This window comes from Alosa sapidissima, chromosome 19 (genome assembly GCF_018492685.1).
Source record: "Alosa sapidissima isolate fAloSap1 chromosome 19, fAloSap1.pri, whole genome shotgun sequence".
NCBI classification, from domain to species: Eukaryota; Metazoa; Chordata; class Actinopteri; order Clupeiformes; family Clupeidae; genus Alosa; species Alosa sapidissima.
In genome coordinates, this window is record NC_055975.1 from 8,058,127 (window position 1) to 8,122,436 (window position 64,310).

General features: G+C 42.8%; 3 protein-coding genes across 6 annotated transcripts; 2 read left to right on the forward strand and 1 right to left on the reverse strand.

The window, feature by feature from the left end:
• Positions 1-2,934: 2,934 nt before the first annotated feature.
• On the reverse strand, positions 2,935-6,765 carry cmpk2 (cytidine monophosphate (UMP-CMP) kinase 2, mitochondrial). The gene is made up of 5 exons (XM_042071661.1): positions 5,916-6,765; positions 5,403-5,517; positions 4,995-5,196; positions 4,447-4,680; positions 2,935-3,773 (listed from the first exon to the last, which is right to left on the reverse strand). Exons 1-5 carry the CDS (start codon positions 6,492-6,494, stop codon positions 3,653-3,655), a joined length of 1,251 nt encoding a protein of 416 aa, XP_041927595.1. The 5' UTR covers positions 6,495-6,765; the 3' UTR covers positions 2,935-3,652.
• Positions 6,766-7,588: 823 nt separating this feature from the next.
• On the forward strand, positions 7,589-11,217 carry rsad2 (radical S-adenosyl methionine domain containing 2). The gene is made up of 6 exons (XM_042071662.1): positions 7,589-8,033; positions 8,177-8,338; positions 8,537-8,766; positions 8,963-9,112; positions 9,355-9,387; positions 10,655-11,217. Exons 1-6 carry the CDS (start codon positions 7,703-7,705, stop codon positions 10,817-10,819), a joined length of 1,071 nt encoding a protein of 356 aa, XP_041927596.1. The 5' UTR covers positions 7,589-7,702; the 3' UTR covers positions 10,820-11,217.
• A 104-nt stretch (positions 11,218-11,321) lies between these two features.
• rnf144aa (ring finger protein 144aa) lies at positions 11,322-41,239 on the forward strand. Of its 4 annotated transcripts, XM_042071664.1 has the most exons (10): positions 11,322-11,447; positions 11,815-12,105; positions 19,670-19,846; positions 24,388-24,538; positions 27,682-27,786; positions 28,905-28,965; positions 31,643-31,853; positions 34,754-34,901; positions 35,345-35,434; positions 37,750-41,239. In XM_042071664.1, the coding sequence occupies exons 3-10, from the start codon at positions 19,719-19,721 to the stop codon at positions 37,879-37,881; spliced, it is 1,026 nt and encodes a 341-aa protein (XP_041927598.1). In that variant the 5' UTR covers positions 11,322-11,447; positions 11,815-12,105; positions 19,670-19,718; the 3' UTR covers positions 37,882-41,239. The 4 variants fall into 4 exon arrangements, with proteins under 4 accessions (XP_041927598.1, XP_041927599.1, XP_041927600.1 ...); XM_042071665.1 differs by lacking the exon at positions 19,670-19,846; XM_042071666.1 differs by lacking the exons at positions 11,322-11,447; positions 11,815-12,105; positions 19,670-19,846 and adding an exon at positions 23,736-23,988.
• The last annotated feature ends 23,071 nt before the right edge of the window (positions 41,240-64,310 follow it).

The following is a 64,310-nucleotide window of genomic DNA, read 5'->3' on the forward strand; positions in this document are numbered from 1 at the left end:
GCCGCCAGGGACAGCCAGTGTGGTTTTGGCCTTGGCGCTGTAGCATGCGTGTTACCAGGAGATGGAGTATCTGGTGCCCCTCTATTAAAGGAGGAAAAAATATACACTTAAAGGCACTAAAAGTCGGTGCTAAGCATTAATCCACCACAGCCATTTCAATTGTTGGATATAAACTCACACATCTGCTCAGAGCAAACGGAACAGTATGTGTGACCTCATGTTTCCAACAGGTGCAGTCTGCAAAGGATAGGAACAATTGGAACTAATGAAAAAATTACTTTCTTTTGTCTCTCTCTCTACAATTCTTGTTCTTTTCTCTAATGGCCTCTGAAACACACACACGCACACACATCTACTGATACAAGCATGCCCTTTTTTGGGGGGGGGAGAGACATTCCCCCACAAAGATGATAGGATCCCCAGCAGCTGCCATCTTCCCCACTGTGCGGAGGCTGTGCCACGGCCAGGCCTGCCCACCAGCTGCTGGAGACTACTAGGCGGAGCAGAGAGGGTACCACAGAGTCTAGTAAACACACACACACACACACACACACACACAGAGACAGAAGCACAGAGAGAGAGAGACACAGAGATACACACACACACTCACTAACTTCCCTCCCTCCTTCAAACCCTGCCTCTCAGACTAACCAGCACCATGACCACCATACACAGTTCCTGGTGCCTCCCTCAAAGAAATGCTTTAGGCTGGCAGCTCACACAAGCCCCGTGGAAGTGTGTGTGTGCCAGGGCTTTCAGCATGACCCCCACTACTGTGTACACAGACACACACACAGACACACAGGCGCGCGCCCATGTGTCTCCCCCCTCTTTCATCCCTCCATACTTTACTTATAATTCATGTTCCGAGGGACCGCTTTCATTTGATCTATTACTTAGGAGGGGACCTTAGCCTCGGCGTGCTAGCATCCCTCCTGGATCTTTAATTATTTCAAGATCATGTTCTTTGTTGTGTTAATGAAATATTGAAGTGGCCAGTGCGCGCCCCTGTGCACCAAGGCTACCACTGAGGAGAATACAGTAGCTTCTTCACCTGAACCTGCTGACCTGCATGCTTTTGCCCAACATGTGAGCCACCATCTTTCCTTTCCTGCTCTCTCATCCACTTTATATCAGAGTCCATGCTGTGAGGGAATGTATACACTTTCACTTTTTTACCCACTCCTAGACACATAGTAATTATTGATTCTTTAATGGAAGATGATACTTGAAAGTACTGCGTATTATAGTTTAGAGCTTGGTTATACTATAAGGATGGTTGTTAACCACTCTTGTGGTTGACCTATAGTAAGCAGATTTCATTGATCAGTTCTATCCGCCACTTCATACATAAACAGCAAAACACACAGACGCAGACACACACACACACACACACACAAACAACACAAACTCACATTCTCACACAACAGCTGAACATATGCGAATCTACTTCAATCAAGTACAATTAGTGAGTGATCAACAATCCATTTCATCAATGTCAAAATGTTTTTGTCTGAAGTGATGCCTGTGTTACTGGCTCAGCCGAAGCACTCCAACTCCTGCACAGATAATTAAGTTCAAAGAGGCCTCATTGCATCATCCCCACTGCATTACATGTGCTTATTCTCTTCAAAGCTTATATATAATGGGACATTTTAATAGGACACATTTAATGATGTAAGTACAATGTTTTAATATGCAATTACAAGCTTGTTACGGTGCAGAAACTCAAAATGAGCTCGAATGGAATGGCAGGGTTATATATGGTTTGGCAATCCATAGTGGATTTGTGATTTATACTATGGAAGCTCAGCTGTTTGGTACCTGGGGGCATGCTGCATTGCATCAATTCACATTATACTGTATTTTCATAGCTGTTTCAAGCCAAAACATACAGGACTATACAATTTAGGACTAAATGTGTGTTTGACATCATAGTCCTTACAACTCAGAGACCTGCCTTGGGCTTGCATTACATCGCCTTGAACTGTATAAAAGCAGATATTGGCATGTTTCCTTGTTTCTCAGGCACATAAACCCTTGCACAGGAGAAAGCGCTACTGTGTAAGTCACAGTGGACTTTAAAATAATGCCTGTGAGAAACAAGTGGTAAAGTTCTGTACAATACAGTCACTAGTGAGTGGAGTCCTCAAAAGCAAGAAAGTTTTTTTTTATATATCTTACAGTAATCAGATGGAATTTGATCTGCATGCATGCCTGACCTCAGAGGATTTAGAGCATATTGATCGGGACATCAGAACATTCTGGAATTTGGCCTGGGCCCGTGCAACTCAATCCGGCCGTGCAGACGCATGTGGAGTATATTCCCCCCCCCCCCCCCCGTCTCTTTTTTCCTGAACTGCAGCACGATATATAATCTCTGCATATGAACACGTAAAAGACATTTTTAACACACCGTGGCATGGAGTTGAGAAATAAAAGAATTGTGCTAATTGCCTGAGGAGTCCATCTGAGAGTGCAGTGATGGGGAAAGTGGGATGACAGTGATCTACAGTTCTCCATTAATTGCCATATGAATAAGGTCCTCTCTCTGCTCTCCCCTCTGCTGATGCATCAGTGTAAGGAGATGGGTCACTCCGTCTTCTCCAGCCCACATCCTTGCCAAGCTCATAATTAGTAAAACGTCTAATTAATCTTGCCGTCACCAGCAATACCACAGTAGCCACCATATAAATGAGTTATGCGTTACACAATCATGAGGTCTGCTGTGAGACTGTGCATGCGTGTGTGTGTGTGTAAGTGTTTGTGTGTGTTGGGCTGGAACGGATGAGGGTGAATATGTGAATTAGCTGGAGTCCAGTAGGGTGTATTTTTGAAAGTGCACAAGTGTGTTATTATTATTATTGCACCATTATACAGTGATGATCGTGTTTGTGAACTCTAAAAATAAGAAGTGGAGAAATGATAAAAAGGTCTTACCATTGGCATGTTTATTTTTGTAAGCAATGGTTTAAAAAATCATTCACATCATCTACTATTTAACAAGTGCTGGAACTTATGGAAGGAAAACAGTAATGTGTTTCAAACATAACTCTATAAAATGTATCAATCATCAAAACACTGGCCAGACAGACTGCTATGGCCTAAATAATTACGTGCCCAGCGCTGGCTCGAAATCGCCAAATGGCTACCATAGCTCTTAGGCTGAGTTCTTGTCCTCAGTGCCTGGAAGAAAGAGTACAGTGCTAACCTCTGCAGGCTCCTCTGCTTAAATGTAATATAAGTGATTGATGAACACAGAGCTTGAGCCCTTTAGTTTCCTGTGGTTTAGGAATAAGGCACCGTTGAACGCTGCATCCCTGTGAACAGTCAGAGGGTCACACTGTGGATCGCTGCTGACAGAAAATACCAGCGTCCATAATAACCCCCCCCCCCCCCCCCCCCCCTCCTTCCCTCGATCTCATCAGTGCTGCTGTGGAAGAGCCGAACATGTTGTGACACGTCCCGATACTTGGTCCTGATGGGCGCGCTCCGGCTCTGGCCCCCTCTCAGAGCTGGGGCGTCTGCTGGAATCCAAGGGCGTTTCCACAACACTACACTGGCACCTAGTGGAGCTGAGTGGAACAGGCTCCTCCTTGGATGAGGCAGTGAGAAGTGAGAGAGGTGGAGAAGAGGGAGCGAACGAGCTTGTTTACAAGTGGCATTTGTTCTTCATTAAAAGCAACACTTGCTGGAGCACTTTGTCTGGAGTGGGACTGGCATCCACGATGACGCAGGCTGGGTCCTCAATCCTCTTGTACGCTTCCTCCACTCTGCCGGCAAAAGAAAGAGTGGCATGTGTTACCAACAACTGTGCCATAATTACAAACGTGGCATATTTAGTTCATTTCCCTGCGCTGGGAACAGGGCTAGTAAAAGAGTTAGCTGTTGACAGTAAATCTTTCTCAAATCACTTCCAGATAGTGACAGAAAAACATGTACAAACAACCTGGATGTTTGCCTCGCATATTTCCCAGGCTATGATATTGGGTCATAATTTTGTTTTTTAAACATCTGCACTGGCCCAGGGCCAGGTGTTAAGCAGGCCAGTGTGTGCTTCCAGATCACTGCTAGATTCACCAGATAGTTCACCAGCATCCAATGGAAGAGACCTAAATTAAGCTCTAAAGTGACCTAGCACACAGGCAGCACTTAACTCTGACCAGTTTAATGGGGCCACACAGACAAGGCAACTAATCATGTGTTCTTTCACCCATTCCATGCCTCCTCCTGAGAATGTAATTGATAATTACTTGTGCTAAAGGGACTCCCTTATGAGTGGCTGGAATGGGGTTTGTGTTGTGCAGTGTTGTGCTGTATGCATGTGTGTCTATGTGTCTGTTATGAATGTGTGTGTGTGTGTGTGTGTGTGTGTGTGTGTGTGTGTATACAGACATGAGTAGCTGCCTCTGTGGTTGCTGTATGTTCTGTGCAGGTTCAACCTACTTCTTGCGGAACAGGTGGTTAACCTCCAGCTCGGACTCCTCACGGGTCTGGTCCAGGCCCCTGCCCCGCAGCCGCCGCTGCCTCTCCTCGGGGTTGACGGTCAGCAGCAGGACCAGGCTGGGCCGCAGCAGGTCCTCGGGCCAGCGGTACACCTCCGACCCGCTGGCTGGCAGGTTTCCCACGCCTCCGCCCACAGCTGTAGCGATGGCATACGCCGCCGTACTGTGCCAGTACCTGAGAGTAGACAATATGGCAAGCGACAGGAGGCCCCAGAGGTGAATCAATACTGGCTGCATCACTATGTGGCTGGCACATAGACACCACTGCTCAGGAGCTCTGTTATCTAATAATCACATAAGCTCTCCTCATTTAAAGAATAATTTGCGCACTGATAAAGGAACCAATGTTTGTTCACCTGTGACCTTGACAGCCTAGCTGGCAATGTCATTCGAATCTAATTGTTGATTCAATGCAACATACGCTATTCCTTGTTCCTGTCAGTCCTTATAACTGCATTATACTGCTCATAAATATACACATTTTCTTACCTGTCTACAATGACAGGAGTCTTTGATGACTCTCTGGCTATCTGCCCAGCAGTAATGTAGTTCCCCAGGGCATAGAAGGCTCTGCGGATAAGGGGGGGCTCGCAGTCAAAGCGCGGTCTCAGTGGAGCCAGGCTCTGGGGAGGGGACTTGAGCAGCGCAGCATTCACGGTCTTCTTCAAAGACTCTGTCAGCGTTGTTTTACCTGAACAAACCGAGAACAAAAAAATATCTGTGCTCCAAACACTGAAGAAACTCATTAAGTGTTAAAAAGAAAAACAAATTGTTTGATGACTCACTTCTAGCTAAAATTACTCCTTATATGAAGCGGACAATGCAATAATTTAAATTTTAAGCTAAAGAAACAGACTAGTTCTATTGAATGGAGAATTAGCAGTAGTGGCCATGTACCTGTGGCATCAAGTCCTTCAATGACAATTACTGGGAACTTCCCACTCTCACTGGGATGCATTCGCTGATCCACTAGATCCAGAACTGCCTTTGACTCAGGAATGATGTCCCTACACTGCACACAGAGCAAGTCAAATGATTCAGTACGACTCCAAAGGTCAAATGATTCAGTACGACTTATTTTAGTTGAATAGCCATTTAGCGTTCCAGGTAATGATATAAGTCATTCATGGGTTTCTTTTCAGAAAGCCTTAATCACCCCTCTGCCAGCCAATGAAAAAATGGAAAGGACCAGCCTAACTGTCTCTCGTGTTACTCCTGTTCCGTCCACTAGGGCGAGACATTTCTCTGTTTACATCACACTCTCTAAAATCCACAGAGGGGTAGCCCAAGTAGGCTATGTTTAGTGACAAACCTTGTTACGTTTAATTGGCAAACCTCTAAGAGCTACCTGGTTTTGTTTAGATAGCTGGTAAAATTAAGCCATAACACAATGGAAATCAATCATCTCACCTCCACCAAAACGTTATACGCGTCTTCGAAGCTGTAGAAAACGTCGTTGTTCATTATATTTAGAACTGAGGGATGAAGCACCGGTGCTCCTGTTGACATGACGCAGTACCTTGTAGACATTTCTGAGCCTTCAGTCTGAGACAATTGTTGCTGCCAGATCTCATCTCTTTCTTGAACATAAGAACAGATAAACAGTTTGTCCACTTGTAGAAGTTCTTCAACCACCTTTTCTGTGATGGGGTTATCATTGTTGAGTTTTAAAAGAAATCCTTTGATGACCGATTGCTGTACACTGGGCAAGAATGATGACATTTCCATAATAGTGCAATCGGTTGAGGGAATAAATGACAGTTTGTTTTGGAGATGCTCATACAATTTCGATCTCTGAACTCTGTCTTTGCAGTGGACGTGAAATGAGTAGACCTTCCTATCTCCGAATAGTTCTTTTAGTTCATTTCCTTTCGGGTCCATCTGCCTATCCATGCGCAAGGCGAAATAGACAGGAAGCGTCTTATCACACTCGACTCCAAAAATTCGGGAACACCACTGTCCAATGTGGGACATCGTGCGTTTAGCCATTGTGTTGGAAGTTGGCTCCTGCAGACCGTGTTTTATGATGCCAAACTGTAATCGAAACGTTCAGTAGGAATGATATTGGACTATACTCTAAAACGAAACCTAAGTAAAGGAAGAGCTAGGGGTAAAGCGAAAGTAGGCTATCTAGGCTACTTGGGCTCACTCGCACTTCTGGACAAATTGGGTTCATGTCCTTATTTAAATAGCCTACGGGCAGCATAATAGTAGCTAGGCTGCACCAACAATACATTTTGTAACATAATACTAGCTACACCAACAATAGTAATATTTTTGTAGCCTAATGATATTCATTTTGAATCTACTTTTTCAGTCCAATTCCACGCACTGTAAGAGGTGTCTTGGGACTAATTGTAGGCTATGCATCTATCGGGTACTTCAGTGAAAGACAAGCGGACGTCATGACTCAGCAGGCTATAGGGCCTACTGTAAATCAGCTTGTCGGTCTTTACCTTTAAAATTGTGTTTTGATTTTGGTGTTAATTTAGTTGGGTTTGGTGTTAACTAGCGCTAAGTGACATGAATAGACATTCCCATGTCTGCGTAGTTGTAATTCCTTCCTTCGGGTATGCTATCTGCTATGCAAGGCGAAATAGACAGGGCTGTCACCCAAGTCCAAAAACTCCATTGTCCAATTTGACATGCGTGGGAAGTATATTGGCTCCTGCAGAATGCATATCGTATTTTATGATGCCAAACTGTAATCGAAACTCGCAGTACCCTAGGCCAGACACTGCACGGGACTCGAAAACGAAACTTAAGCAAGGCTGCTAACTCAGCATGTATAGACTAATTGGGTTAATGTCCTTGTAAATATACAGGCAGCTATGTAGCCCCAAATGTGTCACAATAGAAAAGAAAAAAATATGTGCACGAGAATAAACACCCCTGGTAATACTGTTGGTCTATATATATAATAATACCCCATAATGTGTGCCATAACTCATAATCAAGCCGTGTTGTGCCCTAACAGGTTTAGAACCTCTGATACATCAGAGATAATGGACAATCAGATAAATGACTCAGCAGTAGGCTTACGTGTAAATCAGTTGACCTGTCACTCAGAAATGTGTTTCGATTTCATAGTTTGTAAACAGAAACCATGCTGCTATGTATAAAAGGATGTTCGAGCCTGCAGTTCAGCATCTTCCAGACTTGAATGCACATAGATTTTCAAGCTCTTCAAGTTCATCATGTTGCTAATAACTCATCTCGCGTTTGTAAAGATGCTTTTAAAACTTTGCATCAGCAGCGTCCATGGCATCTTTGGCAGTATTTTGAAGAAAGTGTGTTTCTGGGTGGACAAGCAAGTGCCGTCTAGAACAGGCGTAATTGAGAGTGTGAAAAATGAAAGAAATCATGCTGAAAGGACAGCGAAAGATGTCACCACGCCAACAAGTGTCAATTATCACTTCACAAGGAAATGCAATTACAAGTGCGGGTTTTGCTTTCATACAGCGAAAACATCTTTTGTCCTGCCAATTGAAGAGGCAAAGAGGGGATTGCATCTTCTAAAGGAAGCAGGTGAGATGTTTTGTCAGTCATATTTTCATTTAGAAAAATATTACCTAGATTTTTAGAGCAAATGTGTCTGAGGTGCTGAATAAAGTAGCGTAATGCGCAAATAGGCTGCTATCGCTTAATCAATACGTTATATTTTCCCTCAGGGATGGAGAAAATAAACTTTTCTGGCGGAGAGCCTTTCTTGCATGAGAGGGGCGATTTTTTGGGTGAGATGGTGCGGTACTGCAAAGAGGAGCTTCAACTTCCCAGTGTCAGCATTGTGAGCAATGGCAGCATGATCAAGGAAAGATGGTTCAATAAATATGGTAAGGTGCTTTCTGCACATACCTGCAGGGGGCAGCACATGACAAATCTATGCATAAAAGTGTCACTTGGTGTCTAATTCGCTTTAGGTTTATTCTTCTCAAATAGTTGTAACCTTTCATCAATTTCATGGTGGTTGCATACATGCAAGCCCCTCTGATTTGTCGCAGGAATGTGATCAAAATAATTGTCTGTTTAAGGAAAGTACCTGGACATTCTTGCCATCTCCTGTGACAGCTTTGATGAGGACACAAACCAAGTCATTGGCCGCGCCCAGGGCCAGAAAAGCCACATTGACAACCTGTTCAAAATACGGGAGTGGTGTCAAGACTATAAGGTGGCTTTCAAGCTCAACTCCGTCATCAACACTTTTAACATTGATGAGGATATGACTGAAAACATCACCCAGCTCAACCCTGTGCGTTGGAAGGTAAAGATGTTTTCATTTTCCCTTTTATACAAATATACATGAATATGCATCAAGTCCTCTCTTTAGACTGCAGTCTCATACGTCACCTGGAAAACATACCATTTGCATATTTATATGTACTTTCTAGAACCACTTTTAATGCCCAATAAACACCCATGTAGGCCTACCTAATAGGTAATTCTTGTTTTCTCTCTAGGTGTTTCAGTGCTTGTTGATTGACGGGGAAAATGCGGGAGAAAACAGCCTTCGAGAAGCAGAACGATTTGTTATCAGTGAACAACAATTTCAGGACTTCCTTAACCGTCACAGCAGCATCAAATGCCTGGTTCCAGAATCCAACGAAAAGGTATGTACATTGTGCTGGGGTGATATAGACCATATATTTTAAGTTAATTCTTTTGGATTGATTAAATGTATACAAGACACATAGTTACATACCATAGTTCAAGAAAGTGCAAGCTATACCATTCTACAAAATGAATATGCAGCAGTCAGTGAGGAAAAGAGAGCTTACGGTTGTACAAGCCTGCTCAAAATACTCTACAGTACATAGCTTTGCCCCCCTAAATCCATTTTTTCTTTTTTTAGATGCGAGATTCCTACCTGATTCTGGATGAATATGTAAGTCAATCCAACTGCTGAGTGTGCATATTGATAGGCTATGCATACAGCCATGTCAGGTTATATGATATATTGATCTGTTCAGTAAATATTTATTCTGATTGATATTTGGTGCCATTCAGGACCTGCATTTCAGGTTGACATTATCATTGAGTACTTCAGAGTGAAAAAGGTCTGAGGGAATAGCATTCATATGAATGTATGCCAAGCATTCTTCACTGGGTGTCCAAAGGGTCAGACATTTCTACACTGGTGCAATAAGCAGTAAATAAATTGTATAATTACAAATATATATAACGAAGAGTACATTTGGAAAATATACTTTATATATATAATAAATGTAGAATAAACATTTTATTATTTTAAAAATCTTACTGTAGAGCAGTGTAAATAGTCTATTTCTTGTTCTGAATGCAAAGAGATGTAGGCTACTACTTCTGTACTGTATGTTCTGTACTGTATGTATATTCCCATACCCACTGGACAACCTTGTTGTAGAGGGTCGAGACACCACTCTCTCAGGAGGGTACTGTCAGAACACCTGCTGCCCTCCAGGTTTCCATTTTCAAATGAGCCAGCTGTATACAGCCAGTGCCAGCTCTATTACTGAGGTTGTGGTTGGCAATAAGCCTGGAACTCAGAAGAGTGTGCTGTAAGAAACACATGCACAATATAATATTTGTATTTAAAGTACTCTTTCCCTTGACCAGCAATGGTCTTGCATAAAGACCTGAGGTGAGACACATCTGCAGGAATAAAATTATTTGGATCAGGTCATATTAATTTTAGTTAATTTCCAGCCACTTACAAGTAGAAAAGACCACATGAGAAGGGTACTGTGTTTGAAATACGGATCAGCAATGAAAAGGCAACATAGTCAAATAAAAAAAAAACATGAAAATAGGAACCAAAGAAGCTCAGAAGCACACCCAGAGTAGAACATAGAAAGATGACAAATTAGCCTACTACTAAATGGAAAAGTACAGAGTCAACTGGCTGTTAATATTTGTGATGGTCTTAGCAGTCTCATTTGCAGAGATGAGAGGATGACAGAGTGAAAGCCTATGTGCCAGTGGGTCATCCATGATAGGTGGCAAACTGTGATACACCAGTTTTCTCAGATAAGGTGCCAAATAATGAATGTCACTTGCTGGCCTGGAGACAAAGAAATAGAAACCCCGTTCCCTTTGGGCAGAACAATTTTGTCCTTGAACTGATATAAACATTGAGATGTTGACATTTCCATTACTTAATTTCCTTGTTACAGATGCGGTTCCTAGATTGCCGAGAAGGGCGGAAAGACCCTTCTAAGTCTATTCTGGATATAGGAGTTGAAGAGGCTATCCAGTTCAGTGGATTTGATGAGAAGATGTTCCTAAAGAGGGGAGGGAAATATATGTGGAGTAAAGCTGATATGAATCTCGAGTGGTGACTCTGTGTTACCAAGAAAACTAGACTTGCTTTGTGTTGCCTAGGTTTATGTTACTGTGGTTTTGTTAAGCTTGTCATATTCAAAATGATAATTCTATTTTTGTACACATTTTTATTTTTGTAAATACATCTCTATGTAATTTGTGTTTTATTCACTTTTAATTTATCAGATAGCCCAATTATATTGGTTTGGCGTTTCTATGCATACAGTGTTATTAAAGTGCATAGCCTAAATATTTTTGTAAATACATCTCTGTAATTTGTGTTTTATTTACTTTTAATTTATCAGATAGCCTAATTATATTGTTTTGGCATTGTTATGCATACAGTGTTATTAAAGTGCATAAATAATTCTGTGCATTATGCACACTGGAAAATAAATAAGTAAATATATTGATATATTGTTATGGTGTGTGTGAACATTTTGACAACCTAAATAAATAAATATATATATATAAAAAATACACCTCTTGGCCACCAAGTGGCGTAGTCGGTAATTTTATTAGCGATTTTCTAGCCTCTGAAAAATGCACTCAGTCTCCTGCAACAGCAATCTCACACAAATGGCGTCTTTCCAGTGCGTCGCACCTAACAGCTGATTCTCCCGTGTGCAGGATTTCAAGGGTTAGGTAAATGCATCAGATTCTCCGATTTCACATTTACACAAGTAACAGTTTGGCGAGCGACGCCTTTCTCACAGACTAAAACCTAGCGTTTGAAATGTCTTTCAAAACAGTGCATGTGTTTTTGTTAGCCTTCTGATTTGGAAGCTAGGCAGTCAGCAGGCTAGTGGTTAATAACAAACGCATCTCTAAAGTACAAGGTAGACGGAAAGGTGACGTTAGGTAGCCAACTAGCTCACGATAGCTGTTAAGTTAGCCTACTCACTGCTTCTGTTTTTTTTTTGCTGTTCACTTAACGTTAGCTGCTACTTAAGCCCAGGCTGCCTGAACTTGTTTAACGCCTCCAGCTCACACTGTTGTCTGTTCTCTTTAGGTGAGACTCAAATGTCCGATTTTGTCTCAGAACTGAATTCATCCATGGTGCAAGGAAGTAGCCACCGTTTGCACTGCAGCTCATGTAAAACCTGCCATAATGCCACTTAAATAGACAACGTTAGCTAGCTTACTGAGCTAGCTAGCGACTGCTGGCTGGCAAAGAAGCTGTTTACCTCAACCAGGTCTCCAATCCAGGAAGAAGACAGCTAGTCAGCGCACCAAGGAAGTTAAAATTTCAAGTTAGCAGCTAACTGTATTAACTGGGGCGTCCGAGATCACTCGAGGCAAGGTAAGTTGTTGCTTTATTTCACCCTTGCCAGTAACGTTAACGTAATTAACCACACCTGAGATTGGTCTAATGTACGCTAACGTTCTATCTTTGATCTTTTGTGAGGTGTTCTTTGTGCTGGGGAGCATAGCACATCTTTAACCTTACCTCTAACGTTAGCCGATTTAATGCTATCATTAAGACAAATTGCAGGTGGGTTGTCGGACCTAATAATGGCACGGATTTGGCCATGATCTGGCGTGCACCACGCCCACTCAACTCAAGCAATAGGCTAAGTTATGGAACATTTGTAGCCATCATTGCGAAGTGAATAATTTTGTTGACATGAACGTTGCTTTACTCCGGGGGAACAGGGGGTGCTCTGGTAGCTTTGTACACAGCCACAGCTATTGTCTGAATAGGCATAGGAGCAACTGGAATCCACAGTCTTCGAGTTAGGTTGAGATGCATACCTGCCTATTGGTCTCATCTAGGTTTTTAGTGATGGAAGGTGGTAGGCCTAGCTCTTCAAATGCAGAAAGGCTACGGGAAAGTTGTATATCTAGAAAAAGAGATGGCTATGAGTCGTTGTATTCATGGGTTTCATCAGGTCCCTTTCCACAGGTGTATACAATCATGCACCTTGATTATGAATGCAGACTGCATGGTGTTTGATTAATACACCTGTGTAAAGGGACCTGCTCATGAAACCCATGAACAGCAGTTTCAACATTTAGGCTAAAGAATTTCAAAGTAAGTTAATCAACTGGTCAAACTCAAACTATCTTGTCTAAACAAAACTGTGGGCCATGACCATTTAGGCTGTATTGAGTCTGTAAGCCGTCATAATTTTATAATTTGTTGTTGCATATAGTGAAAATGTCTTCAGAATAATTTAAATTAACATAAGCAGGACGAAAATGGACACTGTAGATGTCCTTACCTATTTAGGCAGCAGCTCAAATGTCTTATTTGCCACATTGTTGTTTGACAAGAACATCATGCAAGCTATTTGTCCAAGTCAGTTGTCAAACATGATGCAATTGTAAGTTGGCTGATATTTAATTGATCTGTCTTTTAAATGTGATTTGCAAATGACTTTAATCTAGGCTATGACTTTATCTAGCCTATGCTTTACTTTATCCTAACATTAGGCTATGGAGCATTCCTGTTGGATAGTATGAACCTGCACCTTGCATGTTATTCTGTCCAAGACGGGCAATATTAGCCCACCAGTTTTCATCAGTCCCCTCAGCCATTGCAATTTGACTTTAAGTTGCGATGAATTGTGTCGCAAGCTTCTATCCTATAGCCTGGAGCACCCTCTCATGAGGTCTTTATCAGGCTTGTAATCGTGAAGTAACTTGTGTCTGTGACATTTGCACAGTTAAAACCAATGTGAAGTTTGAAGAGTGCAAGTGTGGATAATACTTAACCTAAATGTTTAATGATTCCTGAAATGTTTATTGCTCAGTAGAGCACTTTGTTTAATGGACTGTATCGAGGTAAACAATTAGACAATATCTGCTTGAATTGATGAGAACACAGCCACACAATATTTAGACGTGTTTTCCACATTTTGTTCTCTATTGGCATAAGAAAAGTAGAGGGAAGTATTTTTTTAATTACTAAAATATATAGTTGTAATTTCTTTTCCATAAGAATTAGGCTGTGCTCAAGGCATGTATGATGGCCGTGTGTTTACCTGGTGGCAGCCTAATGACCTTCATTTAAACTGTTCATTCCATTGCACATAAAAGTATTATGATCAAGAGGAAGGCGCTTATCAGGGGATAACAACAAATGAGCAGAGATAAACACAGTGGGGATGTGTACTTATGCAATTTGGGCCGAGAAGGAGATGAAAACATTGTGGTTTAGATAAGCTCATTACTCTGGCTCATCCGAAATGCACTTGCAGCACTATGAAGGGTTCAGCATGGAGTCTCCACCTTCCTGTTTAATGCCGTTTCAATGCACTACGTGTCCCAGCCTTTGAATGAGAGTGCTCTTAGCAGAGCAGGCTTTAACAAACGGCTATTTAAGCATCAAACACAGGTGAAGGGGCAAAGCATTTTATGTTTTTATTTTTTTTATTTTTTTTGTTTTGTTTCTATTCCCCTCATGCATAACCCTCAGAGACTGACTCTTTTTTCAATTATTATTTAAGTCAGCTGAAATGGTGTGGAGTAGAACTACCATGTGCTTGCCTATGGATAACATTTTTAAAGAAAATAAAAAATGAGACTGCAAATGGAGTCTGTTTTGTGTCTGGCATTGAATGGCTTTATAGAAACGCTATTTAAATATTGAAACTTCTCCAAAGACTCCTTGGAAATACAAATTGTGCTGATTCAGTGATGGGTGATATCAAGTCCAGTGTCATTTATTTTGTCAGTTATTGTGCTTATGTCTCCATGGCATTTTATGACCTTTAATAATGAGCTGTAGCCAAGGCTGCAACTGAATGTCAGCTCTATTCTAAACCATACTGTTAGTCTCGGGCAAGATGTCATGACTAGTAGCACAGGGAGCCATATGCTCTCTCTACTTAAAATATGGTTGCAGTATTATTGTTCAAGTAACCACTTGCACTGGCTTTAGAAATAGCCAGGCAAGCAGAAATACAAAAACATTCTGCACTCTTCATCCCTCCAGTTCCTCTTCAGCCTCTTCAGCTCCAGTTCCTGTTCAGTCATAAGATTTTCTTGATCTGTGCTTAGGCTACACCATCCTCTGGTCAGATTGTACACCCGTGCTCATCTCTCTCTCTCTCTCTCCTGACTCACAAATGAGCAACCAGTGGATGGCTGTCAGGGTTCATTTAGATGGAGATGAGTCAGATACCGAAGAGGGCTCTTTAGGCCAGTTTGGTCCCCTAGCCAGTCGTTGGTGTTTAAATGAGAAATTTGCAGCAATTTAGACCCAACTGTAGCTCCCCTCTACAGGACTTTTAGCTGCTGCTTGGTCAGCAAGTTGATAAGCGTATTTGGTGAACATCAAAATCTCTCATTTTAACTCGAGCACAGGTCATATTATTGTTTGCTGGCTTTTAAATCAGTTCAAGCCTTCATGTCAGATATGAAGACGACAGTTAAAGGAAAACTCCACATAGGTCTCTGTTTCTTGAGGTCACCGGTACGGTACTGTACAGCACAGTATGGCTGGTACGGGGGGCAAAAACCCTGCACAAAATGGGTGCTATCTAGCTTGAGTTGCTGCAGCAAATAGCTAGAGCAGCCATGCAGATACAGTGCTACACTCTGGGGGCATGATTTTAAAGAATCGTACCGACAGTACTTGATGACCATAAGAAACTGAAGTCTTTGTGAAAAACTCAGGCAAATTTTTCTTTAAGATTGATTTAGGTGTCGATCAAAGAGTAGCAATGTTTGAGACTGGAAATGCCATTGAACATTTATCCTTGTAGTTTTAGTTGTCTAAACACTGCATAACCTTTTGTTTGGGTTATCGTTATTTTGGCAACAGCCTTCTGGTGCGTCTAAACAGTAACTCATGCAGTGATGTAACACCATCACAATCCTAATCAATGATCCACAAGAAGATGGCATGCAACAGATATCAAGCATTAGCCCCACAATAACTCTGCAGAATACCCATGAAGCAGGCATTGATACTGTGAATCTAATTCATTAAGGCATACAAATCCAATTTACTGCAGAGTCACTCAGTTGAAAAAAAAAAGAAACACTGAAAATACTGTGGAAAATCAGGCCTATCCACACTGTTTGTACTTGACTTTGAAGGAACAATTTTCTAATACGGTCATGATGACTAAAGCACCGGAGTCTAGAGAGAGATGGGGTGAGGGGCAGTGTTGAAGGAAAAATGGCTTGAGAGTGAAAGAGAGGTCAAACTTGATTGTATATTTAAGCAATAAGCCCCGAGAGGCTGCAGGTTACACTGATTTTAGAACGGCTAAGTTAAGGGTGTTGTTAGGCACGACGCGCAAGCGGAGAGGAGTATGAGACGAGGGTTGTGAAGTAGAGGAAGTCAAGGGTGGAGGGGGTCTAAAAAGTGACCGTCAAGAAGTCGTACCCTGTGTCAGAAAATTGAGAGCAACACTGGACGATGGGTAAAGAGATGGAGAGAGATGGGGAGCTAATGATGCACAGTCTCCCTGACAAGCCAGGGTGAGCTTGGTGTCTCTGAAAGCACAGGAGCATGCCACACTTGTGAACTGAACCCTTTGAATGGAGGAGATTATATAATCTGTACGGTCTGAAACAAGTCAAACCAGTGGACATTTGGAAGTCTGAACAGACAAACCATGGAGATTTTTTAAGGGTCATTTTTTGGGAGCTGCCATTATTATGGGCAGTTACCTCAGCAAAATGACCCACTATGCCACCCTTGGAGGAGGATGTGCTGATCTGGCACTCAGGCTGCTTGATCTGGGTTAAGAGGTAAGGCTGGGCTTCAGATTAGTTTCAGTTTCTCAGGCCAAATTAAAGAGGGAGTAGCAATCAAGGCTTGTTTCAACAGATCTGACATCAACAAAATTTATTTCACTGTTTTTTTATAGTTTTATGTAGGATATTCCAGGTCCTGCCCTTGAGTGTGCATTATATATGATTCTGTCAGCGAAATACCATTTAACTTGCTGGAGGAAGTAGAATGGTCCACAGAGTTTTAGTGTTCCATGTGGAATGTTCGGCCATGTTTGCCTGAAGCTGCTTTCAGAAACTTAGATAAGGGCCAATATCAGACTATCATTAGGAAAATTCTATGTAACTACATTGATCAACTACCTCATTCTGCAGCTTTATGTGAACCAGCCTATTTCTCAAATTTAAGAGGAAGACACAAAAACAGGAAGCTGAAATCTTTTGGATCTCATCTGTCCGTCATGTGCAGTGAGAAGGATTTTAGGCTACTTTGACTTCATGTCAAAGAATTCTCCGCAATTAGTATTGACACTATTACATAGGTTGAGTCATGTTCTGCTGTAGAATCATGAGCAACCACAGATAAGACACCGCACAACCATGAGATGCTGCTCATTGCACATGTCAATTGGAATAATCACTTGTAGACTGTCTGTCATGTCCTCTTAATTCTTTCAGATGCACGTGGTGAGCCACAAGGCTTTATGGGAGGGGAGCGTCTCTTTAAATGTCATGTTTTTTGTGATGAGATGCGTGCTTTTAATTTACTACCTGTAGTGTTAATCTTCTGTAGAGGAAATGAAGGTAAAGGAACCAAGCTTAATGTAAATGTCAATATATAGAGTGATCTGAAATGTGGGTGAAGACTGAAGACTTTCCTTGGGAATGGTTGAAGAACTTGTTGCTTGGCATTCTGTGCTATGTCCTTTTATAAGCAAATTGCTACAAGTGTTTCTCACAGTATTGTTTATGCAATGTGTTGACTGGTGTGGTTAAATGGCATCATGTGACAGCACTGTTGTGGTGGGGAAAATGCCCTGTGTGTTTTTCTTTGTGTTAGCTCGAGGTGCCAACACAAACTTAATTTTGATTCATATGATTCACAAAAGTCTCAGTTTTTCTACAGGCTAAACCAATGCTAATTTAGCTAATGATACATTTTAGTGAATCATCTTTGGTTAAGCAATACAAATACAGCCAGAGGCAGGAGTCTGCTTGCCCCTCCCCGACATTACCTCCTACACACACAAGATCCAGAGGAGTCAGCAAACATCTCTGTGGAGTGTGATGCAGACAGGGCTCAGGGCTGGTAGGTTTGGCAACATCCCAGATTATTTCCAAAAAGGCATGGAGGAAAGGGTAGATAATGTAGGGTTGGTTCTTTAGGTAGCCTCTTTCACCAGCACCTATAGCCATGGAGGTTAAACTGGCTAGAGACGATCCATACTCCACCCACGGATAGTACAGAGACAGACACGGTATTTCAGAGCGTTGTGCAAATCTGGATTGCGGGGAACTTTGTGACTCCTCATGCATTCCCAGGCAAAATGCCCATGGCGCTGGAGGACAAAAGGTGATTGTGGCAGGCTGACTGACGGCCGGCCAACAAGTCTGGGATCCTGAGAGCTGGGAGACAACTGCCAGAACCTAAGGACCTTGCACGCCCTTTGGGACGCCCTCCTGGATATGGGTCAGCTGGCTGGAGGGGGGAGGCGAAGAGTTTTTGTAAGCGCATTTGCCCCACAAATATTGACATTCGAAATTGCCTTCATATTCCACATTGGGGGGAAAAAAAGAAGTGCCATCCCATAAATTCATTAAGCAGACACCGTTATCCATAGTGTCAACTATATTAATTACATTGTCTCGGGAGCAACTTGGTGTTAAGTGCCTTGCTCAAGGCCACAAAAGTGGAAGCCGGGAATTGAACTTCAGGCTACTGCACACTAGCCCAACTCCTTAACCACTACACTACCACTACCCCACATCTTTGCTGCCTTAAGTACCCCACTGTGACTTTATTAAAGAATTATCCTCAGTGGCACTCCCTGTTATATCATCATGCCATGTTGTGGAAGGGTTGCTCAGCAACTGCATAACAGTTTAATGGAAGTGTATGCCATGCACAAACCCATCAAATTATGTGTCATCTGTGAAATCATCTTTATCAATAGAAGCAATTGTTTGTAGTTTCTGTGGCAGCCAGAACCGTTTACATAGCACCTGCGTTTTGTTGTGTTGACTGTGCAGTGAGGCTAATGGATGTTGATGGAGGTATTTACAGAACAATTAAAGGATCCATGTATGGTACCCTTACGTAGGTATGGAGTTGCTAGGTTACAGGTACGGAGGCGAGTCACGCTGCTCCTGCCATGCTAGCTACTTCGTGTATGACTGCTCAGGAACTCTAGGCTGGTAGCAAACTACCATGAGAGTTCTAGTTGCAATCAAAAGTCCAGCCAGCTGCTGATATGCAATCTCCTGCACTCAGATCTCACTCATGACTTCAGACTGATCTGTGTTTCCAGAGCTCTCTAGACGCCCAGCAAGGCTACCGCGTTGGTCTGTTAAATTACACCATGCTGTGTGTTGTTCACATCAAGAGATCATTGTGCATGGACATTTCAGCTGGTTAAATCTGACCAATGAACTAATGTCAACATACAAAAAACATTTCGAGATTTTATTTTAGAACATGAGTGGACTATTGCCCTTAATGGAAGCCTGCACTCTTTGAGTGCCATTCTTAAGAGTGCAACAAGCAGGGGTCTGCTCAGAATCTGGATGGCTCCATTAGGTCATTCTGCACTCCAAGTTTCTGTGGCACTAGTAAGTTGTGGCGAGTCTATAGCCTTCTGGCAGGAGACCAGGAGTGACCTTTGGAAAGAGCAAGCCGGATAAAGAACAGAACTGACACCTGGGAGAGGGAGGGCAGGCCATGCCATGGGGTGGGGGAGCAAAGGCGACATCTGTGTGAGGGTATACCACCATCAGAGCTTACAGCATGGTCAAACACATGTGACCGGGAAACCTCAAACTCTGGATTAGAATAGCCTAGGTCCCCAGCTACCTTATGTTTGCTGAGGGCACTCTCTCAACTGAAATGCTGAGCTGTATCAAATTTGAAAAGGTCACTTGTCAGCACACCCCATGAAATAACCGAGTCTGTTTTGCAGGTCACTGGGGGTCTTGTTCTTTTGTCACATCACAGGGATTTGCTTGGAGATGCAGTCTTTGGCAGCATCCATTGTCTTTGCTTCAGTGAGAGGTTGGAAGAATGTGGTCAGGATTCTATTTATGAATGTCCAGTTGGAAACAACATATGCAGGCATCCAGATGACTAAAATGTCCAGGTGACTAAAATGGTTGTTAGTATGCTTACATTTTTTACGACGATTTCCTTCCCCGTCAGTCACCGTGTCCTTCAGCAAATTGATACAACATCAGGTCACACTTGTCCCACACCAGGTTAAAATTAAGCGCTACATGACAACTAAAAAAACTCAGACGACATGCTTAAAACAGTAAGGTATAGTAACATTTCTTAGAAATCATTCAACCAGCAACTAGGCAACTGTACACCATGGACTAAACAGTCATCTGTGTCATGTACGCACATTGACTGTTTGACATGGCCGTTTGTGGTTGAACCTGAGAAATCCATGAAGTTAGTGTCCAAGAAGTGATTACTATAAAGATGACATAAGCTGTCAAGTTCATTTCTCTCTTTTCAGATCATTACATGTTTAAAAAGCACACAGCTCTGTAGGGCAGCACTTCTACATTTACACAGAGTAATTGTAATTATTGATTCAATAAAATGTGGTATTTTACCCCCAGAGCCCAACATCCCACAAGATGAATGATGGGTACCGTGGTAGTATTTGCCGAAATGATTTGGTATTCTAGAAATCAAAAGTTGTGCAAATGAATGAGCCATCCTCTGTAGACATTCAGTAACTCAAGTGTGAACTGTAATATTTATCGCAGATCTACTTTCTTTCGACTTCAGGCTTTGCCTGATAACAATGCATTGAGACTGTGTAGGCTAACATTATAGCTACTGATTTCTTGTCTTGTAAACTTGGGCTTGTTTGTGTTTGTTGACAGAAATGCAATAAAAGCCTACGGGGAAAACTAGGCACCTCTTTTATTAGATCTGAAGCTGTTTTTCATGAATTTTGAATCCTACTGATCATCAATGCTTCATTGCAACCTTATTTGCCATTCCACCCAGTACATTGGTTTAGAAATAAGGATGGTGGCTTGTTAGTTTTCTTATGAGCCAGAGCAGTCGTCTCTGAGTCCCATGCTGCACAGCACTTTATCTTCACAGCATGAATCCTCAGCCACTGACCTCCTCATGACACCTTTTCCTTGTAAATGCACAATGTTTCCCTCCTAAGGGGTAGGTTTTAAAAGGAGAAGATGATGGTTTCTGCATTCATTGGCATATTTACATGTGCTGTGCTGATTATGTTAAGCATATGAATGTTAGATGTTAAATATGTAAGGGGTAAACACATCCCCTAGAGTGCTTTGATAGCCTCGCTCTCAGTTGGAAAAATGTATAGAAAAATAACATGTCGGGGTAATCTGTGCCCTTGTTAGATAGATAGATAGATAGATAGATAGATAGATAGATAGATAGATAGATAGATAGATAGATACTTTATTGATCCCCAGGGGAAATTCAAGAAATTGTTGGTTGTAGGTGTGCATTCAAATTGAGCAGATAACAGCCTAGGTAGATTATAAAATGAAGGTTACGTAATCCCTTTGATAGGGCATTATGTAATTACACTGAAAGCTGTGTGACTAGGATAACATGAAAGCTGGTGGCTTCCTTGACCTGTCGCTTTATCCGTCACCAGCAATGAGGACTATTTGGTAGCCCAGGTTGGTACATTTTGATTCTTTGAGACTTGACCGTTAACTCATAATTTCATTTAAATGTTTTTCAGGTTAAGGGTTGTGAGTTGTTACACAAAATTACATTCCTGGTTGAAGAGAAGTTTATTGTTCAGATAAAGCAAAAAGAAAAACAGCATCAGCGCTCCATGATGTCAGTTGTTTATCACTATAGCTACAGCACTGTGTGAATGGCATGTTGCCATGGTGCCTCACTATACACTTTGTTTTCTAAGAGGAAAGAAGAGAAAATGTTACAGGAAGTCTAAGCTTGCCAAATTGTATGTATATAGGGCAATGCTCATTTATGTCATTCCACAATGTTTTTGTTTTTCCTGCAAAAAATGACTCAATGTAATGAGATGCTTTGGCTTGAAAATTCCTAGCCTGGCTAACGTCAGACCTCATCTCATTGAGATGGGGTCTGGGAACTAGACATTAATTTTCTCATATTTGAAACGTGGTTTACGAATACCCAGAGCCGTTTATTGGGCGCTACGAATGTCTATCAAATGCGTCTGTACGTAGCTCATAACGGCTTCGGTGTGTCGTCATCGTCTTGCTGCCCTCCCTCCGTTCTGTGATTGGTCCCCTAACTGAGGCGAAAATTCGCTCCATGGAATCCAGGCTGCTTAGCAGCGTGAATAAAATCGCACGCGTAAGGCAGCATGGGAAAACCCAGGCTAGACAATTCCAGGAATTCTGATTGAACAGTTAACATGGGTTCAGTGTTAATATCCCTCCTAAAGAATGACATTTTTGTTTTCTTTATGTACGAATGAATATAATAATTAAAGTAACATTATATCCTATAACATTATAATATTACATCCTGATGTGAATTAATACAATTCCACTTTTAAACTTATCATGGTTTATATTGTGCTGAAGTAGTATTTAAATATATTTTGTGGTTTGACTTGCTCAAAGAAAGTCCTCAAAGATACAAGTGACTAGTTGCTTAGTGGTAGGGTCGCATACCACAATATCTTCCAGTTGTGGTGATGGCTATACAGGGTTCCCACGGGTCAAGGAATTTCTGGAATATCATGGAATTTTTGGAAAGTCTATTCCAGACATGAAAAGTCAGGGAATTTGATCATTTTTGGAGTGCAGTCATGGAATATCAGGGAATTTTGTTGCAGCAGTTTAAAGCTTACTTGCCAAAATATATTAATACAAATATATTTCCACGCAAAATTGGTGTATATCTGTTTATTAGCTTTACTGTTTGCTTGAGTAGCCCACCTTTGTTTATTCAATGCCCATTTATTCATGTCCCTCCCGCTATTAAAAAGTAAAAGATTCTTGAATGCTACGCGGCTGATCTGAAATCATTGGTCGGTTGTACCATTCATTATATAGTAAGTCATGGAAATTAAGGTTTTTTGTTAGGGAAAGTCAGGGAAAAGTCATGGAATTTTACATTTGATTTGGAGTGGGAACCCTGGTTATAGCTCACAAAATGCTTCTTTTTTTATATTGAACTGTGTTGTAAAATAGGTAGTCGACGAGAGGTATGAACAAATATTAGGCTAGCACTATCAGAGAAGTATGCCTATTATATAGATTTTCACCTGTGGTCTGGAGTTACGTAAAGTAATTGAATTAAGAGATTAAAAGGTGCACTCCTGGAATGTAGTCTAGAGGTCATTCAAAGTTGTAATGATGCTAAGATGTGGTCAACAATTAATCTGTAAAAGATTAACAGGCACAGTGCCACTTTATTTTGGTCTGGTTATTATTTATTTATTTTTTATTTTTTTTAGATTGGTCTGGTACGTTGAGACATACAATTAATGACCTCTTAGAATGGAAAAAACTGGCAAAACACTTTTTTGAGTGGAAAGATTGTATGACTCCTCAATCAAATGTGACTAATGCAAACCAACCTGGTGAGTTGGAGTTCTGAGAAGACTGTTTTGACAAGATCTTGGGAATTTGCAGGCCCATAGTCCTCCTCAAGCTCGTTGCAACAGAGCCCACTTGAGTCAGCAGGTGTTACTGCTTGTGGCCAAGTCTCCACACTAGTCACACAGGAGCTGAATGGGGTGATGGAGCTGCAGACTGCATTGGCTGGGATCCCATAGGCAGCCTCATCAGAGCCTCTCCAGGACTTGGATAGAGAAGCTTCACAGTTCTTTTCAGACTGGTGACAGTGGGTCCAAATAGTTTTTTAGAGGGAGTCCTAGGGGAAATAATGTTACTGTTGGCTGTGTACTTTTCTTTGCTGCATTGCAACACTAGGTGGGAATTTTAGCTTTTATGACTGTAGGTGTGTGTGCTAGTGAGTGTGGTTGGCAGGAGCACAGGCTCTGACATGTCACAGGAGTGTGAGAGACAGGAGGTTGCGTACCATGTGAAAGTCCTCTCCACACCTCAGTCTGTGTTTTCATGTGCTTTCTCTCCACAAACACTGTTGGTTCAACCTCTCCTCCACCCCTCCTGTTGCCTAGCAGCTAGCTGAGAGTTAAGACACTGTTGACTTGCCTACACAGGAGCACTTCCTGTAAACACTTCAGACATAAGCTGCTCTGTGTCCTGCTGGGAGGCTGTGAGAGACTGAGGGGATTCTGGGGGGAAGGTGAATATCTGAATGTGTAGCCTTCATTGGGCCTTCATCAACCCAGCGACTTGACTTGAATCAAAAGTGGTCTTGGTGCTGTGTGTTTGTTTTTGTTGGTTTGTTTGTTTATTTTTGTTTTATCAATTCAGTCCAAACAGTAATGGAAGAAATTGAAGGCTTGAAGTGGGAATTTTTTTTTGTGGCTTGCAATTTTGTGCATAAGTATACCGGGTTGTTTTAGGATTGCCTTCATAACATTGTATGGACTCTTAACTTTAGTGAAGAAGAACTTTTTTTTGCTCCTTGTGTTTTGTGCCGTCTTAATCACATTCTCCAGCGTTGAATTTCAGTCAGTTGACACAGCCATGTGAAAGCTGTAAGCCCAGGGATTTACACTTGTATTTCTCTCATCTTTAGCTCCTCACCTGGGAAAATGACCACAGCCCGATACCGGCCCACCTGGGATCTGGCCCTGGACCCCTTGGTGTCCTGTAAGCTCTGCCTGGGAGAGTTCCCCCTGGAACAGATGACCACCATCACACAGTGCCAATGTGTGTTCTGTACACTGGTGAGTATCCCAGGCACCACAGTAAGATTATGAAGATCTTCTGACGAGCATCTTTATTATTTGATTGCCTAGCAGTGAGGGTCAGCTGCTCAGGATCACACTGTGTTGGCTAGCTCTGTATTGGAACATTTCTTTGTCTTTAATACTCAGGGTTATCGCACAATACTTCTCAAATAGTTGTCAATATTGACTGACTCGGTTGACACCTTCTCACCAGCCAGTACCAGAGTTTTTGTTTAAAATGTAACCACATACACTACTCACAAAAAGTCAGGGATATTTGGCTTTCGGGTGAAATTTCAGGATGAACCTAAAATCCACTATAACCTTTACAGGTGAACTTAATGTGACCTTCTCTAAATTTTTGAATGCGCATGTCCAACAGTTCAGTGTTTTAGTACTTTCTGTACTGAAGCATTAATTCACTATTAATTCACTCGAAAGCCAGATGTACCTAACTTTTTGTGAGTAGTGTATAAGTACATCGCACATACAGTAGCTGGGAGACTTGGCTGGGAGTAACAGGTGTACATCATCTACACATGATCATACACCTTTAAGACACATTTCTGGACCTAATAAAAAACAATGTACTACCTTCAAAATGGTGTAAAGTGCTGCCTGTCATTTTCCATTTCTTTTGGGTGACTTTAGACCCCAAATTTCTAAATTAGATTTCTGCTTACGCTATTTGAGATTCTGTACAAAAAAAAAACTGAGCTAATCTGATCTGAGTTTGTTGGAGAGCATGAGGAAAGCCTCGAGCGGGATCTAATTTAACCATAAAAGTCAGTTGGCTACAAGTGTGGTGAGGCATTTGGCATTTGCCTTTCCCCCTCCTCCCACACATGGCAGCAGTAGCACTGTGAGGGAGGGTGGGGGTCACTCATCACTGGAGGTCCTGAAAGGGAAAGCTTCTGCAAACATTACTCATTAATGCCTATATTTATTCTCTTATTTATTTGTGTGTTTATTTATTTCGTGATTTATTTGGGGGGAGGCTAGTTTGAACGATCAATTGATACTGTTAACAAACTCATACTTAATACCATTACATTGTATAGTCCTGCAACAGTATTGCAAGGTGAAGAAATGGCTTAGGCCAGCAGTGAGCTATTTCTGCTGTGTAGTGTTTTTTTGTTTGTTTGTTTTCTTTTATTCAGCAGCGGGGTGCTTGCAAACAGGGTACATACTCAGCCAAACAGTTTGGATTTGATGCAACCTGCCCGCAAAGCAGCAAAATGTTGGCAACAGTTATATGGTCATTGCATTTATCTGCAGTGAAATTTGTCAGTATTAAGTCAGTACGTCCAAAAAGAATCTAATACGTATCTTTCTATGTTTTCTGGACATTCTTTAGCAGGTATATCTGAAGTGTAACACATTTTATATAGTCATGTGCAGCATACCAAAGCCAGCAGACACTTCTAGACACTACTATGGGATTTCTGATCATACTAGCTACTGATTTATTGATCTGATTAATATTATCTCTAAGTTAGGGTCGGTCAGTTTGAGGAGCAGAAAGTATTTGTTGATATTTGTTTTAAATGTATCATGTTACATGTTACTAGATTAAGGCCACATAAGAGTGATGAATAGCTGAAGCAAACTAGGCTAACTCTGCCTTATTAAAGCGATGAGATTTTGCTCATCATTTAGATTTTAGATAACTGTACAATGTCTTAAATCTGATTAATTCACTTGGTCTGAATATTAATTTAGTGTCACTTGACATTTCAGTTGGAGCATCCCTGCTCTTGATTTGCCAATAAAGTTTGCTGACTTGGTTTGGCCATTTGTAATGCAGGCTTTTGTGTGCCTGTTGCACACAATTTCTTGCAATCTCTACGATGGTAGTGGTTAACCACTGCCTGAACTGTAGTTTCAAGTTTGCACAACACAAAATTTCTGAAATTTAATTTCTGAAATTTTCACCGTTGAATGTACTGTAAACCAAAGGCATGTCTGTGTTAGATCATTGTGTTCGATCATGTGTTAATCAGATGGCCCCATAGACTAGAGCAGGGGTGTCAAACATAAGGCCCGGGGGCCAGATCAGGCCCGCCAGCAGGTTGTATACGGTCCCCAAGATGTTTTGGGTAGGAAGGGAAAATTAGAAATAAAAGATATTCACATCCAGCTCTCTTCAACAATTTGTAATAAGCAATTTCTGTGATAAATTGATTAAACCTAGCACAACAGACCATCCTCAGTAAGGAAGAGGCCAAAAAAATGACATGGTAGTAGAGTGTTTCAAGAGAGAAAGAGCAGGATATGACGAGTAAATGATTTGTACTTGTTTGCTCATGAGTGGGTATAGTAAAGGAGTATATAATTTAACAACACTCTGATACCAATGCAGAAAAATGAAAATGACCATGAAAATGACTGCCCCCATGAGGTCTCATTCCAACAAATCTGGCCCACTGCCTAGTATGAGTTTGACACCCCTGGACTAGAGCAATCCTCTCACTTGCATAACAAGTTATCTGCCTTAAGTCTTATGCGCACAAACTTAACCCAATGAGCATATTCTTCTTCCGTATACAATGTCTGTCTTCATTTCTTAATGTTTTCAGAGTTATGTGTAAAGCAGCTCACATTGTTGCAGATCAGATCTGTTTGTTCAACCTGCTCTATAGTCAGCCAAAATGGTGGAGTTGAACACACTAAAGCAAGAATGACAACCAGATGTGATACTGATAAGTCAGCAGTCTCCTTAACAAGACTAGCAGAAGTGTTGCAAGAAGTCTTATTACGGATTGTCTGAAGATGGGCCATTGAATATTTCTTTTCAGTGGCCTGTGTTATCTGTAGCACCTGGTCATGAATTAATTTGAACCTAGGTGTGGACAGTGGATTCTTTCCTTAAAACAAATTTCTACTGCAATGTATTCACAGTACCTGTAAAGTGGTTATTTGTCAACTTGTACGTAGACCAAGCTGAAGCTTGTCTGAGTATTTCAGTGGTTGTGCAATGCATTATAAAATGTAAAAAGCCTGCGTTAAATTAACTTCCCCTTGTGACACGAGATGCTGTGTGGACTGTGGTCAGGACACCCAAGTGGTTTTTGTGGAAGGACATGCTGGGACATTTATGCTGGTAACTAATGTGCTTTTGCTTGAAACTTCCCCTTTAGTGCCTGAAGCAGTATGTGGAACTTCTGATCAAAGAGGGCCTTGAAACTGCAATTAGCTGTCCAGATTCTGCCTGTCCAAAACGGGGACATCTGCAGGAAAATGAGGTAATGTGGTGTTGAAGTACATTAAAGTTGTACATTACTTAAGTTTATCAAAGAACATCTTATTTAAATGTCAATTTCTGTAGTGCAGTGTATTTAGAACTTCTAAAAAGCTGTATCACCCTTGGGCCAGAACTCAACACTCCCCCACCATGTGATGTTTCCCTGTCCCTGACAGATGTTTGTGAGGTGAAGGATCCAAGGCCATAGAGCATGTTGTAAGAGCAGCTTTCAGTGACCAGTGTTACTAGTTTAACTATTTCAAAAATGAATTGATTTTATAGTCGATTGAAGTGAATATCAAATTCACAGTGTAATGTGCAGACAAACGTTGAAATGCAGATATTTACTTGCAGATATTTACTTGCATATTCAGGTATTTATGCAAAGCAACACGTAACTGATCAAATTGACTAGAAATGGTGACAGATTTGACTAATTATTCAATCATCTTGATTATATTATCACATTTATGCACTTGGATGCTTTTAATAGTGTTTAGAGCGCCTGTGCCACTCAGGAAGCGAAAGGGAGTGTAGGATTATGAGAGTATTTACGGAGGGCTATCCTGTAAAGGAGGAATTACGGCCTGTCGCCCTCCTTCACGCCACACATCAATATGGCCTTCTCCTGCCTGGCCAGGCAGGTGGCTGTATTTATACTGCATGGATGAACATGCTGCTGGAAATCTCTTGCATGCATACACGGACAGCGACAGCAGGGGCGAGCTAGCATGAGGTCGCCGAGGTGACTCGGAACCTTGGGGCTTGGTTGGCACGGCGGCTTACTCTCGCTGGTCTGTGCCAGCCGGGGTTGTGGATGATTAGTGTAGGAGATCTTGGTGCACCACCCTTTGAGCTCACTGTTATACACCTGTGTGGTCACCGTGGTAGTCACAAATGATGGTGCACACCATTAGTTTGGTTTTCCCTCTCAGAGAACTGTCCTTGTTTTTTTTCCCCCACGAGCAATCAGCCTTGTGCAGTGATGCAATACATATTCATGAGTATGTACTATATGCGTGAATGGGGATTGCTGGGTCAGGGATGAAAGATGAAGTTATCCCTCAGGCATCTCTATGGTCACCTCACCTCGTCTTTGTGTCTCTCCTCCTCCCTTAGATTGAGTTTATGGTCGCTACAGAGATCATGCAGAGGTACAGGAAGCTGCAGTTTGAGAGGGGTAAGTATGAGGCAATGATGTGCAACAGATGTGTGTGTGTGTGTGTGTGTATATATATATATATATATATATATATATATATATAATTACATTACACACAAAAACACGCACTGCCGTTCAAAAGTTTGGGGTTACTTAAAAACGTAGAACATTTTCCCAGTCCATTATAGACAGAATACCAGCTGAGATCAGTTGCATTGTTTTTGTTTTAGCAGGGCAGCAGTTTTCAGATAACATCATGTGCTTATATAATTGCAAAAGGGTTCTCCAGTGTTTTCTCAGTTAGCCTTTTAAAATGATATCAGATTAGTAAACAGAATGTGTCTTTGGAACATTGGATGAATGTTTGCTGATAATGGACAATGTAGATATTGCATTAAAGATCAACCATTTCTTTCTACAACAGTCATTTACAACATGAAAACGAAGACACACAGAACAGTAGTGTAATATTTCTGGTTCAAGACTTTGAGAGACTCTAAAGGCTAAAATGCTATTAACAGGTATAGGACAGCACCTGTGGCTACCACATTAAGTGGACGACACCAAAAACACGTTGCACTATTTCCACTTCCGTTTTATGGTAGTCATTTACAACAGTTTTTCAAAAGCGTTTTTTTCTTCTTTTTTTTAGGTTAAAATGTCCAAAAATCCAATTAGTGTCGGGCCAGCTCTCTTTCGTCGTACGTTCTACCATGTACTGTAAGGCCATTGTATTAAATACAATGCAAGTGAATGTGAAAGAGCCGTGTGACCGTGTTCTTAGCCAGTGGTTCTTAACTGGTCTGGCTTTGGGACCCACAATTTACCATGTTCATTAAGTCACGACCCATATATTTTTTTAGCGATCAAGCCAACGGTTACGGTGAGCTACATGGTAAGACATGCGAAGTGCCTACTTGTTTGGAACATGCTGATGTTTGGCATTACATTTGTGAAGTCTTAAACTTGTGATGTCACCTTTCAAAGTACTTGACAAATTTGTCTTTGACAGGGGTGCTTTGTTTCCATGTAGCATTTTAGTTTTGATGGTTTCATACTCTCATGTGCCAGCAATTCAATGCACATCACACACTGGGGTTTCTGTCCCATTTTGTCCTCAATTTAAGTGAATCCATATCCTACTTCAAATATTCAGGGTCGTAGCCTATTTGTGTCTACCACTAAAATGATGTCTAACATGAGCTGTCACACCAGTTAAGAAACTCTGTTCTAAACCACTCGAAATCTACAGAATTCCACATAGCTTCTTTAAAGCGTCCAGGCTTCCCCTAATGATAAACCCATGTTTCACATCACAACGCTATGAGTTGTTGGTAATTCCATTAGGTAAAACCTGCACAAATACCCACTTACGGAAAGGGCTCAAAAAGGCTGCTAGCAAGTCCTCCTCCACTCCACTGTGGACATTAAGATGCAAGATCGTGACATTGGTGTGGTTGGGTGAACCTAGAGCCATCAATTTTAACATTACACTGTATCTCATACGAGACACCCAAATCAAATGGCAAATAGACGTTTAGCTTTTTCCAAACCTCTTCTGCACCATGCTATGCATCATTTCCCCTAGAGACTTTAGAATCAGATCAATTCTTGTGAAGGAAGGGCTTATCTGACGCCGCTTGAGTGAGCACGAGGCGGTGATCTCGGTGAGTACTGGCTGACCCAGCACACCCTCAAAGCGACTAAAATGGAAAAGCGCCACCCAAGCAGCATCAAAGAGGCGTAGTTGAAAGCCTGCAGTCGCCGTAATTAGATTTTGTTTTTTAATTGGATGGTGTCGGTATGAAATCCTGCTGATGGTGCACGGGGGCCTCTCCTGTCCCTATAGCAGCCAGGGCTTCACTGTCTGTTGAGTCCATAGTAACCATGGTAATCGTCATGGTTTTAATTCCATAGAAAACATTTACATGCAGTCTGGAATTTGAATCTCATGGGTTTTGAATAATAATTTGCTTTCCTATAACCAAAGCAGTGGTTTTGTTTGCCGCTTGTGTTTTAGGGCTGCTGTCATCCATGCACACACATATACACACACAGCCTCCCACCTCGCATGCGTTCACATAGATGAGTAAAAATCCTTGAGAAAAGGCAAAAGGCTCAATAAAAGCAGCCATCCGTCTCATCGATGTCCCTGGCCAGCCAGGCAGAATCCTCCCCATATTCTCAGACATGGAGGCTAGAGTGCATGTGGGATTCTGCATGGCCTGTCACATCAGATTGAAGGCAAGGCTGGAGCTTTGGGGTTTTGGGCTAGTTGTTCCAACCACATGGTCAGCCAGACCAGAAAGTCACCAAGTGCCATCTTGATTAAACATGCACAGCATTTGGCCATGGAGGGGGAAGGGTGTATGCTAGACTGGCAGAATCGGAGCAGTTGGAGGGGGAAAGCTGTTGGGGAAAAGCCTATGTTTGTTTTCTGTAGCCATACTGAAGTGTCAGTGTAAGTCTGTGTTGCTGTCAGTTCCCATCATATGTATAAAGACAGAGGAGGGCATCTAAGGACACGCTGTCCCAATCTGCCCGTCATTAAGGCTTCACCAGGCTGGCGGATGATGACCTGGTACCTTCCTTTAGCAGAAGCCTAATGCAGCTCTGTACTGACCTGGAGCCTGACCTTAACACTCTTCCACCCCTCCCCACCCCACTCTTATCTGCTCGTTTTGTCTGCCCACAGAGGTGCTGCTGGACCCTTGCCGGACCTGGTGCCCGTCCTCGACGTGCCAGGCAGTGTGCCAGCTGAAGGAGTCGGACGTGCCGCTTCCCCAGCTGGTCCAGTGCTCCGTCTGCATGCTGGAGTTCTGCTCGGCCTGCAAGGCCAGCTGGCACCCCGACCAGGCCTGCCAGGAGAACCTGCCCATCACCTCCTTCCTGCCCGGGGAGACCAGGTAACCCTGCCTGGCCTGCTGACTCTTATTGATCTCCCAGCCAGCTCACAGTGCACGCTCTGTTCTGTCTCTCTGTTCTCAGTGTAATTAGAAAGACCTTGCATCATGTTACCACTATATAGGCTCAAGGCTCTTATTGCCCAACCAAAGCACATCCGCATTGATGCACCGAAGGTGTGTAGTGATGTTACTATCTCTATCTCACTGTTTTCTTCATCGACTTCAGGTCTGACCATACCATATTATCTAATCTAAATTCACTAGCTGAACTCCAGCAGTGTAGTGGATTTTGGTGTAGTGGACTTGGGGGAGTCGTTCTGCTATCTGCTGACGATAAAGTCTTTGTAAGTATTGGTGTGTGCGCTTTTGAGGAGCTGAGCTTTTGAAAACTCACTCGCTCCCCCTTCCCGTCTGCACGGTTCATCGAAGCAAGCAGCATGTCCTCACAGACCCCCTAGCAGCCCCCCCCCCCCCCCATCCCCGAAGCAAGCAGCGTGTCCTCACAGACCCCCTAGCAGCCCCCCCCATCCCCGAAGTCAGGTCTCTCTCCATGCGTGTGTGATGTGGGCTGAGCACATTGGTTCACACAGACTGTCACCGCCACAGAGTGGTGTCTGGGGTCATGCGGGGACATCAGGGGCGGAGTGGAAACAGCAGAGGGGGCTTTTTCCAACCACAGAGCTCTGCACAGCTCTGCCCAGCCCAGCCCAGCCCAGCCCAGCCAAGCAGCCGTCAGTGCGAATATTGTACCCAGCAGAATTTCTCTCCTCTCTGTGCCCTCTGTAATGAGCTGCAGAAAGGGCCACTGGTTTTGCCAAGAAGCCCAACAATTGTATAGTGCTGCCTGCCTTATACGAGTTTCAGATAACGTTGGATATATAGGTGCTCTATCTTGGTTTTCACAAAGCTGATTTTGTAGAACATGAGGTAGTTGTGGTTAATCCAGTAGCATTTATTTTTCTGCTGCATGTAACATTGACTATGTTTACATGCACATCATATTTCAATTGGAATAATTACAGTATTCCGATTGTGCAAGGCATGTAAACACCCAATTTCCATTACCCTAGTTAGATCATTGGGACATGTGATGTGACTTATTGGGTCACATTATTTGGAAAATGTTAATTTATGTCTGCACATTCGTGCAAGGAATTTTGGTAGCTTGGTTGTCAACTTGGCAGTACTGTGAAAAGTGTGAAAAGTTTGCACTACTGGAGCGATGATTAGGTCAATTTATGTATTCAAATCATGAAAGGCTGATAGGCGAAAGCACAACAATAGACCCCTTCCACGTCACAGAAAAGGTGTGCGCATGTTGGGGTCAGAAAGCTGTGTGTGTGTGCGTGTGTGTGTGTGTGTGTGTGTGAGTCCACACTAACGTCGTCTAACCATTCTGTTATCAGCTTAGGATCAGGCAGACAATCGCCATTAACTAAGACTAAGTTATTAAGGTACGGTTTGTGGCCCTTGGGTAACAATGACCCTGCATACCTTGACAGCTCAACATGCTGGTCCAATGGCTGTGCCATTTTTCTGACCCCATTCTGTGCGCGCATCCAACCTAGGCTCTGGATTATTTCAAACATTGAAGGGGTCTATAGTGATATCTTTAAAAGGGTGTGCGACAAACTAAAAGAAGCAGGTTTTGCGTATACTGCTGACAGGTCAAGAATCAATGGAAAAGCTGCCTTTTATAAGGCTAAAAAGCAAAACGATAACGGCCAGTTTCACCTATTTTGCGGTCATCTACGGAATTCTGGGACAGAGACCATTAAAGATGTCAAGATGCTCTTGCTACCACTACTGCACGCTATTTTAATCGGAATATGCCAATTAACATTTAAATGGGAATATTCCCATAGCTCAACACTCTGCTGCAGATGTAAACATCCTACTCTGAATATCGCTTTAACCAGAATAGGGACCTTAATCAGAATATGGTGTGCATGCAAAGACAGTCAATGACAGAGGGATATAAGGCCTTACCAACATCCGCTGCATTGCACCTCTTTACTAAAGTGTTAAAAAGAAATCTTTAAATCTGGCTGTCTGAGAAATCCAGTAATCCAATTCTTCCTGTTGGCCATCTTAACATCAGTGTACACTGCGAGTCATAAAAGAAGTGAGCTTTTGTGTGCTTTTCAAATCAGTCCTCTCTGACACCACGACTCGTAGTCGATCACTCGAGTGTTGCCATGGAGTTGAATCAGCAGCTGCGTGCAAGAGTGGGTGTATGAACCGTACCCTTCTCTATAGCAAACCTGTGGTGGCTGCGTCTTCATTCAGGATAGAACAAACAACTGTCCTTGCTCTCGTGTCTTGGAGGAGAAAAAAGCTGCTCGTTCACAACAAAAAAAGAAGGATGAGGAACGCTGGTGTGTGCTGTTGGGGACAAAAGATGGAAAAAAACATCCCCGTGCCTACTACTGTTTGGCAAGCCCCCAAATTGTGTGGTTTTCAACACACGGCACCAATTGCTATGCTCTGTCCTCAAGAGTTTCCAGCAAGGTGCTTTTGTGTGCCATGCTGAATGACACATTGATGTATGACACGATGCTAATTGGGTGTATGCTTGCTATTCATTAGCAGACAGACCTTTTCCCCCGTTTTCATCCCTCCATCACAGGCCTGGCCTCAGGACGAGCAAGGTGTTGTTACGACCAAAATAGTACACCATGCTGCACTGTTTCATTAAATGCCACGTGTAAAGGTTTTCAAGTCAGAGTGTTCAAGGGCACAGCCAGCTGGTCAATGTGAAACTGATGAGGTTCTGACCGGTCTTTTTTCTCTCTCTCTCTCTCTCTCTCTCTCTCTCTCTCTCTCTCTCTCTCTCTCTCTCTCTCTCTCTCTCTCTCTCTCTCTCTCTCTCTCTCTCTCTCTCTCTCTCTCCCTAACAGCTCCTTCTACAAGAGTGATGAGGACGACGCTCCCATTAAGCGCTGTCCTAAGTGTAAAGTTTACATCGAACGAGACGAGGGTTGTGCCCAGATGATGTGCAAGAACTGCAAGCATGCCTTCTGCTGGTACTGCCTTGAATCACTCGATGTAAGTGTGTTCATAACATTTATTTGAGATACTGTATCATACTCAACAACATTCTCTCACATTTGTGACTAAGTGTAATTGTTGTTTGCCTGCAACTGGGGCAAATATAGCCTAGCCTAGATTACCATCTAAGATCAACATTGGCGGTTTCAGAAAGACATTGAATGTAGGCTACCATACTGGGGTGCGTTTCCCAAAACGTTAGTTGCTAACCTGTTAGCAACTTAGTTGGTTGGCAATGGGAAATTGCATTGCAGCCAACAAAGTTGCTAACTTAGTTAGCCACTATGGTTTTGGGAAAGGCACTCCAGTATAGTATACGATAGTGAAGCGGATTTCTAGTTATTGCTATACAGTTTGGTGTGTTTTGTGCTCATGTGAAAACTTGTGTCTGTGGTACGTCCCCTCATGTGGTGGCGCGTGTCTGCGGTGTGTTTTAACAGGACGACTTCCTGCTGATCCACTACGACAAAGGGCCGTGCCGCAACAAACTAGGCCACTCCAGGGCCTCAGTCATCTGGCACAGAACGCAGGTGGGTGCCCACGTTTTTCCCTTTGCTCTCTGCTCCCATTGTCCTCCTCCCTGCCAGCCAGAGCTCTCATTACCGCCAGCGTGTGTCTATGCACACACTCACACACTCACACACTCACACACTCACACACTCACACACACACACACACTCACACACACACACACACACACACACACACTCCACGTGTTGCCCGTGGAGATGCAGACACGCTGACACGTGGACCAGAGCTGCGGCCCTATAGAACAGGACTTCAGACAACTTCAGGCTATATTTGGTGTCCTTTTCACAGGATGAGACAGGTGTGTGTGAGTAACAATGCACTGAGTGAGATGGAGAGAGTGTGGCATTGCTTGGTCTTTCTTCGCACACTCACTTTTCTTTTCAATAAATCTGTGGAATGTTTTAACCTTAGGCTTTACATCTTTAATAGAAAATCACTGCAGCATCCTTTTAGCAGGTTGAGAAAAGGCTGGCGCCTGTTTCTGCTTCCGAGAGCAGTTTTCTGGCGGAGGCTCCCATTTAGCAGAAGGAGCGCTTTCCTTTTTTTCACTCCTCTGCTCTCCGCTCACACAAAGACATCTGTTGCTCAGTGGGGCAGAGTGAGTCACAGGAGCTGTGGCGCAGGGGCAGAACAGTGCCTTTCTCTTTCGCTTCCTCTCTCTCCTCTCTTGACTTTCTTCTCTCACACACTCGCTGGCTCTGTGTATCTCTCTCTCTCTTTCTCTCTCTTTCTCGCTCTCGCTCTCTCTCTCTCTCTCTCTCTCTCGCGCTCTCTCTCTCTCTCTCGCTCTCTCTCTCTCTCTCTCTCTCTCTCTCTCTCTCTCTCTCTCTCTCTCTCTCTCTCTCTCTCTCTCTCTCTCTCTGTCCTCTCCTTGTGGCGACAGGGCACAGTTCCTCCTCTCCTCAGGACCCTAAAGGAGTCCGGCTGAAAAGGGCCCTTTATGAATACTTGAGGACGTGTTTTGGCTGAGGCCCCGGGGGCGCGAGTGTCATGAAAGCCCCGGGGCTTAGTGCCTGAGGTCCAGCCTCTCCGGCCCACTGCCACCAGCCTCCACCCCAGCCCTCAGTGTTTTTGCCCTCCATTCAGACCTTAAGGAGCCAGGGAGTGGAGTAAGGACAGAGAGGGAGAGAAAGAGAAAGGGAGGGCAGATATGGAGAGGAAGGGCTAGATAGAGAGAGAGAGAGTGAGGAAGGAGGAGGTAAGGTCACCTTACCACATTTCTCTATCTAGTGCTTTTTGGAGCCAGGAAGTGCCAGGGGAGTGTTTGTACATTAAACCATCCACTCTGCCTCCTGTTGATTCTTTTTCAGGAGAGGCTTTCCCCTACTCCTCAGGCCTTTTCCAGACCTCTGTGTCCTTGACAGGCCGCTACTTGAGGCGGCGTGGTGTTTATAATGCACATAGAGGCTTGAGGCCCATGAAACATTCAGAACGTTTCCTGGCCTGGCCCAGGTTGCACCAGGAAACCCTTCTGCTCATGCCTGCTGCCCCCGTGTGGTGAATGGATGCATTGCACATAATCTGTCCAAGTGTACACAGTCCTGCACTTGTCACTTTTTCCTTGCTAGTGTGTTCATACATTCTGTATTTTGGTTGGTCATGTTTACTATTTTACTAAATGTTTAAAATATTGCTATTTTCACTATTGTCTCTTTGAAGATATTCAAGCATATGTTGTGTATAGTAATGTAATGGTCGCATAAATCCCACGTACACACAGATAACGCTCACACTAACCTTACAGTAATTTACAGTGTATTAGCTGCATTGTGTATAAACCGCAGGACAATGTTTTATGAAAGTTAAAAAAACAAAAACATATTAATACCATATCTACTGCCCCTGTGTATTAACCTCATAGATGAAGACATTTTGCAAAATCAATGTATAAACCCGGCTAATAGTTGGGAAATTACAGTATTTTGTGCTTTTTATTCACGTTTGCTCAAGGATCAACTCAATAGGTTTCCATTCAATCCAAGCAGTCTGCTTTCCCCAAAAAAGGGACAGAGACAGGTAGCAAATTCAAAGTTCCCAGATATGCCGGTCTAACATATAACAAATTCAAACTTTAGCAAGCACCACAAGAGAATGTGAGTGCAGAACAGCCAGAGAATGAGGGTGCAGAAGTGAAGTAAGAGTTAGTAGAGTCATCATAGTATTGTGTGTAAGAAGGAAGTATATGGTAAGTGTGGGTTAGGCATGCTGTGCTTGTTAGATGTGTTGGAAGAGTTTGGTTGTCAAGAGGTAGCAATTGGTGGCAATAACTAGATCGCTCTTTGTCTACATCCATCTCTGTCTCTCCTTCTCTCAGGTGGTCGGCATCTTCGCTGGGTTTGGGTTGCTCCTGCTGGTGGCGTCCCCCTTCCTCCTGCTGGCCACGCCCTTCGTGCTGTGCTGCAAGTGCAAATGCAGCAAAGGCGATGACGACCCACTGCCCACCTAACCATCGGCCCTCCCCCCCAGCGTCACCCCTGACCCCATCCCACATGTTACTATTACCCCCCTCCATTTTTCCTCCTTTTGGTTTCCCTTTCGCTCCAGCTTTTGAGCGTATTCATCTCCAGAGGCAGGTGGAGGAGGGACAGAAGGAGAGAGAGAAAGAGAGAGATGCTGCCTTTGAGAGCCCAGTGAGAGAAGAGGATTCAGAGAGCAAGAGAGGGCTGCAGTCATATGGTCCAGGCCTCTGCTAGGATGGAGCGCGGGCCTCCATACCCCTTCGCTGGACCGGCTGTGGGAGCGACTCGGAATGGCCCAGTTGGGCGTCTGTTTAGGAGCCCCGCTGTAGCCACTTCCTGGACTGAGCTGCAGGATGTGGTTGGCTGGCTGGTTCATTCGTTGTTCAGTTGGCTGGTTTGTCATGTGAGTTGGGGGAGGATGTTCTGGAGTCCTCCCCCCTCACCACGCACACACACACATACACGCACACACCATTTTCTCATCTGTGTGCTTTCTTTGTGTTCTTCATGTGATGGTGTTGGCCATCAAGAGAGTCTGCTCCACAGGACTCCTGGTGAGGTTGGTCAGTCTTTCATTCTCACCGGTGGGAGACTCTGCTCTGGTCTCACATCCTTAATGTAGCTCCTCACTCAGCGCTGGGGCATGGCCGGACCGAGTTTCAAAGTGAAAAACAAAACTCGCTCTGTTGCACATAAACTTTCGTCTTTCGTCACTTTAAGGGCGGAGCGAGTGTGAGCGGGAGACTCAGGAGTGCTCACCTGTACAGCACACGGAGTGCCGTCACCTCAGTTCAATTGCTTTATTCTGTCCTATAGATGAATTATAAGCTGTTTTTGTATGTACATGGTGAATTGAAATTGTGATGTCACAACGCTTATTTCATATGTCCTCTTCCCAGTCGGGTGAGGCAGTTGTTTTCGTTGGATGAGCCCACTTTAGAATTGAGACGAGGCTCGAGGAAAGCTTTACTAACTTTTGCTTAAAATACCCTCTTCTCTCCAAACAAAAAACAAGGTCTGGAAACCGCTTTGAATTTTGAAACTTTTTTTCAACTGAAAAAAATGTTGAATGTCTGGTTTGTTTGTTGATTTGCCCATTTCTTAGTTCAGGCTGTTGACAGTCATCTCTGCCGAAGCAGAGCTTTTCCCAACAACATGTTAGCTTCTCCTTACGACAATGTTCAAATTCAGATTTTCACTCTATCCTGTTTCAGTATAGACAAATAACCATATTGTTCTGTTTGTGGCATGGTATTGTCCCAACTGTATCTATATCCAAATACCTGTATCCTATATTACTCCTGTAAATTGACCACTGGTTGCAAACTTGCATAGTGTATTTTAAAAATTGAATCAAAACATGGTAATGGAAGGGCAAGTGAGCATTTCAAAAGGGCACTTATAGCTAAATCTGACAGGGGCACCAAATGTAGAAAATCCAGACTGTTCACTTTTCAGAACACGTATCATTTTGGTCCTGCACCCTATCTATGCAAGTTTGTACCTCTCAACACTATACACCAAGTACACATGGTAGTGAATGTGTGATTCAATAATGTGTGTGGTTCAGTATATGTGTTCTCTAAGATACCGACCAACCTTGTGCCATTGTGTCATGCCACTTTAGCGATGAGAAAGTGGCCAGGCTGCAGCAGTGATTGGACAGGGCGGTGAGCCGCACCGTCCTTTATCACTTTATTGTAGCCAGAACACATGCACCCACCAGGGCTTTGTCTGTAAAGAAAGTCTGTCCAAACGGTTTTATGCATGTTTGGTTATGTGCAGTTATTCGCAGCTCTGGTTTGTCCACAGGGAATCTGTGAGATTTGTTTGTTTGACACTTGTAGCTCTGGAACGTGCCACCCTTAATATCCTTTTGTGTTGATGGACTACACCTATAAAATAATCACATTGCACACAACCACAACCCCCCCCCCCCCCCCCCCCCAAGTCTTTTCTTAATGGTGTTTTCTATTTTCTTTTATATCTGGGTACATAGTTTGGTCATTTTCTTCATGTAGCAAGGAGAGGTGTTCTCTCTCCTCTCCGCACTACAAGTCTTCACACAATTTACGCAAATGCCTTTAGCCTTACGTTAAAGCATTTAAGCATTTTACTCATGTAGCCTTCGATCCAAACTCTTTATATTTCTGCTCCAAGCACAATCTTTATTGTGAGATGCTTTTGTTTGACCCATCAAGTCTCCTTTTTGTTCATTTTGGATCAAAAGATTTGTCATTTGTTCATTTTAAGGTGGCTATTTTGAACCCAATCAATGTATGACAATCGTGCCAAGTGGGTTTCTGAGCTGACAGTGATAACAAAAAAAAGCAGAATGTGTAGAGCTTTACTGAGAGGGCAGCATTACAGTATGTACGGTTTTGACTCTCTCCTTACGAGGTTTTGTTTTTAAAAGATCTCTTTTTGAGTATGTAAATATATTCTTTCTTTAACTATTCATCTGTGGGGGGGGGGTTAATTTGAGAAAACTTGTAATGATGTCTACATCTCTGGGATTCATTTTATGGAAAGAAACGTTTAAACCTGTCTTGGTCTTTCCTTTGTTTCTTTTTCAGGGTTGGGTGGGGATGTTTGGTTATATGACCTGTTAGGCTATTAGACATGCTACACTCTAAGGTTTGTGGTGTTTATATGTGCGTTGCACACTTCTCCAGAACAACGCTTCTGCTTGACTTGGGTGTGCTCCAAGATATAACAATATGTAGCAAAAAGAGGCCAAAAATATTTCCGTAATCTACAGAAAAAGCAAATGAATTTGCACAAAGAAAAAAATTGTATTGCTTGAAAGCTTTTTATTCAGTCCAGTCCTCGCCCATGGCTTTGTGTTGGGTCTTTGGGGCTATGTTCTTGTGTTTGGAGTCATGCTTTAGAAAGTGTTCCGGTCCACAATCTGCTCCTCTTTCCTCCCAGCACTCTCTTGAGGGTCTTGAGGGTCGTGATTGCCATCACAGGTCCCAGGCAATCATTGTGACAAGTGCTTAAAGACATATCTCCATGTAAGGTTTTTGGCCGTGCAGTCCTCTTTTCGTCCTGAAAACTAAGTTTGCCTTTCATACATCTCTAGATTGCCTTTATGTTGTTTTTTGGATTTGTTCTTTTTTATACAAAAGAATTAAAGGAAAATATCCTGTTTTATTTGTATTTTCCTTGTAAATGGGAAAGATTCCGACTTGTTCATAAGTTGTAACCTTGTACATTGGCATGTGTGGATGGTCTTGTTCAATGACTAAAATATTGTTTTTTTTCCACCTGAGGAGAAAAAAAGTACTTGTATGTATCTACTGTGCCACTAACACTGTGAAATTAAAGCAGTTTAAATGTTGAGATCCATCAAAACTTTGCCACTTCTTTCCATCCTTTTTCATTAAATCCACCAACATTTGATATAGTAAAGCAATGTATTTAATGTAGTTGGACAAAGATCTGTATCCATTTGTTTGTTTTCTTGATCTACATAAATTTGTTCAGTCCCATTGAAAGCATCATGCATACATACACTCTTGCTAACATATGCACAGTGAAAAACAAACACTTGTGCATCAGACTGTCACAAAAACCTCTTCCAAAGAACCATTCCCATCTCCCTACATTCATTTCCTGCCAGATGTCAGGCTGCAGTGCTGAACTTGTGCGCCTCAACTGCAAAGAGCAAAAATGGCAAATAACAAATGGGTGATCTATCATCCCATGGCAGCTGTTCCCACTTTCATCGGGTTCCACCCAATCACGAACCAGGCCTTCCAAGAAGCACCGTATGCATGCACCATGGTGACAGAGGCGTTATCTCCAGTGAGCGAAGCAGTGCAGCAAGAGGTAAATGCCAGCGTGAGTCCCTCACAGCTGTCCTCTGCACACTACAGGGAACAGGCCATGAAACGTGTGCAATGTTCACAAGCTGCCACAGTGACCTATTATGAGCTGGTTTCCCATGCTCTTGTCTTGTGTGCCCTTAGATCTCTTTCCTCTCTTAAATATTCCTTATTCAACATTGTCTTCTTTTCCCTTCCCTTCCTACCTTTGTTTTACTCTCATCCTTTTTGTTGTCTTCCATCTGTCTTTCATCCTTTTGTCCCCACTTCCATTTTTCCTTGTTTATTTTTCTGATATTTTTACTTTCATAATGTCTCATTCGATCATTTTATTTTTACAACCTAATTCATTTTGAATAAGATAATTTCACAATGAAGATCATATTCTTTACAAATCTGAAGAAACTGGAACTAGGCCTACAGTACAACTGAGTCTAGGACCCTCCATATCATACAGCCTATCTGGGGACTGTCATAGGAGAATGTAGAGTATCAAATGGCTTTTTAGTGCTATTCTTAGTGTTGTTGCAGACCATAGCATTTATCTACCTTGACAGGTTATGCATGAGTGAAGATGTCGCCCAAATGTTGTCTAAATTGGTATTAAAGCACTATTGCATTAGACGTGAAATTTATGTTATGTGTTTTCTGTGAGTGTTTTGATGAGGTGAAGAAGTTAAGTTTTGGCAGATCTCTTTATCTCAATCAACAGGACTAAAATAAATCTGAGATGTCATGTGTAGGTCTATTGTAGGCTACATATTGCTTTATGGTAGGCAGTATTTACTGTAATAACAGGTCTACAGGCTTATGGTTGCCTAGATGTAAAAATGTTCTCCTATGAACAGATCAACAGACTTGTTGTTATGCAGAGTAGCCATACTGAACCTTATCCCCGACGTCATTAAAACAATAGGCCTATATCAACCCTTTCTTTCCCCTACTATTACTGTATATAGGATATTCATGTGTGCATGAATCAATAAATTAGGATAAATGTATCTACTAGAATGCTTCGCTTACTCACACATTTACCATTAGCAGCTGGCAGGCTACTTAACTGCTCGAGCCATATGCCCATATATTCTGATTGGAGCGCATTATTATGGGTAGCCTATCCATACAGTAGGCTATGTCGCGCCAAGTTAGTTTGTGTCTAATCTAATTGATACAGTCTATGTGTTTAACCCATAGATAGACTGAATGGTTTAACCTGATCAGTCTACATCACGTTCCACATCAAAATAATTTTCACAGACTAGTTTATTGAGAGTAGGTTACCGTTATCGCATTATCGCTAGATTGATTTCCCTTTGACCCTGCTGCTTTTCAGGTAGGTGGAGGGCTAAGGTGCTTGACTCATCTTGCTTTAGCTCGTTTCTTACTGGATAAAAACTAATTTTAAAAACGTAAAAAAGTTATTTGAGTTTAGTGAAGCTATAGCTTAGGTTATTTACCCCACTTGGCCTGTTTAGAATGGCTGCTTTCATGTGTCTAGGTCTAGAAATCAGATAGGCCTACCCAGGCTAACCTAGGTTAGCCTACTTAAGGATCATATCTTTCTATCTCTTAGTATTTAGGGCTCAATCCAATATCCCTTCATCTCACTAGTGTCTGTGTGTCCTGGATCTTTTGTAGCCTAGGCTATACAACTCAGAAGGTAAGACTCAAGAACTAAACAACTCTAGCATTTGTTTCAGTGGAGTGAACTTGTTGATTAGGCTACTTTACAGTATTTGTGAAGGAAGATGTTTTACTGTCAGAGCTGTTCATCCACAGACCATCAGCGGCACAGTAGGGCCCAACAGCAAGGAGGTAGCCTACTGGCACTGCCATCCTTCATGAGGAACTTTCGCCACCTGACTATGACAAGTGATGTCATAGTCAGTGATGCTGCTGAGAATGAGATACTGGACATGGGAGCCTCAGAACTCAGGTTGGAGTCAGGTAAGCCTGTTCTTTGAGTCTATTTTATGTTTGCATGTCCTGAATGTCATTCTCTGAGGAGGGAAGAGGCTTCCAAACAGTAAATGTGCAATATTTTTTTTCTTTTCTTCTTGTTCTTTTTTTTTTTTTCAAGTGTCTACCCACAAATTGATAGCTTAAACCAGAAAAATACAAAACACAAATCTGAGCTTGAGACTAAATCCGGTATTTACATGCAAAAACTATATGTATACCACAATTCCAATGAAAAAAAATCAGTAATTACATACAAATAGCCAATCTTGCTTGTAACAAGCAGTAAAATAGTAAAGGGAAAAAAATAAAAAAAATTATTGCCTCACTGCCTCCTAATTAATCATTAAAACATAGCCACTATAGTAGGCTGAAATATAGGCTGAATTTCACAACATAATAACATGATGCATGATGTGTAGCTCCCATCAAGGGTGAAACTGTCATTCCATATTCCGAGGCACTCTTTTGAGCTCACAGGCTAGTCTTAATCAAGCCTAATGTGTACTGAGTGGGGTTAATACGATTAAGCAGTAATGAGAGTCTATTTTTGTCCATCACTGCTGATGGGAAATATGAAGTGTGTGTGGAGGGAGAGAGAGCATTGGTAATTAAGAGCAGATTACTTATGTGCTAGGAAAGAGGACTAATATTATTATCATCACCTTCAGCTGATTATTCCCCTAATGTCTTCATTTTGTGTCACCTCTTCTCTCCATCTCTTCTGTTTTATGTACCAGAAAGTAGATGAGCTCTGCACAGGAAATCAATGCCAATCAATGATTTCATCAGGTTGTTTTTGTCTAGTGATTAGGCCCCCAACACACTTGTGCAGGAGTATTGCTGTATATTAAAGATGTTGGTAATTGTGAACATTGGCTTCATGCATGTCAATAGACTAATACAATAATCTTTAATGCCATGTAGGAGATACATAATATAATATACTTGAATCCAACAATGGTAGTTGAAGATTATTTGATGTATTCAGTTAAGTATTGCAGATACTGGTGATCAGTTCTGATAATATCAAAAATCATATTGACAGGATCTAGACCAACCTCCCCCGAGGTCCATTTCTTTGTTTTCCTTTCCCCCTAACCATTCTCATGTCCTCCTCACACATGCTGCCCTTTGCATCAATATGCCAGGAGAGGGCGCTAGAGTGCTTTGTAGCAGGCACAGCACACCGGAAAATAGAATAAAGCCTACCATGAAAAATAAGTTATGACGAGCAAGTCATTCTACTCTAGTTATGAGTCCATACATTCTTAAACAATTAGGGAGCTTTTCATGGTTTATTACTAGGCTGAAAAACAATGGTGCCACTTCTCTAGTGGATATTACGTAAATGAATTAGTTTTCATCTTGAGCTCAAACACGGGATGTGAGACACTCTCTGTAGTGAGGTCAGCTGAGGAGTAACAGTGGCTGTGATGAAGCGCTGAAGGTTGATGTTATCTGTTACTCCCATGCAATGCTAGCAGAACGCAACAGCCTCGTCTGGGCCCGCTCGGCAGGAGTAGAAGGTTAATGACTGGTGGCCGGGGGAGTCGGCTTCTGCTTGTGGGCCCTTCGAGGGTCATACACCTTCAGGACCTGGTGGTGTCAAATGACTCTAGGGCGCTCCCGCTGTTGGTCTGCGCGACTCACCCTGACCACTCCACCTCTGCCGGTCCTCACAGAAATAGCCCCATCTGTGTGAGAGAGAGGGAGAGAGGGAGGGAGAGGATAACAGGGCAGATGGGCCTGCAAGCCATGTTGGCCTCATTTATCTGCTTGCCTTTCATGATGCCTTCAAGACCTTCTGTCGCTCCCTCCTTGGCGATGTGACGGGAGACATGGGCCTCGGCACTGCCCTGTGTTACTGACGCAACACAAATGAAACGTTTGCGTGCTAAGACGAAACGTTTGCGTGTTGAGACCAAGGTTCTCGTCAATGAACCTGCTAACCCTTGTGCAACACCTGTCTCGTTTCACTGGAGGCCTGCCTGTGCTTCAACTGACACTTGACGTGAAGCACACCATGGTGAAGCTATGTCATAAAGGAACCGTCAATCAAGTCAACTCAGCTGGGACTACACTACAGCTTGCATGCCTGAAGACTTTCACCTGGACACAGGGCTGTGGCCAGGGGGGAGTTGGTCCTTGCTGCAGGGAGAGAGCCAATTTCTAGTGCAGCCTTCTGACATGGAATTTCTAACAAATACAAAACTGAAAATTGCTATAACAACTTCAGCAAACCAGATGTCAACATCTTGTTCTCCACATTCTTTGTCACCTTTCAAGTATCCTCAATGTAGAAGCAGAGCTAGCATTTAGGCAGGACATTAAACACATCAAAACCTTTTGAATACATATAATGCAAAAAATAATAATCCATTGTTTGGATATAAATAAATAAAAATATAACAATGCAGTGTAGACACACAAGCATTCTAAAAGATGAATCATGCATTTCTTACACATAACATAAATTCACTGCAATTCTCATCAAAATGCACATTTTTTTTCATGTGCCACTCAGTGTTAATGCTCCTATTATTGTTCGGAAAATGATTCTGCTTCTAGCCGTGCATTGTGATGAACCTTTGCCACACACACACACGGTCTTTTAGTGCAGCGGAGCATCACAACTTAATATCCTCACGCTGGCTGTTACCAAGCAATGTGGATGTGCAAGATGATAACCACGTTAGAACAGCTGTAAAGTATGAGAAAATGCTTTCTCTGATGATCTATTTTTCTGCGACTCAGACACACACATGGGATTTATTTTATATAACTCCCACATCGCCACCACCGCAACAGCCGGCGTGCCACTGCTGTCACTCATCTCTTCACTACTTTCTCCTGTTTGGTGTTGTTTCATTTCTGTGATTGGAGGTGGCAGCAATCAGAGGAGATCTTTACCACAGATATGTTCTCCCCTTGGATATTAGCTCATCCACTGCTCCCAGCTATGCACCTGTTCCTGCCCTCCACGTGCACGCACACACACACACACACACACACACCTTCTTCTCAGCCGCGTTGTTGTTGTCTGTGTATTTTGGTTGGCAGTTCTCATTAAAAACTCACACCCGCTTGACACGAGAGTTTCAACAGTGAAGCTTTTACAATGAAACTGTCAGGCCAGGAGATATCCGGCAGCTTGTTGATAAGGCCTTTTGGTGGAAAGCAGGGGAGGAAAAAAACACACACACACAGGTGCCTTGGGAGGCCCCAGACAATGCGTTGCAGGAGCTCGCTGTGCCGATGGCCAGCTCTGACTTGATCCCCTCCATCTGTGCCTGACAGTGTTGCAGAGCCCCTTCTGTAGTGTGCCTGGCACTCTTTGAACCATTCAGTGTTCCTGTCCAAGGACATTATAAGTGTTTATCTTCCTTGTTCAGGGCCAGTATTCACCTACCTTTAACCTGCAACCATTATTTGGCAGGTATCATTTGTTACTACGGCTTTGCTGGTCATTCATAGAATTATGTATGTATGGCTTTTTATTATTGAGAATGTTAATGAGAGAGAGAGAGATAGGGAAGGAGAGTACAAGCAGGATGTTTAGAGGTGCTCTCGTGAAAAAGGAAAAAAAACGGGTGTGTTCATCCTCACATGTGTGGCCCCTGTCACAGGCAAACTTTTTGAGAGGCAAGTTAACAGGCCGTGAAAGGGCGGTACAGATGGCACCTCCTAGGTGGTAATTATCAACCACCTCCTCGAGAAGACGGAGGGGGAAAAAAACAAAACAAGGGAGAGGTGTCACCATCAGGTCAGCCGCTGACACATTCGCAAGTCAAATCAAATCATTGGGACCCTATGGCGCTCAGCCTGTGAGAGAAGTCACAGGTCATATTGTCCCATAAGAGGATGATTTTTAGCTTCACTGAACCACACGCCTCTGAGGAATTTTTCATTAAGTGCCGGTATAAATAGGAGCAGGAAGAAAAAAAATAGTGAACGCCTGTTACTGAACTCAGCCTAAAAGGGGCTGCGTAATTACTGCCGTGCGAGAGAATGCATTCTAAGAATGGATTTCTCTGTGCTGAGCCGCAGACAAGGCGTGTTGCGAGGTTGTAATTAGCTCAAAGTCTGTATTAGCTGTTTGGTAATAGGTGTGTTTATGCAACATTAGACTAGCAGAGGCAGTTTTTTTTCCATTGAAGAGCTTAAATGTTTATTTTAGCACAGATCTATTAAAATTGAAGGTGACAGCTCATTTGAATCCTGTTTGATTTTGGGGAAATTTAATACGCTACAAGGTGATAGCTGTTCCTTCGTACAAGCCCTGAATGCAAAAATATGTAAATGCTCCCTGTATTAGAATCTTTGTCTGCTTGTCATTCTCACATGGGGCACATCAAAGCCATATGACCTGATTTTGCACCTGCTGTTTAATTAAATTTACAAGACAGACACACTCTCCACTCCTGGTGATATACAAATCAGTTTTTATTACGCCGGCCCTGTAATTTACAAGGCAATTGACTGCTGTGTGGTAATGGTGCCAGCCAAAGTGCTCCGTCTGAAAAGATCGGAGAACCTTCCTCCGCTGCAGCGAGCCAAGAAGGCCCAGCAACACCTTTCGATGTGGAGTTGTTTATATGTCGCTTGGAAAAACTCATTTTTTACACAGAAAATTGATTGCACGTAAAGGCAAGAATTGAGAGGGCTTTCTCTCTGGCTCTGCAGAGCATCATGATGTACTGACTGATCAACAATTTTGTAACGCCACCATAAATCCCATCCTCAAGTTCTTGATTATCCAAGCATGGCGCGCCTATATATATATATATATATATTATAAATTGTAAATAGTCTTAATTATTGGTTTTATTCAGCACTGAATGAGGCTATGATGAGTACATAAAGGATTTAAAGCTTTATATTTGCATATTCATTACCACTATTGGGAAGCTTATTGCGAACACACATTTTATTAGAACTGGAGTTAATTAAGCTGTACCCTGCCTCATAATAATGCATTTATTCCAACATTCCAATTTAATTGAGGGAATTGATAGACCCGCAAAGTTCAGGCTCAGCTTTAATCAACTATATGTAAACATCCTCTGTGCTTATTTTAACATAAGATGTGCAGGCTAAAAATATGATTCACTCTCATTCACTTTCCTTCGAAAGGGGCTGTGTGCTAATGTCTTAGCAACCGCGGCAGTGCGCAGATTTGTGATTGCATGTGATTCAGAAACATGCCCCCGGTCGCTGCAGAGTGCGCATCTCAGGCAATCCATAATAGATGATGAAATTTGGCAAGCGGTCGGGCCTTATGGTCCATTCTTCCTCCTGCAGCTGCTTGTTTTCCCACAACTCATCTGTGCTGACCAAGTTGTGTGTGTGTGTGTGTGTATGTGTGTGTGTGTGTGTGTGTGGGTACGTACGTGCTTGTGCCCGTATGTCACCGGTTCTGCCCACAAGCACTCCACCAGCTCCTCTCCATTATTCAACGTGCCACACATGAATATGAAAGCCCCCCAACTTTTACCACCTGCCCTTTCTCCCTCACACACTCTGCACGGGGGCCAAGTGTACTTTCCAGGCTCAAGCTTGAGAGTTTTGCGGCTTGAGAGAACTTTCACCTGTTTCTCATCAGCTGCTTGCCAATCGTTGAATGCAGAACTGTTCTCCAAACCCATGAACACCCTATTTCTTCAGTAACAGCATGATGAAGTGGTAGTCTTAATAGCATACCAGTAAATCTGCCATCTTTAAGATAGTACTACTCAAAGAAAATGTTTGTCCATGCAAACTGTCTGTGCATTTGAATATGCCCCTGCTAAATGTAACAACTACAGATGCTTCATAGTGCTTATTAAGTGAAGGCCAGGAGCTAATAAACCAGCTGGATGGAGGAGTGCTCTCAGTTCAAATGTTGTCTTCCTCATAGTGACTCATAGCCAGTGTCACACCTGCTGTAGATCAGGTGCGCAGGGTGTCATGACAACCAATACCAGGGCGCATGACGACCAGTGAAGCTCGATCAATACACAGCTAAAAGTCCATAAAAGAGCTGTTGAGCCCTGTTGAGCCCCTCAGACCTAGCCTTCCCTACAGTATGGTCATGTTAAATAGATGGATTCAGCTCATTTCTGTGCATTGCCAAGTTTATTTCTGCATTTGCAGGTACATTTTAGGCTTCGCAAATATTCTAGGGCTAGTCATTTTCACTTTTTAACAAGGAAAGATATATCCACAGATTTCTTCTCCTTTCCTCTCACTTCTCTTTCACTTTTTCCTCTCCTCTCTCTCTCTCTCTCTCTCTCTCTCTCTCTCTCTCTTTCTCTCTTTCTCTCTCTCTGGAGTGGCGTGGTGATTGATGGCCTAGGTTGAGCCGTTATGGTAGGAAGGCTGTGCGAAGCTTGAGCAGCAGCTGTTTTCTCCAAGCGAGCATGGGAGAGAGAGAGAGCGCGCGCGAGAGCAGAGGAGGACGTCTTCCGCTTGCCCTTCAGGCAGGCCAGGTGTCTGCAGCTCCTCGCTGTGTCATCCGCTGAACTTGGCAAGGCGTTCCCTAACAGGTCCACCACATTGTTCTCCTTCCCCAGGGGTGGGTACAATTAACACACATGCTCGGCTCATCTCTGGGAAAGAAAAAAAAAGCATGCGCGCACACACACACACACACACACACACACACACACACACACACACACACACGCACACACACACACACACACACATACACACACACATACACACACATACACACACACACACACCTAAAAAAGTTGCCCAGAGCAAGAGAGTGATTCTGCTGAATAGATAGAGTGAGGGAAAGGGAGAGAGTGAGATAAAGAGTGTGTGAGAAAGAGAGAGAGAGGAGTCAGAGGGAAGCCGAGGGAAAAGCACACGGGAGAGCTCGTTTTATAAAGGTGCAGGTGCAGGATTTGAGTGAATGCCAGGTTACATGCACTCCTCTCTTCTGGTTCCACATTAACATTGTCAGCTATTTACATTTCTTGTCTGTTCCAGACAGGAAAACTATGTTTCGCAAGAATTCTCCGCTTTGAGCTCATTTTGAGAGTCTTGCGCCTCATGTCAATATTCACTCGGCCAGAGACTCCATTCTTAGACAAGGGGAGGTCTACATGCTATCTGAAGGGGGAGCTATGACATTATGAATAATTTATTCCTTTTAAAGTAAAGTTTAACATACCAATCAAATGAGTTGCACTGAAAAAGCACTGGTAATGTCATTCTACATGTTGTTTTCTGGACCAATGTCCTCTTGAGAATGGCTTGTAAACCCACAGGTAGGATATGACTATAGCTGGGTTTCCATAAAATTTTTAATGTGAATTTTGACCATTCAAATGTCAAAATCCTGAGTGCAAACGCTTAAAAATTTCCATAAAGTCTTCAAATAAGAAATTATTCAAGGAGGGTGGATTAACTTTGGCTTTGCATAGAAGATAATGTGACCAAGGTTGATGGAAATTGGTTTACAGTATTCGCATCAAATCGCTGTTGCGATTTCATATTTGCCCTACGTGGTGGCCCTTACAACATCAAATTTTTAACCATCAGCTGTCTACAACTCAATATGTCAATTTTTAATTTGCAAAACAGTGGATAGAAATGCACTTCATTCATGCAGATTAATCTTTCTTTAATCCAAATTGTCATAAATGTGCTCAAAAATATGAATTGGACAGGGACCCAGCTTGTGACACCAGTGTTCCAATGTTCCTCTAATGGTCAAGTCTTATCTCTTAACATTTTCAAGGTAAATTTTACAAAAATAAATTTTTGCTTTGTGCACAATTTGCTTGTTTTTGTAAAAAGATAGATAGCCAACTGTTCACAGAACAGTGTATCATACTGCATCGAGACTCAGATTGTACACTATTTCTCTCCTCTTTGACTTGGACTCAAATCCCCACCTGTACCCTCGAGTGGCTCTGGAGCTTTTGATGTTCTCTGCCAGATAATATTATTTGGAATGGGAGTCTTCTTTATGAAGAAGATGCCAAACCCAAGAGCAGTGTTGGCAAACTGCACCCATGCGTGTAGTATTACCCCACGCCACCCACTCGCTCTATTATTGCGACCGCAGTCTTACTCACATTTTAAGACTGTTAAGATTGTATGCTTTCTTTTCTTAATGTTTTTTTTGCCTTTAATGTACTCATGTTAAATTGAAGGGCTAAAAAACACTTTTAAGAAAGAAAAAAATTGAGCTGGTCGGTTGGTGTTATTCATCGCTATATACTGTATTTACAGCAATTAAACCAAGCCCATTTTACTATAATCATTAACATAATTTGTCACTTATTGTTTGGACATGTTATTCATTCCCTCAAGTAGAAAAGGCACAAAAGGCCTATTTTCAACATGACGATGAATTGTCCAGATTGATGTTCATGTCATGTACAATGGAATTACACAGAATCTATCCTAATCATATCATAAAAATACCACAGAGTTTGTAATGAAATTAAGGTCAGTGTTGTTTGTATGGAGCAAATTACTTTTGAATCAACAGTAGAGAATTGTGCTTTCAACTTTGTTGAAAGTTGCGTCAAAGAGTTTTGAAGACAAAACTTATAGGAACTGAACTACAGTAGCCTCCATACAATGTGGTAATTGCCTTGATCTTTGCATTTTTGATAGAGACAGTTGGTGTGGGAGGCGTGCTGGCTATGTGCAAAATTAAATAAAACAAAAGGCGGGAGCTAGAGCTGCACTTTCGAAGGGCAGGGCACGCAGAGTCCTTTTTTTCTGTACGAGAGAACAGGGACAGTACTGTGCCCAAACAGTGGCAGACGTGGAGCACAGCTCAGAGGCAATGGGAGAAAAATAACCTCTCTCTAAACAAAAGAAAGAATGAGGAGAAAGAGAAAAGCTTCACGCCTGCTCTTTGGTCCTCATTATACTCTGATTTCATAATCAAGATGATGGGAGAAGATCTACAAACCACTGACAGCTGGTTCATTTCCACCACCCGGCCTGCTGGGATTTGTAGTTCTTTTCAAACGACATGTGCAAGTCCCAACTGTCCCTCCCCTCGCTCTTGATAACTGCAGAGTTTTTTTTTTTTTTTGTCAGGAAACAGAAGGACTACTCTGTGTGTTGAGGTCCTGTGTTCTCCCCCCATTCCAACCCCCACCCCCCCCACACACCCTCCCACTGGATAAATAAAACATGCTGGAGCTTTTTGAAGGGCTGGGCAGGGAGGGAGGCAGGAGTACAGTGGGATTGTTAAGAACCTGGGCCCTGCCCTTGCATCGATTCCCCGCTCCACTCTGCTCCTGCGCACGCTTGCCTGCTCGCTCGCTCGCTCGCGCGCTGATGGTGCATTGTGGATCGCAGATTGCATTGCCTCCCCGTCCCTCAAGTGAGATGTAAAAGCGAGGCACCCATCTGCCGAGCAGATTTCCGCAGCCCCTGAAAGCTTTGGCAGCCAGGCATGGAGGAGGACAGAGCTCAGAACTCTGGCTGTCGCATGACTTGCACTGTACCGCCAGCACAGAGACTTCATGAGGGAGCTATAGATTCTAAATGTAATGATCTGGTCATTAACATCTTAGACCTTGCTTTGGGGGTGGACAGAATGATGGTGCAACAGCCCTATGAAGACTTGTTTATGTCGATAATACCATTGTTAAGTGACCTAGCTGTTAGTTGAAGCTTTTAATTGTTATTCTTTGTGTTTATACAATTGAAATTGGAGGAAATTAATATTGCTGTTCCATATAGAGTGCCTAGAACTACTGTATTGCTGATTTCTATCTTTTATGCTCTGTGCTACTTCACAGATCCTCTAATCGAGTCACCTGTATTGAAAATCAATAGTAATGGCCTAGTCAGCAAACAAAATAATTGTTGCCCTCTTGAATAGTGGAATGGTGAATCTTGTCAAAACCAAAAACTACAGCTTGGTACTGGTCCAGATTGTAACCGGCTGGTCTCGCTGGCCCATGAAAGACAAATCATTATTCAGCTGGTTATCAACAGCAGAAGCATCATGACAGGTGGCCACTGCCTTTGTGTTTGGGGTGTGGGGGGCAGCACTATGATGGAGGGCTGTGAGACCCCTGGTGGTCTGGACAGCAACTATCTTTTTGTGGTAGAGCAATGGCTGAGGCGTGGGTGTGTGTGTGTGTGTGTGTGTGTGTGTTTGTGTGTGTGTGTGTGTGCGCCTTCCTGTTCACACCTCCCACTCGGCCCGATCCGTGAGCCAGCTCAGGGGTGCCACCTTCCCGCACACAGCTGTCGGCCTGCACATGTGCAGGTGTTGCACTCCCCCTCTTCAGATAAAAAAAAAACAGTTCTGGCTCGCTCTTTAGAGATGGGGAGATGGATAAAAACCAGGTGAGAGAGAGAGATAGAGAGAGAGAGAGATGTCAGGGATGACCGATGACCATCATGCATTGTGTGTGTGCTGCATGTGACGTTTGTGTAGATATGATTGGTGTAATTAAGCGTGATGGTTGTGTGTGTCTGTGTTCTCTTTGCACAGTGGCCTCTTTCTGTTTCTGATTATTTGTTGAGTAGGTTGTATCCAATTTCATTTTTGAAGCACCAACAAGTAATTTCTGGGTATTTATCCACAATATTTGTGAGCCAACAATGGGCGTCGCCATGACACTTCACTATTCAGAAATCCGTTTTTCTATTTCCAGCCGAAGCTGCATTGTATTGATTTTAATGTGATGGTAGACAGTACCTGACACATGCTAAGCCATGTAAAAGTAAACTTTTGTCAGTCATATATTATATAGAATATCCATATTGAGTGCAGAATTGTCAACGTTTAAGAATATTCTAGTTAGCCTGCTGAGACTGCACTAAGCTCTAATGTGAACAGAATGGACAGAAGATGGAAACCGGACAGACGTAGGGTTTTACGAATAAGGTGGATAGGTGTGGTTACATCATAACAAAGTTGCTGCTTTACAGCCTGTGTGGATATTTTCATATTTGGCTGTCTAATGTCTGATATCAGAGCTGGTCTATTGGAACTCTGGATTGCATCAGATGGTAGTTTAATGGTCACAACTCACTCTTTCATGGTAGATTTAGAACAATGTACTGTTTTTTATCATTATATTAGCTGCCAGTTTTTAGTTTAGATTTAAAAATAAAATCTTGGGCTACATTTTGAACAGCAGGTAGAACTAATGACCCGCTAGCACAGGTTTACATGGATCACGTCTCAAGTATCTGCTCAGCAGTTTAATGTTAAACTGTTTTTGTTTGTGAATGAAATGAATTCTGCTAAATGTTGGGAAACTTGTTAATGACAAACAAACTACCCAGGCACCCTACCACAGCATGCAAGGGGACATATCAACATATATTAACTAACCATGTTTGTAACTGTGGTTTATTCACAATCAACCATTGCCTCCCATGCATTATAACTCAGATAGTCCGACTGATGTTTTGTACATACATCATATGTTTCAGCATCACGAGACTGGAAGGATGATTTCCATTGTATGCCCTCAAGCAATGTGTGAAAGCAGGCATTCTTTATTGTGTTTTGGATCTATATAGAAGTCAAGTGTATCAAATGCCCCCCAACAACAGTAAAATCCTTAAATGGTTTCTTTGTAAGTCAATAGGTTTTCGTGAATAATGGTTATATATATATATATATATATATACATTATAATATAGTATGATTACTACTGTAGGTTGATGCCTTTCACAGTAATATGAATAAGTAATATCAATGCAAATGTAATGCTTTGTTATGGTCTTTGTTTCTGAATGGTTTCTGAAAATCAGATTGTCAGTTGTAAGGCTGTTAGTGCTCTTCATATGCTTTGTTATTGAGAGCATGTCCTGCAAAAGATGTGTGACAGTTGCTTAGAGCTTACATATGTGAATCCATCTCTCCATTGTATGGGTGTGTACATTAAGAGCTCACCCCTCAATAGCATGTTTATCATTGTCTCCGTTTCAAATTGTGTTTGCTCCACTGGCCTGATGTGGCGCTCTCTTGTATGCTCTGCTCTTTGATATACGCTCTGCCCCTGGCTCAATCCGAGCAGTAAACAGTGATTAAAAAAATAAATAAACACAAAGTCACAGTACTGGCTCCAAGAAAACACACAAACAGACAAACAAAACAAAATGAGGAGAAAGGAGAAAAAAGAAAAGTTTGCTAAAGAAAAAAGACCCCAACCCCCCCGTCCCCCCAAACACACACACACACACACACACTCAGAACAGAGGCAAATGAAAGCCCTTGCCATAAATTACACAGCCTATCTTTGCTCTGCAGGGTGGATGCCTGTGCTCGGAGGGAGCAGCAAGAGGGAACATTGTCGTTATTGAAAAGTAATAAAAATACAGTGTGGCTGAGAACCCCATTCCCTTTGTGCGGAGAGAGGTGGGAGCGAGTGTGGCGTGGCGAGAAGATAAATGTCACTTTCTACCGCACGCACACAGCCCTGCAGCGAGCCTGCGTCCCTTATCATTAGCCACACACACACACACACTCAGACACACTGAAATGCACGCACGCACACACTCACACCACTCTCTCTCTCTCTCTCTCTCTCTCAAGAACAATTAGCTTTATGCCAGAGTGGAGCTTGTGAAATGTCATTCTGCAGAGTAAACTGGTTATTATATCACAAAGACTGCAGCTGAGTCAATTATTCCAAATAGTGGGAGGGCTTAGGGTGCAGAGAATGTCGGGTGGGGGGAGAGGAGAGAGAGCCCCAGCACCTGGACAATGACTTCCTGATGAAATCAAAGAGCGTTCGTAAAAAGTCCAGAGATCTTGCAGGTCAACACAAGTAGTGAGAGGAGGCAAGAGATATTTAGCCATAGCTCGCACTAGCTTCCCACAGTGACATTTAGAGAGGTAAGGCCCTCAAACGTTTCAGACAAAGCTAACGTGCAAAAAAAAAATGAAAGCATCATCATGACTTGTGCTGTCTCGAAACAGACACAAAAGAGAAACCGAAATGAAACGGGCCGCGGAGGAGCGGGAGGGCAGAAATGCGACGGCGTCTGTGTGGAGCTAACGAGTTTCTCTTGCACAGGGACGGCTCGTCGGTGCCAGCACTCGCGCTCTTAGAGCTACGGAGCCAGATGGAGCCGTGTGCACGGGGGCACGCGAGGTGTTCCCTCAGGGCTGCCCACCCTCCCCTCTCCCTACCTACTCCCCCACCCCACACACACACCCCCACACCCCTCATTTGGGCAGATGCCGGTGGAGGAACCGCTCTCTGGCTCCTGCCTGCTGCGGGTGTCCCCCCCCCCACACCTACCCCCCCGCTGATGAGGTGGCCAAAATGCCACGGCGCCCCACCTGGAATAAGCCACCCCCGTGGCACCTGACGGGCGAACATCAGCGTCACGCCGGGCCCTGAGCAGTCACCCCTGACGGGAACACAATGGGCCAAAGACTGCCGGCTCACTCGGGCAGGTACAGATAATATTGTTAATCGTGCAGAATGGCGAACAGTCCCCCAGAACAAAGAGAAAACCGGCAGAGCAGTGATTGGAGAATATCCCTCTTTTTTCCACCCCCCTCAACCATTTAAGCACGGAAAATTTCATTTTGCTGTTTTTCTACCTCTGAGCTCCTATCAGCCAAGGTGTTCCGTCCTGATAGACTGGGAGTGAGACTTGTGCCTTTTTACTGGGGAGTATAAATCATGAGAAGCCCCCCTCTCACTTCTAATCTGACTGGGGAAACAATGGGAGCACATTGCTCCAAAATCTCAACATTATTTTTTTCACTTGTGTTTTTATTCGTCTGGATAGCCTGAGATATTCCGCAGGAGCGTATTGTAAAAAAAAGATAAGCACATTTTTCTCTAATATGTTTAATTTCAAAAGCAATTTTATGAGGCTGAATAGTCCCATGTGAGCACAGGGTAGGAAAAGTATCCTGTACTTATGCTCAGAAATGTTTAAAGCTTTACCCCATTTACATAAGTTATTTTTAAAAAGACGGCAGCCCTTTAATGTAACAATACAATCCTGTGTTGTCTGGGGAGGCTTAAGAGGGAACATGGTGTAAATTACTGTAATTACGCAATTTTACAAAACTTTGCAGACTACTTCAAACACAGTTTATAAAGCCAGCAAAAGAAAGTTCAGTCGGAAGAACACCTAGAAACTTTTTGAAAGTCAGACACAAGTGATCTGAGACTTAACATGATTTATTGTGGTGGTTTTGATATTTAAAGAGACAGTATGCTACAATTCACTGGGTTCTGAAACATGTTTTTACAGGCTGGTATCATCTTCAGATTTATTTAATTTAATTATATGTAGCCATGTTAGCCGCTGAAGTTCTATGCAGCTCTGTGGACTGAATCAGACCACCCTGCAAAAATGTTTAAAAGGTATTCAACTATTTCATTAAAGAGTTATTGCAACCCTAACACAAATCTGTAAGACCCTGCAAAAATTTATTCAAAGCAAAAAAGACTTAGGCTATATCAGTGCCAACTGCACTGTAGTAGATTTTAGATGTTGCTGTTGTCATTAATTTTGCATGCACTTTCAGTAGTGTAATTTCTAGTTTTTGACCAAAACTCCTTACATGCTGCTTTAAAGCAACAAAATAAATATGCAATGTCTTGTCCTCTATTCTCACACTGCAAATGTACTCTCTAATCATGTAAAATGAGCTCTGTCACCATACAGTGGAAACAGAACCATGAGGTTTCTTTATTTGACACCTCTGGAGGCAAGACTGAACGGATGTGGGTTTAAAAAAAAAAGCAGAAAACCTGTCTTTCTGATCATGTTGTTTATGGAGTAGTCATTCCTACCCACACCATGTCACCTTTCTGAGTAGTATAGCTGTCATCATACCAAACTATATCTACCCATGGAAACTCACGACTGAATCAGAGACTTGCAATATGCATTTGCATTCAGTAATCATGTTTTTATAGCATTTGTTATGACGAAAATATTACCTTTGCGTCAACTGCAAAATTGTGATACTACTACTACTGGTTAGCTAGCAACGGCAACCTAGAAATGTCATCTTACCAGCCTGACAAGCTGCCCAGCCAATATGCAATTAACCAAATGTAAAATAAAAGTTTTTGTAACTTAAAAACAGGCTCCATAGTTAGAACGGACCACCTGTGCTCAGTGGCACAGTCAGCACAGTGAGTGGACACACCACACATCATCCCCAGACATATCCCCACACTCCAGCTCCATCAGAGCTCCCTGGCGTCCGTGGAGGAGCCTGGCTGCCTGGCTGCCTGCTGCTCGCCTGGGAGCCTGCAGATTGAGTGGCAGCGGCACCAGCATCGCATACATCTGGGGTGTGAGAGGGCCTGAGAGATGAGCAGAGGATGTGTCATGGACAGCATCGGCTCACCGAGGCCCACTCTTTAGCACCTGATATCATTCATATTAATGAACGAGCGCTTGCCACGCTCAGGCGCCAGCTCCAGGCCAAGACGCCACTTGGAGATGGGGGGGCACATGCTGTTGAGGCAGGCTGAGGAGAGAACGAGGAGGACATCACGGAACAAGCAGTGTTCTGGACTAACAATGGAAAAAGTAAATGATTGCATCATCTGTGAGGGATAATTAGTGAATAAACTGAGTGGTATTAAGTACACAATGTTTAATGTCTGATAACATAAAAAATAATGGAGCACACACTTTATACTGAGGAATCAATTAAATCTTTAGTCATCTTTTGGTCTGACACAGAACTATTCCTTCCTTCCTTTTTCTGGGTATTGGTTCATCAGTCCTGGCTGTGCAATGCAACACCACACCAGTCTTTTCTGAGAGATAGACAGGCTTTCATTCCGTTACTTCTTTACAGGCTCCTATTTGGTATAACCATAGGTGCAAGTCTGATACTTCTGTAAAAGCTGTTCCGTCATTTGTCTACAGATATTACAAACTTTAACTTTTTATAAACCAAACTGTATGAGCTCTGCTTATTTGGCATACAGTAATGCCACCAATGCACCATTTTCAAAATCAAAATATTTGGCATCAGCACAGAGAGCATATTAAACGCATCAAAAACAAAAGCTAAATGTATCACGGCTAAGGTAAAATAAGGTAATAATGGAATGTAATGAACTGTAATTGAAATGGAATTTCAAATTTACGGATGCTGTTGATGGTCTCCCAAAAACCTTTCCGAGCTTCTACACAGATGCCAAGACTCCAAATGGGAATTTAGTCTAGGAATCACTGGGGTCCGTTTGCCCTGCTTGGCTAACATACTGGCAACACTTAGTGCCATGCCATGCATAAAGAAACAGTTAGGAATGGGACAGTAATTAAGGTCAGCTCTTGGAGATGAAATGTACAAACATCCACACAAACTAGTTTCTGCTGACTCTGCAGGTAGGTGAATGGGTCCCAGTGGAAGAACATGGAATGTCCACACACTCTTGAACACACGCCTGAAATGTGCTGTTGGAATGGATGATCGTCCAGGGACGCGTTCCCAAAGACTTTTGGCACAGAGGTTCTCCAGTTTTGATTGTTGCCATGCATATTATAAAGACATATTTCAATTACCACAAAACTAAAATAAATACTGCATCTGAGATCGCCATTAAAAGCTGCGATGTAGCTGGTATAAAGAAAATTAGATTATGCATAATCTTATGCTACATTGGTGTATGCATTTCCCCAAATAGAGATGTTTCTAATGCCATTTTTGAATACCACACTATACTTTTCGAACTCATTTTAGCCACTATTTCCGATGTAAGTTAACACATCCTTTTTGAACGATGCACCAAAATGCAAAGGCTAGAGGAAAAACAAAGTGTGAGAGAGGGCCTCATCCCACGTTTGTGCTGACCTTAAAATGAAACGCTCGGCGCAACATCTGGCTCATCAGCTGGATCCTATGCATCAGCGGGCAGAGGGACACACAGGGACAGGTTGGCGGCTGCCTTTGACAGCAACAGTTAATTTCCAACATAATCAATTTATGTGCAGCTCCATAATAACCATCTGTGTGCTGAACGAGGATGGTTCTGAGGAACAACGTGGTTCCTCTCAAAGACTCAAGCCAGGAGGAAGACAAGTCCAACTCTGCCATATGGGAACTTTAAGCCCTCAGCAGGGGCTGGCTCAGGACATATACATCTAAGCTCAGCAACTCACCATGTCTGACTCCGAGCGCTCTGGCGTTTCTTTCGGCATATGAGCGTAATTAATGCGCAAGGTCATCGAACAATTCAGGTGGAGGGGAGATAAATAATTCTGTCGAAGGAAAACAGAAAAAGAAAAAAAATGGCCTCAGCTGTTGTGAGGTGAACTCGGTCTGGAGCAGTTAGAGTTTCTGTGCTCCTATTCAGTTCTGTTACAAGGTTACCCTCCAGCTCTTCTGCTTCTGGTGTCAAACTTTACAGAGGAACATGCCAGTCACAGGGATACCGAATCACCTAGGTGAGCCAATTACACACCGACCTGTCATGGCCGACTGCAAGAAGCAGCTCACGTGCAGACATCCACAGCTTGGGTTGTGAGACATGGAACATGAAAACGAAGGTAGTCTCCTTTGACCCCTCACCCCCATGCATGGTTCATAAAAAATAAAAATAAAATTAAAAAAAAGTCAACATAGCGAGGCACCTGCTAGCCCCTCACCACACTTCAACTTTGACCTCTGCTGCTGAATATTCATCGGCAGAAGAAAGTTAGCCATTTCAATAATGGTCAGTGATGAGAATGGCTATCTAATTAACATTCACTGTCATGAATTACAAGCGGTTTAGATCACACCTCCTTTGCGCTCAGCCTAAAGTCCCATTATCACCAGCTCTCATTTCAGACATATTATTAAACCATGGAAATTGCTTTGGTGTAGGGGAGAACAGCATGGGAGGACTATGGTTGTCACAGTAATTTTTTGTCTCTTCCTCAACCTAACGCAGCAGTCGTCTCACACAGAACCATGTGTGCGGGCTCCTATTGAGCCCACACTGATGTGTTTAAAAAGGATAGCATGCGTTCCTATTGAGTCCACACTGATGTGTTTAAAAAGGATAGCGTGCGTTCCTTGTGTCTGCGAAATCTGTGGCATGTCGGCTATGTGGCATTCGTATATTTGTAAAATCATTTTACTTTTTGTTCTCATTACTCATCACGGCCACAGTGCTCTATGCGCCCTTGTCTGCTGTAAATACAAATACTCTCTCCCTCTCTCTCCCCCTCTAATTGACATGCGAAGAATCCCAGCAGCTGTGTGGCTCTCATCGCGCCCCACCATCACCCTGGCCACCTGGACATAATAGTCATCAGCTGCCACCACCACGCTTTGTCAGGGCCACATTAAAATATTCCCCCCTCTTTTATTCATCTCGCAAGGACTGTTGCCATTGTCCGTCCCTCTCTGGCGTGGAGGAGAGGATATCAGTTTCTGACATGGAAGACAAACATCATGAACGGCAAGAGACTGACTGGGTCTCTACGCCATCATATCACTTTGATCTGGGAGTCATAGGCCTAGTGTGGGTGCTCAGGGATCAATGTACATGTTTTCTCACCATACACAGCTGACCAATGAATGTGTGAGATGAAAGCTTTGTGCATAGCTCACAGAGCAACACAATATGTTGTGGGGCTGAAAATCAATATGCGATAAACAAAGGCTTTCTGTGTTTCTCTGAAGCTGCCATGACATATAGGACAGAGAGTTGAAAAGAAGATGCTTTTCTTGTTTCACACTGGCAGATATCTCACATATATTTCTTTTCTCATCCATGTTTGGAGCACTGACGTTTTTTTTCCCCTTCTTATTTCATATCAGAATCCTTTGATTTTTGTCCTGCTTCTCAATTCTTCATGGAACTCTGCATTTCAAAGAGATTTTTTTGTGTGTGTTGGAGGCAGAGAGACGGCCAAGAAGACGAATAAGACTGCCCATCAGAGGTTAGCTGATATCAGCAGGGGGTTGCTTGCCTCCAATTCAGGTCAGTCTCGGCTGCACACGGGACTTAAAAGCTACCAACAACGTGCTCTGTGATCCCAATAAGCACGGCTGTTAGTAGAGTTGATAACTCTGCCATGCACCTGGGTCCTCTAAAGTTGGCATGGTATGTTTAAAGGGAGAGCCAAATGCCAAAGCTTCATATGAACTCATAAGAAGTAAACCAGAAGCAAGATGTTGTTCTGTTGATGGAAGCCGTAGGGGGTCTACTGAGAACAGTCTGTTTGACATGGTATTTTAGAGGAATGGCACAACTACTTGTTTTTTATTTTGGATACCTAAATTTATTCACAAAATGACAGAAGTTGTGCCACAGGGTGCAGAAGTGATTTTCCATTGTTCTTTGCAGCCAAGCTTTTTTCTGACATTTTTATTTTGCCAACTAGGTATTGCTCATCCTTTTCAGAAAATCTGTATTTGGTGAAATATTTGTTCATGCAATAGAAGACAACTCTGCATAACCCTGCGTACTTACCGACATCCCTTTTGTTACCACATACTGTACATTTACAGGTTCAGTGCAGAAATGGTATGCAACTGCATGATGCCAGGAAGTTACAAACCTACTTTGCTTGCATGCAACGCAACATATTTGCACATGATGGTCGGATATAGTTTTGAATAGCATTTCATCCTGCCAATAAGCCCACCTGTCATAGGAAAATAGCACAGTCTTTTACAATTATTTATTCAATCTTGTTCAATAAGATATAGCCTATCACAAACATGTCACTCATACTGAATTAAAGAAAACGTGATGGCTTTCCCTCATGATGTTCATGATAATTAAGCATTATTATAACATTCTGTTGTGCATACCTTTTACATGTGAGGACTGCAGACCCACCAACCATCATGGCCTGTTGGCATCTGGTTGGAGCCTGGTCCTGGGCTGGTTGGGATTTGCCTGTGGTGATGGTGCAGCTGGGACTGTAAGGCTGAGGTGAGGAGTGCTTTGTGCTTTGCGGATACAGAAGTTAATGGAGACGTTGACAGCTGCACATCTCGCGTGTTAGAAAGGCTTTGCTCCTCTCCTCAGTCAAAACAGCTGAGCACACAAACGAGGGGATGAGTCGAGGGAGAGCAAAGCACCTTTTTTTCCATTTTGTACCTGATAAGCAGTTTGGAGCTCTGGTCAAAGTGGAGTCGTGGGATATGGCAAGCTAATGCCATAGCCACCAGGGTGCCGTGCTGCAATCATTACCGTATGCAAGCCTTCCAGCTGCTCACTGCACATTATGGCCAATCCTCAGACAGCATGTGATCATCACTATATGGGGGTGGTCAGTACTAAAAATGTGCATCAAGTCATTTAGTCAAACATCACTAATGGTTGTGGTGATATATTTAAAATAAATTAGAATAATATTAACAACACAAAACATTTTAGCTCTAAATACCTACAGACAATAAGTAGCCTACAAAAATCACATAATCTTACTTACAATATATAATGTCATAGGAAAGAACATTTCAAAATCGCATTTTCATTGATTACGTGGCAACCCCAGTTTAAAATATATATATTTTTTATATAGGCTATATATTGCTATGTCGAATAGCCTAATATTACCGGTAAGTTGTATTTGTTAATATCTAGCTTACTAGTGCAGGCCATATTTTGACCATCCGACCAGGGTCTGAATTCGCTTTCAGTTAGACCAGAGGAGGCGATGTTCGCCACGTTTGAGGAATTTAGGAATTT

Excerpts from the sequence above, each read along its gene's own strand:
- rsad2 (XM_042071662.1), top strand. The coding sequence starts at position 7,703 with ATGTTGCTAATAACTCATCTCGCGTTTGTAAAGATGCTTTTAAAACTT. Across the intron at positions 8,034-8,176 it reads GCATCTTCTAAAGGAAGCAG|GGATGGAGAAAATAAACTTT; the intron begins GTGAGATGTTTT and ends ATTTTCCCTCAG. Across the intron at positions 9,113-9,354 it reads TTCCAGAATCCAACGAAAAG|ATGCGAGATTCCTACCTGAT; the intron begins GTATGTACATTG and ends TTCTTTTTTTAG.
- rnf144aa (XM_042071664.1), top strand. The coding sequence starts at position 19,719 with ATGCAGTCTTTGGCAGCATCCATTGTCTTTGCTTCAGTGAGAGGTTGG. Across the intron at positions 28,966-31,642 it reads GAAGCTGCAGTTTGAGAGGG|AGGTGCTGCTGGACCCTTGC; the intron begins GTAAGTATGAGG and ends GTCTGCCCACAG. Across the intron at positions 34,902-35,344 it reads ACTGCCTTGAATCACTCGAT|GACGACTTCCTGCTGATCCA; the intron begins GTAAGTGTGTTC and ends GTGTTTTAACAG.
- cmpk2 (XM_042071661.1), bottom strand. The coding sequence starts at position 6,494 with ATGGCTAAACGCACGATGTCCCACATTGGACAGTGGTGTTCCCGAATT. Across the intron at positions 5,197-5,402 it reads TGAAGGACTTGATGCCACAG|GTAAAACAACGCTGACAGAG; the intron begins GTACATGGCCAC and ends CGGTTTGTTCAG. Across the intron at positions 4,681-4,994 it reads ACTCCTGTCATTGTAGACAG|GTACTGGCACAGTACGGCGG; the intron begins GTAAGAAAATGT and ends GTCTACTCTCAG.